At 49.0% G+C, this 71269-nt stretch overlaps 1 protein-coding gene and 2 long non-coding RNA genes across 5 annotated transcripts; all 3 read right to left on the bottom strand.

Moving 5' to 3' along the window:
• Positions 1-9831: 9831 nt before the first annotated feature.
• LOC120685306 (polyamine oxidase 1-like) lies at positions 9832-13234 on the bottom strand. Of its 2 annotated transcripts, XM_039967141.1 has the most exons (9): positions 12971-13234; positions 12619-12868; positions 11779-11925; positions 11435-11690; positions 11115-11258; positions 10873-11022; positions 10527-10784; positions 10210-10291; positions 9832-10114 (listed from the first exon to the last, which is right to left on the bottom strand). In XM_039967141.1, exons 1-9 carry the CDS (start codon positions 13101-13103, stop codon positions 10035-10037), a joined length of 1500 nt encoding a protein of 499 aa, XP_039823075.1. In that variant the 5' UTR covers positions 13104-13234; the 3' UTR covers positions 9832-10034. The 2 variants fall into 2 exon arrangements, with proteins under 2 accessions (XP_039823075.1, XP_039823074.1); XM_039967140.1 differs by lacking the exon at positions 10210-10291 and having other exon boundaries at positions 9860-10114; positions 12971-13172.
• A 36113-nt stretch (positions 13235-49347) lies between these two features.
• LOC120686608 lies at positions 49348-53257 on the bottom strand. Of its 2 annotated transcripts, XR_005680268.1 has the most exons (4): positions 50802-53256; positions 50621-50718; positions 50324-50542; positions 49348-49774 (listed from the first exon to the last, which is right to left on the bottom strand). It is a non-coding gene; the product is annotated as an uncharacterized LOC120686608 (long non-coding RNA). The 2 variants fall into 2 exon arrangements; XR_005680267.1 differs by having other exon boundaries at positions 50324-50718; positions 50802-53257.
• Positions 53258-56904: 3647 nt separating this feature from the next.
• On the bottom strand, positions 56905-58165 carry LOC120684542. Its single transcript, XR_005679341.1, has 2 exons — positions 57628-58165; positions 56905-57553 (listed from the first exon to the last, which is right to left on the bottom strand). It is a non-coding gene; the product is annotated as an uncharacterized LOC120684542 (long non-coding RNA).
• Between the last annotated feature and the right edge of the window lie 13104 nt (positions 58166-71269).

Here is a 71269-nt window from a genome sequence, read left to right as displayed (position 1 = left end):
AGGGCTCTTCTCGTGCAAACTAGGAATAGGAAAAAAAATACTTGGAGAACTCGAGAGGGGATTTTTGTGTAGTGAATGACCTTGCTGCGTTTTCTGTTTTTATTACGAATATAAACACCGATTACATGCGCGATTGTCCGCGTCTCATGCCACGCACTCAGTCGTGTCCACCCCCACGACTACGCAATGTGCTCCCCGCACAACTCGCCTCGACACCGAGCTAATCTCGGCACGAGTTACCCTAGCCACAATGGCCTTGACGCGACACGCACGGCAACACACAGGTCGTGAGCTCATGCGTGACTCTGACCAACTGCTACAAAGACGAACACTGAAACTAAGAAGGCACAAGGTTATTCCTAACAATACTCCCCCTAAGCTTGTGCCTGAACATTAAACATACCCAAGCGAGCTCGTAGCTCCTGGATCCTTGCATGCGGGAGCGCCTTGGTCAAGATGTCTGCGAGTTGCTCTTCAGTGCCGATGTAATTGGGCCTGATATCCCCGTCATCCATAGCCACTCTGATGAAATGATGCTTGGTTTGAATGTGCTTGCTATGGTCATGGAAGATGGGGTTCTTCATAAGAGCCAGGACGGACTTATTGTCCACCTTGAGATCGACAGCTTCAATCGGTGAGTTTCTGAGGTCGCCAAGAAGCCGGGCAAGCCATATGCCCTCACATGATGAGAGGGCCACAACCCTTTGCTTCTAGGATTGCTAGCGGACTAGTGACTTGCCAAGAAAAAATAGCACTCCTATAGTACTCTTGCGTGTATCAACATCACCTGCTAAGTCACGATCACTGTATCCCTGCAACCTCCAGTTCTCTTCCCTCTTGTATCGGCAGCCAAGGTGCATTGCCCCATCTATATACCTGATGATCCTCCTGACAGCTGTTAGATGTTCTTTGTCACACCCGGTTTCCAAAAGGAATATACCGTGTATACCATGTATGTGCCAGGATCAAGTCTCACATACATAGGACAATAATAACGTGATATCATAACACATGTCACAAAAGAGCGTACACACTGTTTATTACATAGAGACTGAGAGTCTTTAACACAACGATTATTATGCGGAAGCGTAAAAGGTAACTAATCCAGCACAGGGACGGTCAACTGGGAGACGTCGCCTAGAACTCAACGAACTCCGAGTCATAGTCTTCTCCTCCAGCAACTGAGCAGCGGTTGGAATTTTCCCCCCAACAAGGATAAAAATAAAGGAACAAGTGTGAGCACTGGGTACTCAACAAGTATAGCACAAACCATGAGGCTCTACTGTTTAGCTGACTCAACTGCATTTGCTTTTAGTTGGCCAAGGTTTAATTAGACTTAATTACTAAAGTGAGTTTGATAAACCATTAGCCCAAAAGGTATTGCATAACAGATTAGTCAATATTAACCATCATCATAAACCAACCAAACCACACGAGTTCACAGGAGGATCCAGGTAGCTCATGACCACAAGTGCGGCTAATGCATTAGTTTTACACTCTCGAGAGGTTGTACATCCTTACCCACCAGTCACGAGCTACACTAGTTGTTCATCACACTGCCTTTGGTGAGATGACTAGTAAGCACACTACGAGGCCTTTACAAAGGTCACATTAGTAAGGTGTAACTGCTAGGTTTCGAAAACTAGTAACGGTGGCTAGCATCTTGGGGAATAGCACCTGTGGCGCACCACTTAGTGACATCAAAACCCAGGATGGTCTCCACTGCTACCTATTCCCCAATTGGCCCCGCAGTAAGTTACACAACCCACTAACACAACCTAATTAATTATCCAAGACTTCCATAAGGTCTGATGGTTGCACTGTTGTCCCAGGTTGCCCTTTGTTCACCGGTCCTTACAGAGAGTAGCTATGGACAATAGCACACTAGCGACATGTCCACGCCCCCTAAACCATGTTGCTAAAAAGCATATTTTAATAAGGCAGGGACTACTCGAGTACCAGAGTATTGAGAGTTTGCATGAGAGATTAATTCTGTAGATCCATTAATCAAAATTAATTAAAATAGGATAGTAAGTGTGTTGGCGCTGCAACTAGCATAATTGTACCCATCATGCATCCCAAAAGGTAGATATAAAAGTAATACAGAGGCTAGGAATACCCTTAAGGTATATGGAATTAAACACATGCACATGACATGAATAAAAGTTATTGGGTGTTGTTCATGATATACTTGCCTTCCTCTTGCTGGTTAGTGGGGTACTGTTGCTCAGATGGTTGCTGCTGCGATGGGTCATCAAGGATCTGCTCCTTAACAGACGGCGTAACATCTACTCACGAACATAGCACCATACAAACATCCACGGGCAATCATACATGCAAACATGGGCAAGATAAGAAACAGTACACCAATACATAAAAACATGGCCTAAAACTGGTTTAGAACTAATCTACACTCTACTACGATCACATAGGCGAAAGAACCACACTAATCGGAGTTAAAACGGAGATTTTATGGCTAAAACAAGGTTCCAAGGACTCCTATGTGAAGAAAACAAAAGTTTTAGGGTGCTTTTCTTGAAACCAGGGGCCTATCTATGAAAACCCCAAAAGTTCCAGGGTTTGTGGTGCAAAACAGGCGGCCTAGGACTGCGGGTTGATGTTTTGAAAGGGCTGAGGGATTTTCTGTGAAAAACTGGGCTGATCTGCAACGATCTTTGAACTATGGTGGACTGCGGGTTAGTTTAGCAAAAAGGCGTGGGCTTCTCTGCAAAATGCGCATGACATGCGGACTCCCGGGCTTGCATGGCGCTGGCGTGGCGGGTACTGGCGCGACGTGGCACACACGTAGTGGTGAGGTGGCAGGCTGACGTGGATAAAGGGGGTGGGGTCGGGTTGACCCCGTTGACCGTTACGCCGGGTCTAATCTAGGCCCTTGGCTCCAGATCTGACGGCGGAGGAAGCAAGGGACTGATGGGGCGGAGCCGGTGACCAAATCCCATGGTGGTGGGTCAGCCCCACGGTGGCGCTTCGCCGGAGAGCAGCGGCCCGACGGCTCCCGGCCACCAAACCTCGCCGCGCTTGGTCCAAGAGGGAGAGGGGATCGAGGCGGTCCTCACTGTGGGGATCTGGACAATCGGAAGGTGGTTGAAGGCGGTCGGTGACATGCAACGGTGGCTGGTGATTCCGACGAGCGTGGGGGAGAGCTCCGGCAGGGACTTTGGGCGTCAAGAACTAGCGCGCTTGGCTCCAGGGCGTACTGCGAACGAGAAGAGAGGGTCAGAGCAGGAAGAGCATCACCGGGGCGGTGGAATCGAGTGGTGGCGACGAGCTTACCGTGCAAGCTCCGGTGAGGAAATTACGGGAGACGACGGCTCGAGACCTTGGGCGCTAGGGCTTGAGAGGTTCCGTGGGACGAGGCGGAGCCCAGGGTGGCCTTATAAAGGGTGGGGAGGCGGCGGTGGTGTGGGCCCGCGAGCGACCTTCTTGTGGCGCAAGGCGGCGCAAAGGATGGAGATAGGGGAGGTGGAGATCGACTCGGACTCTAGAGTCCGCGGCTTAGGGGCAAAGATAGGGAAAAATCCGCAGCTCGGATCCTCCCTGGATAGGGTGCGCACGGGAGGTTGGGATTGGGTCGCGGGGATGGCCGAAAGGGAAAGCCCCCCCCCCCTTCCGAAAACAGAGGGGACTCGGGGAAGAAGATGGCCCCGACAGGTGGCCCCCACCTGTCGGTGGCATAGGCGGCGCGGGCACGTTGGTCAGAGAGAGATGGAGGTTGGAGAGAGGCACGCTGGCAACTTGGGCCGGTGGCCTGCCTGGGCCGTAGGCCGCTCGGCCGGGCCGGGAGGAGAGGGAGGGGGAAGAGGGAATGGAGGGGAGGTGGGCTGCCCGGTTGGGCTGGCTGGCTGCCTCTCCTCTTTTCCTTTTCCTTTTTTTCCCTTTTCTCTTTTCCTTTTTGGCTAGGGTTGTTTTGAAAAGTTTTTGGTCCCTATAATTCATATAGATATGAATTAAGTCCTTAGCACTCACAACAAGAAGAAATGCAGCAGCATGGATGCATCAACATGTGAAACTTTTGTTCATTAAATTAGGTTTTTCCTTTGAATAAAATTATGAAAATGCATAGGAAAATCCTTAAAATTGAAATAAAGCCAATTGAATTTACCATAAAATGTAGAATTTAAATTTAGGGTGTTACAAACCTACCCCCTTAACTAGAATCTCGCCCCCAGATTCAGATGGGTTGGCTAGCAAAGAGATCAGGGTATGCGACCTTCAACTCATCTTCTCTTTTCCATGTGGCCTCATCTTCAGTATAGTGTTTCCACTGCACCTTGCACATCTTGATCCATTTATAACGGGTTACCCTTTCTGACCTTTCCAGGATCTTGGTAGGATACTCAGTGCAAGTGAAATCTGCCTGTACATCCAATTCTTCCAGTGGTGCTTGTTCTTCTGGGATTCTCAAGCACTTCTTTAGTTGGGAAACGTCGAACACATTGTGAACTCCTGCCAATGTTGGAGGCAGCTCTAACCGATAAGCCACTTCTCCTTTCTTCTCCAACACTCGGAATGGACCGATATACCTTGGGGCTACTTTTCTTTTTATATTGAACTTTTTTACTCCTCTCATAGGGGATACTCTCAGGTAGACATAATCATTCATTTTGAAACTCAGGTCTCTGCGACGCACATCAGCATAACTCTTCTGCCTAGATTGAGCAACCTTCAGGTTTTCCCGTACCATCCGTACCTGCTCCTCTGCATCCTGAATTATAGCTAGCCCAAAAGTCTGCTTTTCCCCTACTTGATCCCATAGTAAAGGGGTTCTACATCTCCTACCAAACAAAGCCTCAAAAAGTGACTTCTTGAGACTAGCCTGGTAGCTATTATTGTAGGAAAACTCTACATAGGGCAAACTCTTATCCGAACTGGTACCGTATTGTACAGCACAAGCTCTCAACATATCTTCCAATATCTGGTTAGTTCTCTCTATCTACCCATCTGTCTGTGGGTGATATGCGGTGCTGAATCTGAGCTTAGTATCAAGGGAGTCATGTAGCTTCTTCCAAAAGCGAGATGTAAACTGAGAGCCTCGATATGCGATGATCTTTTTAGGCACTCCATGCAGGCATACAATCCTTGAGATGTACAACTCAGCTAACTTAGCCCGAGAGTAAGTGATGTTCACCGGTATGAAATGAGCTACTTTAGTCAAACGGTCCACTACTACCCAGATAGAATCATGTCCCCTCTGTGTACGTGGCAAACCCACTACGAAATCCATAGTGATTTCCTCCCACTTCCACTCTGGAATCTTGAGTGGTTGTAGCAATCCTGCTGGTCTCTGGTACTCTGCCTTGACTCTTCTACAGGTATCACAGACTGCCACATATTCTGCAACTGCTCTTTTCATGCCATATCACCAGAATCTATCCTTGAGATCATAATACATCTTAGTAGCTCCAGGGTGTATCGAGTAGGCAGTATCATGAGCTTCACTCAATGTAAGGTTCCTAAGATGCTCCACATTTGGCACATAGATTCTGTTCTTGTACCACAAAGTACCTTGCTCATCTTCTCTGAAGTGCGGTGCCTTACCCAAAGGAATCAACCCTCTTGTGCTTGACTCTTGCGGATCTCCTGCTCCAGAGTTGGTTTGGCCTCAAAAGTCCCACTAGTATGGTGCACAAAACCAAGATTCAGGTATTCAAACCATTCACATATGTCCAACGGCATCTGAAATGCAACTGCCATGTTGACATAACTCTTGCGACTCAGGGCATCTGCTACTACATTAGCCTTTCCTGGATGATAGTGTATCTCCAGATCATAGTCATTGATTAACTCTATCCATCTTTGCTGCCTCATGTTCAACTCAGATTGGGTGAGGATGTACTTCAAGCTCTTATGATCAATATAAACCTCACAAGGTTGCCCATACAAGTAGTGCCTCCAAACTTTCAAAGCATGAACTACAGCTGCTAACTCCTGGTCATGTGTTGGGTAGTTCACTTCATGCCTGCGTAACTGCCGTGAAGAATAGGCAATCACTTTACCCTCCTGCATCAACAGACAACCAAGACCCTCCTTGGATGCATCACAATACACCGTGAACTTCTTACTAGGATCGGGCACGACTAACATAGGGGATGTGGTCAGCCTCTTCTTTAACTCATCAAAAGCAGCATGTCTCTGCTCATTTCACTCGAACTTGGCATCCTTCTCAAGTAAAGAGGTCAGGGGCTTTGCAATTTTGGAGAAGTTTTCAATAAACCTCCGGTAGTAACCAGCTAAACCCAAATATCCACGGACTTCTTTCAGTGTTTCTGGTACTTTCCAATCCATCACTTCCTGCACCTTGTCTGGATCAACTGAGATTCCTCCCTTGGAGATGATGTGCCCAAGGAAAGGTACCGTGTCAATCCAACTCACACTTGCTTGGCTTAGCATACAGTTGGTGCTCCCTCAATCTCTGCAACACTAACCTCAAGTGCTCCTCATTCTCTTCTTCTGTCTTATATCCAATGGATATCCGAAATAAATCATTTAGAATTAAAACTCATATTTTATAATATGTTAATAATAATATGTTTACTTAGATTATGAAATTTAATCAAAGTTGACTCACGAAAATATTTATTATTTGTTGCCCCTTATTTATACATGTGAATATGTGTATATAAATCCGCGGGTTTCTAGTAACCGCAGGTTTCGGGTATCTGTAGGTTTGGTTTTGGTGATGGATTTCCACCCGAATCGGTTTCAGTTTCGGGTTCGGGTTTCGGTTTTGGGTGCACGGAGGCCTAGAATATGGATTTTGTTCCTGTGTTGGTTGCTGTCCAAAAGGAGGAGTTAGGGTAATATTTTGATTTAAGAACAATAGAAAGAAAAGGGTTTTTGTTATTAGCAACGTCATAAGCTGTATGGATAACCAAGCTCTTGTTGACTGTGTGGAGGTCTCTAATCCCTAGGCCACCATTGTCTTTTGGCTGGTAGATGTCATCCCATGATATGTATGCAATGGGAGAGGAAGGGTTGTCATCTTGAATGCTTGTCCACCAGAATCTTCTTATGATAGCTATAATTTGTTCAATAAAAGATTTGGAGAAAAGCACCGTTGACATGTAATGTATAGGAATAGATGATAGGACTGATTGAATATAGGTTAGCTTGCCTGCATGATTAAGTTTGTTAGCTCTGACTATAGTGAATTCAGCAGTGTACTTGTTGTAAATGAACTCATAGCCTTTGTTTTTATCTTTGTGACTAAAAATCATAGGGTGACCTAGATGCATGGTGTTAGGAGACAGATTAGGAACAGGGAAAATATTCTTTATGGCAAATTTAGTATCATTACTAACATTTTTGCTAAAAAGAATATAGCAGATTTCTAGAAATCAGGAAGCTGACCTCAAGAGTTGCAGAACCGTTGGAGTGTATTTTTTATGATAGTAGCTTCCTGCTCAGAGGCCTGTCCACATATACTAAGATCATCTGCAAAGAGCAAGGAGTGGATAGGGGGCAGCCAGGACCAAGGGTGATGCTGGCTATGTTGGCATTACTTAGCTCTTGCTGTAGAAGGATAGAGAGCTCGTTGATGGCCACCACAAAAAGATAAGGGGAAGGGACAGCCTTGTCTAACTCCTCTTTTTTGGGATGGCAACTCATCCGAGGCTTCCCCACTGACTAGCACAGAAAAATTAGGAGTTGAAATACAAGCATTGACAAGATTAATAAAGTGAGTAGACGTGCGTTGGGGGGAACACAGAACCACTGAACCAGTACGCCAGAGAGGAAAAGCGGAGATGCGGATATACAGTACTTAGGGGTGAAAGTGGTATGGATAATCCTCCGCTCCGATCCCCTCCGAATCCGAATATCTGACTATATTATACAGCCCAAGCAGCAAGAATACAAGTCAGCTAATCCTTGTGCATATATTGCAGTAATTTTTTAATCGCATAATGATGTACTCCCTCTCACTGACTTTGTTGTTTTTGGACTCCGTGCCATCATGTTTGAACATTCGTCTTATTCAAAATTTTTATGGTAATATTATTTTTTATAACTTAGTTTATCGTCAGATATATTTTAATAATAATTTATTTATTTTATGATTTGCTAAAATAATTTAAATAAAAAATGGTCAAACATGGTACTCAAAAGTCAAAAAAACGACGTAGTCCATGGGACGGAGGGAGTATCTGTTACAGTTGCAGTAGTTTTTATATTTTATTGCATTGTAATTGATTTAATTTTATTGTTTTGTAAGCATAAATGCGTCTAATGAATTGTTTTTCATTATATAAAACAACACGTAGGCACATATTATCTGACTTTGAAAAGTCTGCTTCCACTCCGACACCGGTCCGAATCCGTACCATTTCGGACATCCTAAAAATTCCGAATTCGTATCCGAATTCGTATAATATCTGATCCACTTTGAATCCGATAAAAAAATATGGATTAGGATATAGAAAGACCATTATTCGCTCGGATCCGATTCATTAATTCCTAATAGTACTTGTGGTCCCAACTACATTTTTTTACGTCTATCATCCAGATACAGCTGTAGAACCTGTTCATGGTCCCAAATGCATTTGATAAAAGGAAATGCAGTTGATGGCCCGCAACGTTTGGGCAGCTAGCGTGGCACAATCATACCGCCTCACTGCTCCTCGAAGGGCGTGTCAAGTACTCCTACGTGGATGGTCTGGATGAAGGCACACACGTGGGTGGGTCCCTACCTGCATACAGGACACGGGCGCACATCGCAGAAGGGCGCAACAGAATGCACGGGCGAGCAGCTGCATGTTCAACAAATATTTGTAGTACTCCCAACTTCCCAAAAAACTTGCTCGTTTCTCGAGGAGTCAAAAAATCTCTAAATTTAACTAAGTTTATAAAAATATTATATATATTTAAATCTTAAATTGTGTTTATTATGAAAATATATTTCATGACTAATTCAATGATACTTATTACACATTATAAACATCAATATTTTTTATTTATATTTGGTCAAAATTTAGAATCTTTGACTGCTCAGGATGCGAGGTTTACATGGTTTTTAGGACGGAGGTAGTACATCTATGATTTGAATTTTTCCCACAATGGAAAGTCACTATAGGGTCCTTATGGAGCTAAAACTGGCAGTTCAGCACCTGCAAGCGATCAGCAACAAATTAAAAAAAATCCATAGAGATAAAGGACAAGTGATGGGAGTACGTGGAAGGCTCTGGATCATTCATTTGGTCATACCGAGACCTCTCTATTTCCCTGGCTGCAACGTTTCAGGGGTAGTTTTATCATTTTATAGTTTTGTCTTGATTTTCGTGTCCAAACCTACTCCGGTACTCCCTCAGTCTCAAAATAGATGTCGTTTTTGTTTTCAGTGTCCAACTTTCAATCACTCGTCTTATTCAAAAATTTAAAATAAATATTAAAAAATGCAAACTACATTTAAAGTACTTATGATTACGAACATAATAAAAAAAAATAAATAGTACTTATAAATCTTTTTTGAATAAGATGAACGGTTGGGCACTGAAAACAAAAATGACATGTATTGTGGGACGGAGGGAGTAGTTGTGGAGTACTGTGGGACGAAGCGAGTGCGCGCGCAAGGAATGGCTGGCAGGCGCAGGCGCAGCTGTACTGACCGAACCTACCGTCCGGACGCTAGTGGTGCCCCACTCCTTTCGCAGATGTCACCACGGTTTTTTTCCTTGGGCCTGATTGCTGTGTGTCGGGTGATGACAAATTGCTCTCTTCCCACAATTAACTATACGCGTTACGATGTTTTGTTTGACAGATAGAATATCACGAGCCACTCATCACTATCAGTATATATATAAAAAGAGCAACACGGTACTTAAGCAGAATACTTAATCACAAATCATAGATGGTAACAATGATTGAAGCTTTATAAATCAGCCGCCTTATTACAGCAAGGAAAAGAGACATGCCAAGACATGGCTGTCATCTACTTATTTATAAATAAATAAATGCACATCCATAGGTAGATTCTCATTGGTGCAACAAGAGGAGACGTTTGCTGGAGCTTATGCCTTCTAGTCATACTTGCCCTTGACAAGGTACTTGCACATCTTTTTCTGGGCGCAATTGATGAGAATTTCAGCAGAGTCAATACCTGTCAACAAATATACAATGCAAATTAACGCGGTAAGTGAAAAGCTTATATCATCATTAGAAATCTTGGCAAGCTCAAGGGTACTTATTGAAGACCTGCAAGATAAGCGCCATGGACATAGCCAGTGTATTTGTCGCTGGTGTGCTCACCAGTGAAGTACACCCTCCCAACCGGTGCCTAGAAGAGTGAGTTCAAAGGAAGTTAGGGTTCCTTTGGAACGTAGGAATTTCACAGGATTCGTATAGGAATTTCACAGGAATCAGTTCAATTTCACGGGAAAAACGCAGGAACAGGAAAATTTTCCCGTGTTCCAAAGGAGGGCTTATGCATGATTCATGCTAGGAATAGGATGCCAAAAATCACACTAGCGGCATATATAGGAGCACAAAATCAAAGATTTGTAGTATGATACCCTAAGCTGGTCGACTTCGTAGCGGCTGACACCGACTGGCCAGTTGGCGTAGGTGCCCTTGTAGAACCTGTCAGACCACCATCTCGGGACGAGGATGTCGGTGGCATCCGGGACGTCCTCGCCGGGGAACATCTTCCTCAGCACTTCCATGATCTCTGCCTTGGTCTGGTTGTCCGACTGCTGCTCAATACGCCTTGACTCCTCGTCAGTCACGGTCACAAGAAGGGCGTTGGCACCAGGATACTGCTTCTCAAGTTGCTGAGTATTGTTGCAAAATGTTCAGTATTCATTCATAATTTGATTGACTTGTGCCTGCCCATCAGCTTACAGTTGATGCTTTGTGTACCTGCCACGCTGCGTAGTAACCTCTCCTGGTGCTCGCGTAGAGGAAGAACTCTTTTCCTTTCCCTACAGGCCAGAACCTCTTGGGGAACTTGAGGAAGATCTTGGTGTACACGGCCATGTCGAATTGGTAGATCACCAGAATCTTCCATGTCTGGGACAGACAAGCAAAAATCGTTGACCAAAAAAAAACAAAAAAAAACTGAGACAGAGTATATAGTTGATGGAGGTAGGATAGGAACTGACAGGTAGTTTGGGCTTGAAGTGAATGAGATCGGTTTGCAGGACACCCAGGCTTGTAGAAACCATAACATAGTCTGCCTTGTACACCGACTTGTCCTCCGTCCTCACGGAGACACCAGAAGAAGAATAGCTGATCTCTGTCACCACCTATTATATATATATATATATATATATATATATATATATATATATACACACACACACACACACACACACACACACACACACATACTCCTATATGTTATTTGTTCTAGCATGTTATATGTACTTTATATGGCAGCAGCAGCCAGCAGCGTATCAAGAAGAATGCAAGCATGTGCTACCTTGTTGAGCAGCAGCCGTGGATCGACGATCTTTCCAGAGCTGTCGGTCTTGAGGTACTGGCCGGCGAGGTAGTGCACGACGGTCTCGTAGCCCAGATGGTCGGCGACGAAGTATTCGTCTTCGCCGAAGTCGGTGAACGTCGGGTTAGGGACGGTGGTCTGCAGGCTGGTCACGCGCGGCGGCTCCGCCCCCTCGAAGTCGTACTTGAAGTAGTCCACCACCATGTCCACCGGCGTCGCCGGCCCGTTCGGCTGGCTGTAGTTAGTTTAATTTGCACCTAATGTGATTGGTTAATCCATGGGTATATAATTCATCAAAAAATAAAAAACATAGGACCACGTACTGATCGTAGAGGCGCTGCATTGCAAGGATTGAAATGTCGTCGCTTCCACTGGCGGGCAAACTGGCAGACAGCTTCTCTCCTTTACTTTCCACGGCATCCGCTCGGTCAATTATCTTCTGAACGTAAGCTTCATCGTAGAGGCCACCGCTGCACAGCAAAATGCACACATGAACAAATATACAGTATAATAACACGTGTTTGTTGTCAAGTATAATAACATCTGTAGTTTTGTTTTGTAGTAACTCCCAAATTGAAAAACGGATGGGTAAGACTGGAGGCCGACGACCGCGAGCGCAGTGCCCCCACGCCGAGAGCTGCAGGCCTGGGGGAGACGACGGTCTGCTCCGGGAACCGCACCACCACGGACCCTGGCATCACCGCGAGCTCCGGCACCGTAACCCGAGCTGGAGACGACGGATCCGGCGTCGAGGGCCACGGATCTGGGCACAAACCAACGGCTGCAGGAGGAGGAGCTTGGGGAGGGCCGGCGAGATAGCAGAGGGATGGGAAAGGAAGGATACCATGGCAGCCTTTTTGAGCGCCACCGCCGCCACCGCTCGCCGGAGAGCAGCGGCGGCGGCCAAGGAGCAGACGGGCCGCCTCGACGGCGGAGTGCGTCGCCCCGACCCCCGAGCCGCCTCACAGGAGGCGACGCGAGGCGGTCTCTCGAGCTATGTGTTGCGAACTGCCGAATCAGTGGATGTTTTTTTTTCGTAAGAACTAACTGATTAGTTGATGTTTTTTTGTGACTTACTTATTAGGTTGGAGTTAAAAATGTTGATTTACAACAAATAAAATCAAAGTGAAGTATAGTTTGAACGGAACGGAGTAGGTATATACTCCTCCTTGTAGATGTTTGTGGCGACACTAAAGTCGGTGAGGAAGTTGCGGAGCTTGAGCGTTTCGTTGACGATGGGCCAGATGGGGTTCATCTTGCCGCCGTTGACGCCCTCCACCCAGTTGGCGCCGATCTCGACGTTGATGCCGGAGAAGTTCTTCTTGTGCATCCGGCCGCCGATGCGGTCCGTTGCTTCCAGAATCAGCAGGTCGGTTATCCCGGCCTCCGACAGCGTCTTAGCAGCCGAGATCCCTGCACAAAAATCAAGTATCCACAGCATATATTCCTCATCATATCGATCTCATCAACATGGTCAGGGCAGATGTGGTTGATATATGGCATATATATGATTACCGGACATGCCGGCGCCGACGATGATGACCCTGGGGCCGGCGGCTGCGGCGAGGGAGCCATGCTGTGCTACGGTCAGTGCTGCTAGGAGCACTGCTGCTGCTAGCACGAGAGCGCTGGACGTGGAGGAACTCATCTTCAGCAATCAGTGTGATATGTACTACCAGTGTGTTTATGCGTATTTATTTATATATAACACGAGAGATGCCCGTCAGCCCGTGCCTGCCTGCAGCTGCATTCGCCACCCCCCCCATGTTGCGGTCAATCCGTCCGACCTCCCGCACATGGTGGGACCCGCTCTTTTCTCTACTCTCTTAGCCTGGAACCTTATCACTTCCGAGATCCACTCGGTCTCCTCTCTTTTTTCTCTCTGAGCGTGGCAGGCGGCGGAGGGCGCAGAGCGGCAGCGACCCCCCTCGGCGGAGCGGCGACGACCTTTCTTGCACGAGCTCGCGGCCGGGGGCGGGGCGGAGCGGCGCGGCGTGGTTGGGCAGACGCAGCACGCGGCGGGCTTCCCGGAGGGAGCTCCGCGCGCGGCGCGGCAGCATGCTCCCCGGGCCTCGCCGGTGGCGGCAGGGATCTGCCCAGGCGCTCGCCCCCGGCTGCGGCAGCGCCGAGCTCCCTGGTAGTGGCGTTTTCTTTTTCTTTTGATTTTGATTTTTTTGATGCAAAAGTTTTTGTTCCGACTTTTTTTCGACTTTTGATGCAATTTTTTTAAAATTTTTTTCTTTTTTTCTCAAAACTTTCTCAAATTTTTTCTCGTCAAAGTCTTCTGGTCTCTCCAAATTTTTCCTTGAAAAATTTCTCCGAAAAAATTTTATTCAAAAAATACTGGACAACTTAATATTGGTGAAAAACTTTTCAGTCTATGGGAGAAAAACTTTTTCTTTCAAACTTTTTCTCATCAAAAGTTCCGGTCTCTTCAATTTTTTTCTTAAAAAGTTTCTTCAAAAATTTTTTGTCAAAAAAAATACTATTTCGACACGTGAAAAGAGAAATTTATCTCTTTTCAAAAAAAATTCAAAAAAAAATTATTCGGAATATTTTTGGACAAAAAAATTGATTCAAACTTTTACTTTATCTCTTTTTTTGATATAAATTTGTTTATAATTTGCATTATGTAAATTTTTTATACTTATCTAGTTGTATTTATCAACTGGATCAATCGTCAGGAATATAATTGGACGAGCTTACCAAGCGTGGCGTGGGATTCAATCGGAACTAGATGAATCCATGCACATTGTATATGCCTGTAGAATAGTTCGGTGGGAACTAGCAGATTAATTTATGCACATGCATGTACAATAGCTGGCATGTGGAAACCTGAAGATAACGGGACGGACCGACAGAGTGCTATCATCATTTACACATAAATTTTCGAAAGAACGGAAGCCACGTGCCCCTGTCCGAAAATCGACCGCACGGCATCTATGTTTACGGGCGACCGTAAAATAGCTGCGCCCATTCGCCCCGCCCCCGGACATGCCAAACGCGCCGCGACGACGCTACAATAACAAACAAACACCGGCATCGCGTTTGGTCCCAACTAACCTTCACGCCTAAACTGGCCAAGAGCGATTAGTATTCTCCAGGTCTCCGAGCCCGCCCAGGCCAATAAAAAGGAAGAGCTGCACTGCTGAAAAAAACGTCAGAATTTACTAGTTCAGGTCACGTGCGGACACTGATCCGATCCAATCCTCCTCCACATGTAGTGTACTCCTATATATATTCACATATTGATTCAAATCATTTAAGTATAAAATACTACATAGTTGCCCAAAATATGAGCCTAAGGTGTCTTTGTTCTGTTGAATGTTTAATTGGATTAAGCAATATTTGGAGATGGCTAAAAATGAGACGACGTCGGCTAGAAGCCAATAGATGATGCGACATATGGGTTTGTCGAATTCGTTATTACATATAACATGTGATACGCATGCTGGTCCCCTGCGAATATGCCGTGCGATCTCGTTATTATTACTTCTTTTACACATGTACCGACTGATGCGGCTACTTCTTTTACACGTACAACATTTGAACGGACGGATGGATGGAACGGAGTAGGTAGGTGCGAGCGCCTTTCCCTTTCTCGAGATTTTTCGGATCCGGTGTTTTTATTTATTTTCCGGGGCGGGAGGCTGCAGGACGGATGTGTGTGTGTGTGGTGATCTGTCAATTGCATGTTATGTTTTGTTTTGTTTTTGTCCTATCTAAAAGGTGCTGATTTTTACATGTTTTCTGAGATAAGATTTAAACCACACGTTTACATGTTTTTTTTTTGACACGGGGTGAGTAGTATAGATAGATATGGACTAACAACCACCATAAATAAATTATGTGATGTGACGCACCAAAAATAATCAAATATAAAAAAGCACATGTGATCTGCATGCTGGTCCCCCTGCGAAAATGCCGTTTTCTTCCATGTTGTCGTACGCCTACAATACATATGCTTCTCTCAAAAGAAACAAAAGTCGATCAGCATGCCAGTAGGCAGCAGCCAGCCACGCAATTCCCAGCAGTAGGCGATCCACGTAAAAGCTAGGTTGTGAATTGTGATGCGATCGAGGACCGAGTGATAGCTCAGTTGGTTCGCTTCCATGTGCGGGAGCGACCGCTCGCAGGTTCGATTCCCGGCTGGGTACAACATGTGCTTAGTTGAGGAGCTCGCAAAAAAAAAAATTGTGATGCGATCCAGTCGGATGTTTGCACATGCTAATTAAGAGAATTAAATATAAACTATTATAAAAGCTAAATATAAACTAACTATAAAACTAATTGAAAAAAGCCGTGGCTAATTCTTGAGAAGATCTGTTAAGCCCTAATTAATTTATCATTAGCACATGTTTACTGTAGCAACACGTATATTGTTAATTGGACTTATTAGATTCATCTTTCAAATTAGCCTCCATCTATGTAATTAGTTTTTTCATTATTAGTCTATGTTTAATATTCCTAATTAGTAGCGATGACAAAGACTAAACCTTTTGGAACCAAACGCGTCTAGACAATCATTCATGCATGTGTGACAGTGTGAGCACAAAATTGACCCAGCACGCGGCTACGCGCAGCGGCTAAGTACCCGGCCCCATATACTTATTAGTATATGGGAAAAGCTAATTGCTGGCTACTAGCCCTCGTGATGTAATCATTGAATTGAATGGATATGATGCTCTTGCTCAGCTTTATGTTTGCAGCAGAATCACGAGCGAGCACAAGTCACTGTCAATCCACCGTGAAGATGAGATCTCCATCCGATCCTCTTGTCAAAAATAATTGGGTTTTTTTTTGGGGGGGGGGGGGTTGGGGTTTAGTTCCCCCGTTCAGAACTCATCATTCTGCAGACTAAAACTAAGCACCACCCATAATTTTTGACAAAAAAGTTGGTCATTCTCCGTTTTGGATTTTGGCCTTAAGAGGCCAAAAAAAAAATGCCCAAAAGCGCTTAGGAGCCCGTGCCACCCTCGCCCATATCATAAAAAATTTGATATTTTGCATTTCATCATTCTAAAGTAGTTGGCATTTTGCATTTTGTATTTCATAGGGAACAAACACACCCTAAATACTAGAAAACAAAGAAGAGATGAGATCGCGATGCAATCGTCTCTTCGGACCAGGTGTTTTTGTCTTATTTCTCTTAGACCGGGTGTTTTTATCTTATCTGTCTTAGCTCCATAGATCTATCTTCAAAGACGGTTGCAGTAAGACAACCGCCTCTAAAGTTTAATTTTCGCATATAATTGTTGAAGCAATTAATTGATATATACTTGTCGGTGTTCAGAACCGCGGGGTCCTAACCAACTAGTGAATTTATGCTACGTGCCCCGATTCCGGATGGTTGATTCAAGAAGACACAAGATTTATCCTAGTTCGGGCAAGAGAAGGCCCTACGTCCAGCGGGGGGAGAAGACTTGTATTATCTTGCACCTAGGTGCTTGTGGTAGGGTTACAATCGGTCGAGAGAGGGAGTGAGTCCCAGGTCTCCTGGATGATTGAGGCAAGTGCCAATATCAGGGGTGGAGTGAAGGGTGAATGGTGAAGTGTGTTGTCATGGATCTCCCCCTTGATCAGGCCCTGGGCTCCCCCCTTTTATAGCCGCAAGGAGGAAACCCAGGTGTACAGTCTTTGCTTACACGTGTATGGGAGCTGGCGGAGGTACGTCCGAGTCCGGTGGACCTTCCCTGTATCGGCGTGGGCAGCGGCGTGGTCCCGGTATTTTTTGTCCCGATCGATGGGAGAGGATGACGCTCGCGGTCGTGGACATCGTGGGGACTCCTGTTGGATGGTATGCCGAGCCATGTAGCTCGTCCTTAGGGCGTTGACTTGGAGCAGAGAGTCGAGGCCCGGTCGATGACGTAGAGGTATGATCCGAGGCTGACCCGCCCCGAAGCCGGGACGTGACGTTGCAAGCAGTCACGGCTTTGGTAGGTGAAACAGTGGTCGGAGTAGTGGAATAGTGCCCGGTATCCGTGTTCAAGATGCCGTCGTGGGCGGTAAAAGCGAATTAGGCCTCCATCGCGCCGTCCTTTGTTGACTTCGGCGTCCATGGCGGAGTGGTTGGCGTACATACTACCTTAAATACGCACGTTCTGGTGCCGGGGCAGTTGGCCGAGGCAAAGGTTCGCCCAAGGCATCGCCCGAGGCTGGCTTCGGGCGAGTCGAAAATGTGTCTCTCGCCCGAGGCCGGCCTCGAGCGAGTCGCGAATGCCCCTTCTGTTCGTGGCAGGGCTCGGGCGAATCGAAGAATCGTCGCTCGCCTGAGGCTGGGCTCCGGCGAACCGCGATTACTTCGTTCTGGCCCGTTGGGCCTCAGGTGGGCCGCGGCATGGCTCCATGTTGGCCTTGAGACGGTCTAGGGGCTTGTTTTGCTGGTGTTTTCCCTTTTAGCCAGGTGTTTTGTGTGCTTGAGGGCCGCCCATTTGGGATATCCCTAATTACGGTACCCGATAGTAGCCCCCGAGCCTCCGAGGGAGTGCGGGCACTCGCTCGGAGGTTCCTCTGAACCTTTTGGGCGTTTGTCGGGACTTTCGGAGTTGGTAAATTTCTTCCGACGGGTGCGCTCGCGCGCACCCGTCGGGTGTATCCCCCGAGGCCTCGGAGGAGTGGATACTCCTGTGAGGTCTTTATGTTCTTCTTTTCGGATCTTGTCAGTATGCCGATCCTTCTTGGGGATAGCTTCGTTCGTAGCGTGTACAAATGACTCTGCCACAGCCTGTGAGCAAGAGCAGCCCCCGAGCCTCTGCGCGGAGCAAGAGGACGATCAGGGATCTTCTTGGCTTTTGATAATACGCCTCTTACGCCTCCCTTTTGCAAGGAGGAAGAGGGGGGAAGTGTCATGCTACCCTCGGTGGGCAACGAGCATGACATTTCCTGGGTGAGCTGTTAACGGGTAGTCTGAGTGAAGGCCCGTGCCCCGTTCGATAGGGGTCGGCTTATGGTCCGGGGACGCACTCCAAAATACCTGCAGGTGATTTACTGGTCTCGGATCCATTCGATAGGTTCTGAGGGCTCGGTGCCTCCCTACGGTGGGATACCATTATGAATCATTCCTGCCAGTCTCGGACATGTCCTTGGGTGCCTCAGGGTTGGAGCCCGTGCCTCGGCCGTGTACGGGCGCGCCAACGTCCATCCCTGACTCTATGTCCTGGGGCGGCTGTCGAACCCCGCCGAGGGGCCAGCCTTCGAACCCCTGAATAGTATTGAAGCATCCGCCATCCTCTGGGGATCCAAATGTGTACAAATAATAGTCCCAGGAGGCTAGTACTCACATTTATACATCAGATGTTACAGATCCAACGTGGCGAACAACTTTAAGAGTTGGTCCACGACATAAGCGATGAAGAAAAACCATATGAGGACTTCTGGCACGAAGTTCGATATACGTAGCGGAAGTAACACAACGGCCCAAACTGCCACAGGCAAGTCGGGTGCAGGCGTAACCCTTACTCGATCTGATCTTCTTCTCTGAAAAACAACATAAATTATTCGGTGAGTACTTTTGTACTCGCAAGCCCACCTTCACCCACGAACAGGGTTAGGGAATATATGCATTGAGTCGGTGGGTCTTAGTTGATTTGCGGCAAAAGCACTTTTTCATGCAGGGGTTGTTTTGCAGACATTTTTCTTTTGTAAAAGGCATCTCTCTCACGAAAGAAGTTTTGAAATACTTTTGAAAACTTTCTTTTCCTTTCCTTTTCAAAAACCTGCCACTGGACTTCCCGTCCACCGTGGCACTCGGCGTCACCCGCCGCACCAAACCTTTTCTTTTGAAAAACAAAACATTTTCCCTTTTTGAAAACAAACTCTCTATCTGCTGAACCACGCCATAACTCGCCCATCACTGGGGGCGCAAAATATTCGAATAGATTTTAAAACTCTGATCAGAGGTGTACACTTTACCCACTGGCATGGACTCCGGAACACTCACGGCGCCGTGAGGCCGAAAATCCAAACTCAACTTTTCCCTGCACGGCATCACCCTAGTGATTATCCCAAGAACCGCAAGGCCACCAGCTTGCCCCAAGGCACGTTCCCCTTCCTTGCTCCCCTGGTGCTCACCCCGCACACCTGATAACCTTCAGGCTAGCGTATGTAGGCTAGAGTCGAGTGATCGCCACATACAATCCAATGGTTGTATGCATTGAGTTAGGCGAGATGTTTCAACAATTCGGTCCTTAACTGAGTCAGGACGGATACTCCTCTCAGCTTTGTCTAACCCGGCACAAGCCATAACCCCGGCGGTCTCTAACCCGAAACCCCGGCCTTCAGGTAACCCAAATCAGGGCACCCACACCATCCCGCTCTAGGTAGCACCGGTGATAACCAAACTGCTTTCCCATTTTCGAAAACATTTTTCCTTTTTCAAAAACTCACACCTTTTCACAAATCATTTTGCAAACCATAAACTTGGGAGGGTGGATCATTTTTCCTAAGCATACTAAATCTAGTTGGGGTTGGGAGGCCATACTTTAGGGTTTTAACTTAGTAGCAAAACAAAACAGGAAAATATAAATGGCTCAGGGTTGTATTTATAAAACTGGCAATTTTATGCATCAAAGGGATCCAGTGGACTTGCCTTTCATTTCCAGCGTAGGGTGATTGCTGCTCGATTAATAGGATTAGTACGGTTGCCGGACCAAAGGTTCCGGGGATCAGACTGCTCGGGCCTTTCGACGTTTCCTAGGCGTACAAACAGAAATATACAATCATGGTACGATGTGAGTCTAACGGTTATCTGTTGGGAGTGATGTTGTGGTCGGGTGAGGATAGGGCTTATCAGGGTTTCTTACCGGTAGCATGATCGCAAGGGGTTGGGGTTGTGCAGCGAGTCTCCGAGCGAGTAGGCGGGCTCGGTAACGGCAGTTACGTAGCCGCCATGGTAGGGGTGGTGGGGTGGCGGTGCGGAGATGGCGACGCCGAAGAGGTGGCGGTCGCATGATGGTGATGGAAGTGGGGAAAGTGGAATGGAACTGGTCTATGTGACAAAGGTTTCTTGGTTTGGAGAAGGTTGCGGCTAGCTCCTAGCTTTTTGGGTCAGGTGGAGGAACAGCTTAACTTGGAGTCGGGGTGGAGGGCTATGAAGGGGAGTAAGGGTATTATGGTAACATTGCAGGGGAAAGGGCGGAGGAGGAGTTCATGAATTTTGGCGGGAGAATTCTCCGAAACGGCGTTCGAACGGGGAGTAGTGATTGAGAGAAAGGTAGAGGGTGTTTTTGTAAATTTTTAGGGTGGGGTATGCTGGTGGAAAGGGCATGGGGTGGTTGGGTTCTTCTCTACGAGTCCAACGGTTCGAAACCGTCGAAAATGGAGCCCGGACATGGTTTTCGGGGAGGAAATAGGTCACAGGGGGTAGTTGGGGTCCTTTGTAAAAGTCTAGGGAGGAAAAGTATACTTCTAGACCTTTTGCATGCGTGCTGGAATCTTGGCCCGGCCAGCCCATCAACGCGGCCTAGCGGCCCACGGGCGCGCGCAGCACGGAGTGACGACGTCCGGACGGCGTCGTGCCGGGCCAACACGTCAGAGAGGGAAAAAGGGGAACAGCGGCGGCGGGCGCTACGGCGTGGTCCAGAGGGATGAACCGGCCGGGAATGGGTGTGATGGCGGCGGCGGTTCACCGGAGGTTCGCCGCCGGCGAGCCGGTTCCGGCGACGCGATTAGGTTGGGGAGGGAGAGGGCGGTGAGGCGAAGCGGATGGATGGGTTAGGCTCGTGGGATTTTGGCTGGGGGGAGGTCCTCACTGAGCGCGGCGGCGCGGTGAAGTTGGCCTTCTCCCGCGAGCTTGCTGGGTCGATGGAAGGGCAATTGGGGGGGAGGTAGAGAGAGCTTGCGAGGTGGAACGGAGCTCGGGCAGCTCCCTTTTGTAGACGCGGCGGTGAGGATGGTGTGCCGGTGGGGCGGGCGGCGGCCACTTGCGTCGGTGACGGGACGGAGCGGGTCAGAGAGGGTAGTGAAGGCGGTGGGGCCTCTGGTGTACGCAGCGCGCGTAGGCGACGCGACCCAAGTGGCAGGCGGGGTCCGGGGGGAGTAACTCCGGCGGTGGCCGCTTGCGTCGGTGAGGGTGATGGCTCGGTGCAGGGGGGTGAAGGCGGGGAGGGGTTAAGGCAGCGGGGCCGGAGCTCTTGGCTGCTTGCGCGCGGGGCCAACACAGTGGAGTGAAAGCGGCGGGCCCGCGGCGGTGGGCGGCAAGGTACGGCAGGCCTTGCCCAGCGGACCGAGGAAGGAGATGGGCCTGACAGGCGGGGCCCGCCTGTCAGCCGCGTGAGAGAGGGGAGGCGCGCGGGTGCGCGGCTGGGTGAGGAGGCGAGGTGCTGGGCCGTGGCCGGCCCATCTGGGCTGCGGTCGGGAAGGGAGGGAGGTGGGCTGGGCCAGGGGGGAGGCGGGAAGGGAAGGGAGAGTTGGGCTGGGGAGAGGGAGGCGGCCCGTTGAGGCTTTTCTCCTTTTCTTTTCTATTTTCAAGGTATTTTCTCTAGAATTTCCTTTAGGGCTTTTGATAAAAGGAAAAAGGGGTATTTTCTTGGAGACTTCCATGGTAGAGAATCCAGAGTACTGCTAGAGAGTGCTCTAGGGAGTTTTGGGTGAGTGCATAGGGTGATGGGAGAGAAATTGAGAGTAGAGGGGAAAAAGAGGGGTTAGCCCTTTCTAGGGTTTTGGGTTGCAAAGGCAATCGAACGGAAGGAGAGAACTAAAGGAAGAGAGAGAGAGAGAGAGAGAGAGAGAGAAAGGGAGTCTAGAGACACGGGGTTCGGATGAAAATGACCACGGGTTTTGTCGAGCTCGGACTTATACATAAGGCAAGTTTAAATTCATTTTCAAATTCATTTTTGTATTTGGGGTGAGACTGAGAAATTTTCTGGGAGCGATTTTCGGGGCGTTACAGACCTACCCCACTTAACAGGAATCTCGTCCTCGAGATTCAGCTAAGAAGGTTATAGGGATGGCTTTACTTCAGCTAAAAGCTTTTAGTTCCATCCACACGAAATGGAAGATGGAATTTTAACAGGTGGTCCTTGAGGCTCTGAAGATGCTTGACTTGGTTGATTTGGCTTCGCTGGCTTGTCAAGCGTCTTTCTTGCCGAGACCTCATGTCCTTCATCCGTTGCTTCTTTTGGTGAAGCAGTCATGTGAGGCTTCCTCGGGCTTTGCCAGCCATCTGATCGGGTTTCCTCTTTCTGGGTTGCTTTGAGCTTCACGGTCTTGCTGTCCTTGTCGAACTGACGGTTGTTTCCTGATCATGCGAGGCTTGGAGGTGGTCTCCAGACTTAGGTGACCACTTGTCATCCAGGAACTTACAGGCCCTGATTTCCTTGTCCGACTTATGGGCGCCCTTTTAAATGTCTTTACACTTCCGTTTTTCCATAGAAGCCACGCCTTCAGAACACTACCCCACTTAACAGGAGTGGAAGTAGGGGTGCAGGAAGGGGATCTTAATCCTTTTGAAAATCCCGTAGCGTAAACACTACTGGATCTTCTGCTGCTATTGTGCTAGAGAGGTTGGTCGAGGTGATGTCCCCAGGGCAACTTCTGGTTCAGCTTTCTTCTCATCTTTCTTCTTCTTGAACCAAACTCGGTCTCTTTTCTTCTCTTGCTAGCACTTATTTTCCTGGGCTTCCTCATCTTTCTAGTTCCTCACAGGATCTATTGCTTGTACCTTCCGAGATGGCGGGGAGATCACTAACCGGAGGAAAACCAAGACACTCAGGATGAGGAGTTCTGCGGCAGCTACATACCACTGGGAGATTCCCACACAAGTGGCACGCTTCAGAGCCCCCCGGGTGGGCTTTCTTCCTCACTGGTTTGAAGGGACAACACACACTGGGTTGTTAATCCTGGTGGGGCCTTTCTCTATGGGTTATATCCCAGAGAATCAACACTATGCTGTTAACTATTACCAACACGCCAGAGAGCATTCCAATACTTAGCAGGAACTCAAGCAAAAATTCCTCATCCATCTAAAGTTGGGATGCAGGAATGGTTACTGCTCTTAATTTCTTCTTCCTATTATAAACCAAGGGCACAATACTAGGACAAGCTTTACTCTTTCTTGCGTTCGTCCCAACGGTGGATCACCTCCATGTATACAGCAAAGAGACAAAAGAGTACTCCGTAGACCATGAAACACAACGCAAAGTCTTCGGCCCACGAATCACCAAGCATTGCGGGGCTTCGATTAGGTAATGGAAACTTCTTCTTGATTTGCGCAGCTGTTGCTGGTAGAGCTCTGCGGTTGACGCTGTCGTTGATGTGGCTCTGATTGGGCTTCAGTACTGAGGCTTCTTGCAACTCAGGTGTGGGGAGGCAGGGTGGAGCTCTGGAGAGCGGGCGGGGCTTTACTAAGCAAGGGGGTTGCTTAGCAAGGTGTTTTACTTGCACTTAGCGTGACGCAGGGAGAGATGCTGGAGCGGGGGTGTGAGGCAGGAACTGGAGCGGGTAGAGCCTCTTATAGGCGAGTAGGAGTGGAGCGAATGGCGTCGGCGTGCGGCGTGTTGGCGAAAGGAGCAGCAGCGGTCGGTGGAGCAGGTGCCACGGGGCGGCTATCGGGAGAGAGCGAAGAGGGGGGGCGATGTTGCATGGGGCGGTTGGTACGCTGCAAGGGCGAGGGGACCGGCGAGGCATGCGTACGCGAGGCACATGGGGAAGGCAGGTGATGGCGGTGGGGGTCGGGGCGCCGGATGCCAAGGTAGGGTGCGCGGGGAGCACGCACAGGTGAAAAAGTCTTGGGTTTTGGGGACACCCGATTGCTTTTTCCAAAGTGTTTAGCCACTTGTCTCTGTATCCTTTTCTGGTGTTGGTTATTGGCGACAGTCTTTGTTTGACTCTGCGGGGCACTGGATATGTTTCCTTCTCTGTTGAGGCTTCTCGGGGAAATGATTTTTTCTCCTTGGTATTGGGCCAGTGAGACTTCTTTTCTAGTGACTTCCTTTCTGAAATTTCTCTGAGAAGCAAACTAGGTGGGTTCTGACCGGATTTAGTTGGGGAGAGAAGCATAAGGGGAGAGTTGGTTCTAATGTGATCTTGGTTTATCTTTAGGAAATCATTTTTTTTTCAAAATAGGGTCTATTTGAACTCGAAAGCTAAGCATAACGACTTCGTATAACTTCCTCTTCATCAAGCTTGGTTTGGTCTCTAGTTGTCTTGGGTTCTTTTGGTGTAGAGGTCGATTTGGCTTTGTCCTTCCATCCAAGGAATGAAAGGGAGGGCTAACACCTTGATGCTAAAGAGAAGGGCTACTTTAAACACAACCTACGTGTACTAACGATAAAGAACCACGCGCATGCATACAAAAGCGGAGGTACACATCAAGCAAAATTCATTTTGAAATGCCCTAGAGGGCCACATAACTTAGAGAGTTTGCAAAGCACGGGACTACACAGGAAACATTTCACACATGCGGGGTTTAAATGAGATGAAGCCAAAAACTTCACTCCCCTCAACACATCTGGAGGAAAGGGTAAACTAGCATTGGACCAGGTGGCTTCATTCCCGAAAAAGGCTGGAGACTTCCTCAGAGGACTCTTCACTGGAGTTGATTATGATGATCTCTGGTGGCGAGTGGTTGGAGACTCCAGGGTCGTCTTCTTCAGTCAATCCCCAGGGCGAGGCGAGGTCGGAAAGCTCTTTTGAAGGCGAAGTTGTCGGTGGATCCTCTGTTTTGTGGGGATGGGTCTCTGCAGGTGCTCCTTCCTTCTCTGGCTCGGATATGGTTGTCTCCTTTAGGAAGGGGGGTTCTGTTGGCTCGGGTGGGGGATTTGGGAGAGGCTCCGATGGATCTGGCTGGCTCTCAGTCTCTGAGAAGACAACTGGTATGTCTTTTAGCGATGGGACTTTTACGAAGAGATCTAAGCACCTCTTCTTCTTAGGTGGCACGAAGCGACCATCGTGGGTAGGGCTTTCTTCTGCCACAATAGTTCTGGGTTCCTTTGAGCCCCCCACGGGTCTTTCAAATAGCTTGGCTGGCGTCCCCCTTCCAAAGCACGCCTCCTGGCTATCCACACAGGACGGTCTCTCTGCCAGGACGGGAAGTATCAAAGTGGGGATCTCGGCTACTTCCTCCTCATAAATCTGGCACAGGGCCCTTAGTGCTTTCCAGGCAGCAACTTGGTAGGTATCCTTAAATCTGTGCCTAGAAGCAGTAATGCGCCACTCTTCATGGTGCTGACTGGCCCCCATATACACAGTCACGACACACTTGTTAGTGCCGTGCTCCTCGAACTCACGGCCATCATACGCTGGTTGGCGCTGGATTCCAAGGCGTGCTGCGCAAGCAAACAACAACTTGGGGAAACCATCTTCACCCAAGCAGTAGCTGGTCCTGCAGCGGGCTTCCATCTGAAGGAACGACAGAGAAGGGACGAGGGGGTAAAAACCTTGAAAGAAGGGGTAAGAGCAAGAATCCTTTTTAGTAAAATAGTTTTTGGGCTCAAAAACCTTGGTCCAAACCTAAGGGTTACGTCCTACGGCCAACTACGGCTCTGATACCACCTGAAGCGTCCTCCATCCTCTGGGGACACAAATGTGTACAAATACTAGTCCCAGGAGGCTAGTACTCACATTTATACATTAGATGTTACTGATCCAACGTGGCGAACAACTTTAAGAGTTGGTCCACGACATAAGTGATGAAGAAAAACCATATGAGGACTTCTGGCACGAAGTCCGATATACATAGCAGAAGCATCACAACGGCCCAAACTGCCACAGGCAAGTCGGGTGCAGGCGTAACCCTTACTCGATCTGATCTTCTTCTCTGAAAAACAACATAAATTATCCGGTGAGTACTTTTGTACTCGCAAGGCCACCTTCACCCACGAACAGGGTTAGGGAATATATGCATTGAGTCGGTGGGGCTTAGTTGATTTGCGGCAAAAGCACTTTTTCATGCAGGGGTTGTTTTGAAGACATTTTTCTTTTGTAAAAGGCATCTCTCTCACGAAAGAAGTTTTGAAATACTTTTGAAAACTTTTTTTCCTTTCCTTTTCAAAAACCTGCCACTAGACTTCCTGTCCACCATGGCACTCGGCGTCACCCACCGCACCAAACCTTTTCTTTTGAAAAACAAAACATTTTCCCTTTTTGAAAACAAACTCTCTATCTGCTGAACCACGCCATAACTCGCCCATCACTGGGGGCACAGACTATTCGAATAGATTTTAAAACTCTGATCAAAGGTGTACAGTTTACCCACTGGCATGGACTCCGGAACACTCACGGCGCCGTGAGGCCGAAAATCCAAACTCAACTTTTCCCTGCACGGCATCACCCTAGTGATTATCCCAAGAACCGCAAGGCCACCAGCTTGCCCCAAGGCACGTTCCCCTTCCTTGCTCCCCTGGTGCTCACCTCGCACACCTGATAACCTTCAGGCTAGCGTATGCAGGCTAGAGTCGAGTGATCGCCACATACAATCCCAATGGTTGTACGCATTGAGTTAGGCGAGATGTTTCAACAATTCGGTCTTTAATTGAGTCAGGACGGATACTCCTCTCAGCTTTGCCTAACCCGGCACAAGCCATAACCCCGGTGGTCTCTAACCCGAAACCCCGGCCTTCAGGTAACCCAAATTAGGGCACCCACACCATCCCGTTCAAGGTAGCACTGGTGATAATCGAACTGCTTTCCCATTTTCGAAAACATTTTTCCTTTTACAAAAACTCACACCTTTTCACAAATCATTTTGCAAACCATAAACTTGGGAGGGTGGATCATTTTTCCTAAGCATACTAAATCTAGTTGGGGTTGGGGAGGCCATACTTTAAGGTTTTAACTTAGTAGCAAAACAATGCAGGAAAATATAAATGGCTCTGGGTTGTGTTTATAAAACTGGGAATTTTATGCATCAAAGAGATCCAGTGGACTTGCCTTTCATTTCCAGCGTAGGGTGATTGCTGCTCGGTTAACAGGATTAGTATGGTTGCCGGACCAAAGGTTCCGGGGATCAGACTGCTCGGGCCTTTCGACGTTTCCTAGGCGTACAAACAGAGATATACAATCATGGTACGATGTGAGTCTAACGGTTATATGTTGGGAGTGATGTTGTGGTTGGGTGAGGATAGGGCTTATCAGGGTTTCTTACCGGTAGCATGATCGCAAGGGGTTGGGGTTGTGCAGCGAGTCTCCGAGCGAGTAGGCGGGCTCGGTAACGGCAGTTATGTAGCCGCCATGGTAGGGGTGGTGGGGTGGCGGTGCGGAGACGGCGACGCCGAAGAGGTGGCGGTCGCATGATGGTGATGGAAGTGGGGAAAGTGGAATGGAACTGGTCTATGCGACGGAGGTTTCTTGGTTTGGAGAAGGTTTCGTCTAGCTCTTACCTTTTTGGGTCAGGTGGAGGAACAGCTTAACTTGGAGTCGGGGTGGAGGGCTATGAAGGGGAGTAAGGGTATTATGGTAACATTGCAGGGGAAAGGGCGGAGGAGGAGTTCATGAATTTTGGTGGGAGAATTCTCTGAAACGGCGCTCGAACGGGGAATAGTGATTGAGAGAAAGGTAGAGGGTGTTTTTGTAAATTTTTAGGGTGGGGTATGCTGGTGGAAAGGGCATGGGGTGGTTGGGTTCTTCTCTACGAGTCCAATGGTTCGAAAACCGTCGAAAACGGAGCCCGGACAGGATTTTCGGGGAGGAAATAGGTCACAGGGGGTAGTTGGGGTCCTTTGTAAAAGTCTAGGGAGGAAAAGTATACTTTTAGACCTTTTGCATGCGTGCTGGAATCTTGAACCGGCCAGCCCATCAACGCGGCCAAGCGGCCCACTGGCGCGCGCAGCGTGGAGTGACGGCGGCCGGACGGCATCGTGCCGGGCCGACACGTCAGAGAGGGAAAAAGGGAAACGGCAGCGGCGGGCGTGTTGACGCTTCTTAATGCGCCAATTTACGTACCGCAAGCGCACTGATCGTGTAGCTTTTCCCTTAGAGTATTCCCCCAAGGTTTATCAATCCATGGAACGAGTGTATTACTATGCTTAACTAAGCACTAATGATGTTGGTAAAAGATCTATATTGAGTGTTTGAGTGTGAAATAGATCTAATCTAACCAATCTAATCTAATCCAATGATAGACGTGTGCACAAGATATGAAGAGCATTTGTCCATAGGGTCTAGGATCACTAGAGATGTAATCGCCAAGCAACGAAGAACGAATCTAATCTACCAAAGGTGTGTTCCAAGATCAAAACCTTTCCCTCCCGCATACTGTCACTACACGAGGATAATCGGTAACGAATCAACAAGAACATTATAGTTGATGTAATCTAAGTAAACCATGCAAGAGCAAAGCAAACCCAAAGCCAAGTCGCGAACTATTAGGCATCAAAACATCATCAACAAGAATCGTGATAGATCAATCTCATAAAGGATTCGGCAATTACAATTCAAGATCTCCTTACAACCCCATGAACAAACTAGAACTTTACCCCATGAAGCTAAGCGAAGCGTAGTCGATCATGGTGGTGAAATCTCCGGCAAGAGATGGATCCCTTGCTGTCCTCCAACTTGCAGCGGCGCCGAGGGATGATGAGGCCTCCGGTGTCGCCTTTCTCTTGTGTCTAAACCGAATGTATCTCTGGATGCTCTTTCTCTGGATCCTCCAGATACCCCCCTCTTTGACGGCGGCTTCGGGGTATTTATAGGCAGATATGGTCGGTGGTTTTGGTAAAACATAGATTAGGGTTGACGCAGACTTCGTGCTGAGGAAAACTGACCGATTGGGCTCCGAAATGGGCTAGGCTGGCCGGCCTGGGCCCTTTCTAGCCCCTTTCGGTCCCATCTTTCGCGTGTGGCCTCTTCCTCTTATTCCTCATCTTAGCCCAGTTGTAATCATGCGTCAAATCATCTCCGAAAATGTCCAATTTCCTGTCAAAATGCAACATGCTCCAAAATCCAGGACAAAATCGAAAACAGTCAAGTTCGGGTGCCAAGTGATGGGTTAGTACATGAATCATCTCGAAGAATTTACCAAAACAACTCCGAATCATATAGTAAAATGGGTACTTAAGGAGCGCCAACATTCCCCCCATGCTTAGCTTTTGCTCGTCCTCGAACAAATCAAATCATCAAATCCTTCCAAGGGTTGCTCAAGAGTTCTCGAACTGCAAAACTTACTTATGCAAACAAGTCTAACAATATTTCTTCAAACAAAGGTCAGAGGAGAAGCTAGGATAATCATATCATGGGTGTTTAAAAACTCATCCAATATTACTCCACGAATCTTACCTTTAGCCGACAACTCGAATATCGACAACACTTGCTTTTCTTGCCATCCTTGGAGGTTTTTCTCTTTTTTTTTAGTTTTTAGAAGCAAAATACCCTGCAACAAAGGTTAGACCAAAAATTCTTGCACAAGTCCTTTCATGTCTCTCGATATAAGTGGCTATCCTATTATTATTTGGAAACTCTCATCTCCCAAAAGTCTCTCAAGTATAAAGTGGGGCTATAGGTGAGGCTTAGCAAAGTATATACATATATTGTCAAATTAAGAAAACCTTCTAATGATTGCTTACCTTCCGAGCCAATGATCATGAGAGTTTCTCCATAATGTAAAGGGTTCAAGGGTAAGAAGATTTAGAATGTTGGACATGTGCAAAGGCATACAAAAAGATTGACTTCAAGGCACAAGCATCGTCCTCGTTGTCGGATTGCACATGGTTGGAATTGAGGATGTTGTTCTCAAACAACAAGGTGATATCTCTTTGCATTTCTCTAACCATAGAATCCCTTCATTTATTCTTTTCTTCTCATACATTTTTTTTCTTCTTTCTTTCTTTCTCCCGAATTTTCTTTCTCTTTTCCAAACATTTTCATAGGACACTTTCTATAAAACATAGATAGGCAAATCTCCAAAGTGTCTCCCTAAATTTTTAGAGCCCAAACCGAGACTAGAGAGGCCTAGGCCGGCCGGCTCAAGAGGTGTAGGCCGGCCGGCCTGGGGCTTTCCCAGGTCGGATTCGGTCCGTCTTTCCAGTACTCCTTCCTTTCTTTATCCCAAAGTTATGTTTTATACAAATCATGCGCAGAAATAGAACGTATCCTCACAATTGGGTTGTGGTCAAGGAAGATGATAATAAACAAGAAAATCTCGGGTTCGGGTTTTGGAATCCGGTAGATCTCATGAGTTGTTCCAATGAGGAATTCTCATTACCGAATATTGACGTGGCTAGCAATTCAGAGATTAAAAATACGGACATGATCATTGCTCAAAATTAAAACTCCCAAGAGAAAGAAATCCTAACTCAACTCAATGTACATCCAATACTTATGGTGGAACGAATAAAGCTTTTGGATGATAGGATTTTTACTCTCAACTTGCCAAGAACTTGATCAACCTTATGTTTGTAGGGGTTTTATTATTTTTATGAAATTAAAGTCCTCCAAATCATGCCTTACTCGCAAGCGTAATCAAAACCAAGCGTAAGATCAAAGCTCAAGTGTGGGTATTAATATGGACGAATAATCTACTAAGCTCCACAAATACGAAATAATTTTCATGACAACGCTCGTGAACAATTGCTTTTAAAGAAAATAAAGTAAAACTGAATGCATAAATAAAATTGCACGATCCAACAAAAACAAAGACTCTTTTTATTTTGTTTTCATGACTCAACACTAATTTAAGACTCACTCTCACACATGCGAAAAATAAAGCACACACACACACGACGAACTTATGAGTAAACAAAGACCAAAATTCAATCTACGAGTCGTCACACCTCCCCCCCCATGCTTAGATTATGCGGCATCCTTGTCGCAATGATATAAAAGACGGGTGTGACGCTCATCGGTGTTCTCAACGGCACCTAGGGCAATTGTATCTTGGGCGCCCTCCTCCTTGCTTTTGTAGATCTCCGACCATCCCGAATAACTTCCTTATGTTGCGGACAAGGAAATTGTAGTCTCTCTCAACCAAGCTCTCGATGTCGTCCATCCTTCGATCCATTGCCACGATTCGATCGTGACACCTATCGATGGTGGTGCGGAGATCCGCGATTTCATTGCGGCACTTGAAACAACACCCTGAGTGATGCCCGCTGCGGTTGGGGCTATCGTACTCGGGCTCGTCGTCGTCCTTCTTCTTCTTGCCGCTGTCACCTTCGGAGGGGTCGTCTTCCTCCTTTCTCTCCTCTTCGGGCCACCCCGGCCAATCATCATCGTAGTCACGACCAGTGGCGCCCCATGAACCAGGGCTCATGATGCTCTCCCAATCGCTGTCCCCGCATAATCCTTCGGCTCCGGGGTGTGCTCGATGTAGTTCTTTCTTTTAACTCCGAGGAGGCGCAAGGAACGCCTAGGCGCGGGTGGCTTTTTGTCTTGTCGCTTCTCGCCTTCGTCTTCGTCGTTGCTGATGACGATGACCACCCTTTGGGCTTGAGCTAGCTTCTCGTTGCACCATTGAAGGCCCTTCCCTCCGACGCTCATCCTTGCTTGAGTATTGAATTTCTTCGGAGGGGCCTTCGCTTCACATCGCTTTGCTTCGACAAGGAGGGGCTGCGCACCGGTTGCCGAGATGGGGCTAGGCATCCTTGGCGTGGGGGTGTCGGGCGTCAAGCCCCTCTCCTCGATCTCCATTGTTGCAATCATAGCTCTTGCGCTCGCTGGACCGGCCATTGTCGAAGTCTCTCACGAGGTGGTGGTGTAGATTGAAAAGTATGAGAGAATAGATCTACCCCGCGCCTCTATTTATATCCCGAAAAGACTTGGACAAGAAGTCCAAAATATCTTCGGTTTTGGCATGCGAAATCTATAAGGCACAGGTTTGAAATTTCCTTATCTCGCACCTACCAAAAATCGAGACAGATTCGCACACGAGAAGGCTTAGGCCGGCCGGCCTAGGGGTGTTGGGCCGGCCGGCCCAGGGGGTTTTTCAGCCCCCTGGACTCCAACTTTTTTCGAGGTGCACACCAATAAATTAGAAGCCTATGTTTTACTCAAAGTTCGTCCAGAATAGAAATAAAACTATAAAAATAAAATCTAAAAGAGAATATTTACAAACTTACCTTGCTTAACGTCGTTAGGCTTGACGTTCCGGTTCCTCATCCATGGTGTATATGTCGATGTAATGAAGGGGCACGACGTCGGGCTCCAAGAATACCTTTAGTCGCTGTCCGTTCACCACATATTGGTCGCCTTTCGCATCCATGATTGTCACCGCTCCCGTGGGTGAAACCGAGTGTACGACGTATGGTCCATCCCATTTGCTTTGTAATTTTCCTTTGCCAAAGAGTTTGAATATTGAATTGTAGAGTAGGACCTTGTCTCCTTCTTTGAATTCCTTGTTTTGTAATCGTTTGTCGTACCACCTCTTCATCCTTTCTTTGTAAATTGATACACTATTGTACGCTTTCAATCTTAACTCCTCCAATTCGCTTATTTGGATTCTCCTTTTAATTCCAGCGGCTTCCGCATCAAAGTTCATTTCCTTCATTGCCCAATACGCCTTATGTTCTAGCTCAACCGGCAAGTGGCATGTTTTTCCATAAGCAAATTGATAAGGAGTCATACCAATCGGGGTTTTGTGTGCCGTACGATATGCCCATAGTGCATCATCTAGTCTCTTCGACCAATCTTTTCCTCCTTTTACCACTGTCTTCTTTAAAATGTCCTTCAATTGCTTGTTCGAAGTTTCCGCTTGTCCATTTGTTTGGGGGTGATAAGCCGTGGACACTCTATGTTCAATTCCCAATTTCTTCAAGCATTTACCAAAGTCTTTGCCCATGAAGTGTGTTCCTCCGTCGCTTATCAATATTCTCGGGATGCCATATCGAGGGAAATTACCGATTTAATCATGTTTATGGACTCCTCCGTTGATGTCTTCCGACATGGCATAGCTTCAACCCACTTTGAAACATAGTCCACCATCACCAAAATATGCTCAAATCCATGTGAGTTCACAAATGGTCCCATGAAATCGATTCCCCAGACATCAAATAGATCTATTTGCAAGTTGTAGTTCAACGGCATGGCATTCCTTTGCGAGATATTCCCCGTCCTTTGGCATTCCGGACAAGTCGAAACAAATCTTTTCGCGTCTTCATGCATCTCGGGCCAATAGAATCCACTAGTCCATACCTTAGGTTGAGTTCTAAAGTGCCCACAATGTCCTCCATATCCCGACGAGTGACACTTCCTTAGAACTTCTTCACGTTCCTCCCTCGGTATGCATCTTCTTAGGACTCCATCTTCTCCATATCTATATAAGTATGGTGGATCCCAATAGTATTTTCTTCTTTCCGTGATCACTCTTTTCCTTGCATTCTTGTCCAAGTGATCCAAGGGCATCCCTTTTAGTGCCCTTATTATTTCATTCATCCAACTATCTTTGTCGAGAATTCTATATAGGTGATCATCTCTCATTTGATCCTCGATCGGTTCTTTTCCATCATCTCCATGGTTCATCCTTGATAGGTGGTCGGCCACAACATTTTCTGCTTCTTTCTTGTCCCTTATCTCCACATCGAATTCTTGTAGCAATAGGATCCATCAAATCAAGCGTGGTTTAGCATCTTTCTTGGATAAGAGATACTTGATTGCCGCATGGTCGGTATAAACTATCACCTTTGAATTTACAATGTATGATCTGAATTTTTCGAAGGCGAATACCACGGCAAGCAATTCTTTCTCCGTTGTTGCATAATTAAAGTGGGCTTCATTGAGAGTCTTGCTTGCGTAGTAGATAGCATTTACCTTCCCCTCTTTCCTTTGTCCAAGAACGGCTCCTACGGCGTAGTCGCTTGCATCACACATGATTTCAAAAGGTAGATTCCAATCCGGAGGTTGCATGATAGGAGCACTTATGAGGGATTGCTTGAGTGTTCGAAATGCGTGAAGACAATCACTATCAAAATTGTACTCCACATCTTTTTGGAGAAGTTGTGTCAATGACTTGGTGATTTTTGAAAAATCCTTTATGAACCTCCTATAGAATCCGGCATGACCGGGGAAGCTCCTTAAAGATTTGATGTCCGTAGGTGGTGGCAATTTCTCCACGGTTTCTATTTTTGCTCTGTCCACCTCTATCCCTCTCTCGGAGATAACATGACCGAGAACAATTCCTTCTTTCACCATGAAATGACACTTCTCCCAATTAAGCACAAGATCAACCTCTCCACATCTTTTAAGAACTTTCTCCAAATTTCCCAGGCAATTATCAAAGCTAGTACCATGCACCGAGAAATCATCCATGAATACCTCCATAATCTCTTCTATGAAATCTGAAAATATAGCCGTCATGCACCTTTGAAAAGAAGCGGGCGCATTGCACAATCCAAAAGGCATCCTCCGATATGCAAAAGTTCCATACGGGCAAGTAAACGTAGTCTTATGTTGATCATCCGGATGAATAGCTATTTGGAAGAATCCCGAGTATCCATTAAGGTAACAAAAGTGTGAATGCTTTGCCAACCTTTCTAGCATCTCGTCAATGAATGGTAGTGGAAAATGATCCTTCCTTGTTGCCTTATTCAATTTTCTATAATCGATGCACATCCTCCATCCCGTGATGGTTCTTTGTGGTATCAATTGCTCCTTCTCATTTTTCACAACCGTGAGTCCTCCTTTCTTCGGAACGCAATGCACGGGGCTTACCCATTCACTATGTGGCACGGGGTATATTATTCCGGCATTCAACAATTTGATAACCTCAGTCTTCACCACATCACGCATAGCATGGCTCAACCTACTTTGATGCTCTACGGCCGGCTTGTATTGCTCCTCGAGTTGTATACGATGTGTGCAAAAGGCGGGGCTAATACCTTTCAAGTCGTTAATCGAGTAGCCGATCACCTTTTTGTGCTTCTTCAATAAATTCAGCAACTTCTCCGTCTCTTCCGGGCTCAATTCGTCGCAAATAATCACCGAAAAAGTCTTGCCATCTCCCAAAAAATCATATTTCAATCCCTTGGAGAGTGGCTTCATCTCAACATCGGGCGCACCATCCTCTTCTTGATCTAACTCTCCAATGTCTTCAAATTTTTCTTCCTCCAAATTCCCGTGTTGCGGCTTCAACTCTTCTATTGTTTCCACTAGTTCTCCGTCTTGATCGTCTTGAGCATCTCCATTCTCCAAAGCACGTTGGAGAGGATCCCTGAAAGAATCAATGGAACGAATGCTCTCTACCTCTTCGTTATCAAGAGGTAGAGGTGAAGCAAAAGACGGTTTTGAATGAAATTCAAATGTGCGCTTCTCTCCATCTAGATCAAAAGTGATAATCCCTTTTCCAACATCTAGAACAACATTTACTAATTTGAGAAAGGGTTTTCCAAGGATTATGCCTTCATGCTCATCATCATTACCATTAATCACAAAAAAGTCGGTAGGAATTTTTTTACCCGCTATGGCAACATTTAGATTTCTAAGCACTCCTAGTGGTTTAATTAATCTACCATCTCACATGATCAATTTAATGATTGTGGCATCAAGGTTTGATGTTTCGTTAAAAAGCTCAACATAAACCTTAGAACTCATCACACTAACATGGGCGCCAACGTCACATAAAACATTGCAACATTTTGTTCCGTCTATCATGCAATCAACATGAGGTGTGGGTGATGGATTACCTTCGCCTTGATCGCTTCCAATTGCATATACTTGGGCTATGTGCACGTAGGGTGATGATTCTGATTTCACTCCCATGATCTTTTTGACCTCCAGCACTTCGTCTAAGTCAATCTCTTCCTCTTTTTCTTCAAAAAGTTTCCGAATAATATCACCGACCGATTCCTTGCCAAATGTATATCCCATGTGATTATCCGGCGGGAAGTCTTCCGCTATCACCTTCGCCATTCCTCGCTGATTTGGATGCGGTCTTGTTTTGTCGAACAATCTTCCAAAGTCAATTGGTATCCAATGCATTTGCTCGAATTCCCTTAGCGATTTGGCGGTGCCCATGGTTCTTCCTTTCTTTTCCGGGTCGTCTTTTGTTGCACTCCAGATCGATGCTTCTTCATCGTGGTTTGTCTCTATGACTTTCCCGTGCTTCGGTTGTTCTTTCCTCACTTCAGATGTCTCTTTTCTGAAAATTCCAGCAAGCACCCGCACTTGAGATTCTTCCTCGGAGCTTGCCGAACATCGTTTTTCCCAATCTCTTCGCATGGCCGCACCCTTGCTGATTTTTTGTAGGAGTTGGGCGGCTTCCGTGAGTGTTTTCTCCATGAGATCTCCTTCTGCACACATTTGAACAAACTGCATGCACTCGGGGGTTAGGGAAAAATAAAAGGTATGCAAGAGTACTTCACCGGAAAATCCAAGCTTCGGTCCTTGTTCAATCAATCCATTGAATCTATCCCATGCTTGATCTATTCCTTCTTCTTCTCCTTGCGCGAAGTTGATCACTTGCTTCCGAATATGTTGAACCTTGCTTAATGGAAAGAACCGCTCGCAAAATTTCTTCATCAAGTAATCCCAATTTCCTTTTACCTCGAAGGATGCAAGTGCAAACCTCACTTTTGTTTCATGCTTATTTTATTCCTGTTTCTATTTTGATGTAGGGTTGGAGAAAGATTTGGCTGATGCCGCTGAGGCCTCAGGGGCACTACAAACTACCCTCGAGAATGAGATCCGAGACCACGAGGCTTTGCAGTGCGTGGTCCGGTCTCTCTGTGAATCCTTCGAGGCCGAGGGTGGCCAGTCTGGTAGCTCCTTGCGGAGCCGTGTGGTGGCCCTTGGCGGCTATATTTGCAGTCAGCTCCGGGATCTCTTCCACACTGGGGTGAAGCGTGCCTTGGCCGTCGTCTCCTCCCACTACGCCCTGAACCTCGAGGCCGTGAGCGAGGGGTACGCCCTGCCTGACGAGGTGAACGATGACCAGGCTGAGGAAGAGGTCCAGAAGCTGCTTGAGGTAGCCGAGGGGCCTGGCAGGGCGCTTGCTCAACTCTTCGAGGATGAAGTGATCCCGGTCCCTCCCTCCGATGAAGAGGTGACGCCTCCTGAGGACTCCCGAGCCCTTCAGGATGCCCCAAGCTCCGAAGATATTCGTGACCTGTAAAATTTGGGCCCGAGAGCCCATGTGAAACTTTAAGTCTTTCGTGCGAACAGTGGTGCCCTGGGACCTTTGAATATTTATGTGCTTTGTGTTTATTTGCTTTTTTATGTTTCCTCTTGTTTCATGTTTTTGACTTATGTTTTCACGGAGTCTTTTGGAACGCGAGTCATCTTTTTGGGCGAACGGTGATGAGTGGTGAAGCCGTATCCCGGAAGTGTAGGTGTTCCTGCGGCTCGGTCCCTTGCCATTTTGGGATGTCTCTTGTTCGTTTCGGATTCTGTTTTTAGTTAAGCTGAAAACACGAAAGTCGTTTTTGGATCAAAAACTTTTCTGAGAAAAAAGCGATATGGAGGGGGGGTCCCCCCTTCCATCAGGGCCGAGCCTCTCTCGAAGGAAAGCTTTTATTGATATGTGAGGATCATAAGTGCATAACAACTTGGAATTCTAAGGGTAGAAGTGACATAGCTGCTCGATGTTCCAAGCGTTGTTGTAGACTTCTCCTCGGCTGTTGGACAGCTTGTAAGTTCCTGGCTTGAGTACCTCGGCGATGATGAATGGGCCTTCCCACGGAGGGGTGAGCTTATGGCGCCCCTTGTTGTCTTGTCTCAGCCGAAGCACCAAGTCGCCTACTTGGAAGCCTCGGGGTAGAATCCGTCGTGCGTGGTAGCGTCGTAGCGACTACTGGCACCTGGCGGAGTGCAGCAGAGCTACGTCCTGAGCCTCTTCCAACTAGTCCAGTGAGTCTTCTCGGTTGATCTGGTTACTTTGCTCGTTGAATGCCTTCAGCCTCGGGGAACCGTATTCCAAGTCTGTGGGTAGGACGGCCTCGGCCCCATAGACCAGGAAGAACGGTGTGAAGCCCGTGGCTCGGCTCGGGGTTGTCCTTAGGCTCCAGATGACCGACGGTAGTTCGGCGACCCATCTCTTGCCAAACTTGTTTAGCTCGTTGAAGATTCTCAGCTTTAGGCCTTGTAGAATCATGTCGTTGGCACGTTCTACTTGCCTGTTTGTCCTTGGGTGCGCGACAGCTCATCGCAAAAGTTGAGAAACTTTTTCTCGGTGAAGTTTGTGCCGTTGTTGGTGATAATGGAGTTAGGTACCACAAAACGATGGATGATGTCTGTGAAGAATAGCACTGCCTCCTCGGACCTAAGGTTGGCGATGGGCCGGACCTCGATCCACTTGGAGAACTTGTCGATGGCGACCAACAAGTGCGTGTGGCCCCCAGGCGCTTTCTTTAGTGGCCCGACCATGTCCAGCCCCCACACGGCGAAGGGCCATGTGATGGGGATGGTTTGGAGGGCCTGGGCTGGCAGATGTGTCTGTCGGGCGTAGAACTGGCAACCCTTGCAGGACCGCACGATTTTAATGGCATCGGCGACCGCAGTCGGCCAATAAAATCCTTGTCTAAAGGCGTTTCCTACGAGGGTCCGAGGCGCTGCGTGATGTCTGCAAGCCTCTGAGTGTACCTCGTGCAACAGCTCCTTACCCTGATCGATGGGGATGCACCGCTGGAGGATTCCCGAGGGGATGCGTCGTTACAGCTCCTTACCTTCCAATAGCACGAATGTTTGAGCGCCCCATGCCAAACGCCAAGCCTCAGCTTTGTCAAGGGGGAGTTCTCCGCGGAGGAGATACTCGAGGTACGGGGCCGCCAGTCCGAGGCTGGTCCGGCTCCGTTTTCATTCCCTTCGATTTGCATGGCCTCGGGCTCGGCGACCGAGGGTAGTTCAGTACTTTGTGCTGGCCCGGGTGGTTCCTTGAGGCTGACTGACGGCTTGTAGATGTCTTTAGCAAAAATGTTTGGGGGAACCGTGGTTCGCCCTGAAGCTATTTTTGCCAATTCGTCTGCGGCTTCGCTATACCGTCGTGCGATGTGGTTAAGTTCCAAACCATAGAACTTATCCTTCAAGCGTCGGACTTCCTCACAATAGGCCTCCATCTTCGAGTCGTGGCAACTCGAGTTCTTCATCACTTGGTCGACGACGAGTTGGGAGTCACCTCGAACATCAAGGTGATGGATCCTGAGCTCGATAGTGATGCGCAGACCACTGATGAGGGCTTCGTATTCGGCCACATTGTTAGAGGCGGGGAAATGGATCTGAATTACATGGCATATGTGCACCCCGAGTGGTGAGACGAAGAGCAGGCCCGCTCCTGCCCCTGTTTTCAACAGAGACCCGTCGAAGTACATCGTCCACAACTCCGCTTGGATTGGGGCTGTTGGTAGCTGGGTGTCGGTCCACTCGGCCACAACATCTGCCAAGATTTGCGACTTGACGGCCTTCCGAGGAGTGAAAGAAAGAGTTTCGCCCATGAGTTCCACTGCCCACTTGGCTATTCCACCCGAGGCTTCCTTGCTTTGGATGATTTCCTCCAGAGGGAAAGATGACACCACAGTTACCGGATGAGCCTCGAAGTAATGACGCAGCTTTCGCCGAGCCAGGACCACTGCATAGAGCAGCTTCTGGATCTGTGGGTAGCGGGTCTTAGTCTCGGACAAGACTTTGCTGAGGAAGTAGACCGGCCTTTGAACGGGCAAGATGTGCCCTTCTTCCTTTCTTTCAACCACAATCACCACGCTGACCACCTGTGTGGTTGCAACGACGTAGAGTAGGAGAGCTTCGCCTTTCGTCGGGGCACCAAGATGGGAGCATTCGAGAGGAGTGCTTTGAGATTGCCGAGGGCTTCCTCGGCCTCAGGGGTCCAAGTGAAGCGCTCGGACTTTTTCAAGAGTCAGTATAGGGGTAAGCCTTTCTCGCCGAGGCGGGAGATGAAGCGGCTCAGAGCCGCAAGGAACCCCATGACCTTCTGGACTCCCTTTAGGTCTTTGATCGGCCCCATGTTGGTGATGGATGAGATTTTCACTAGGTTGGCCTCGATGCCGCGTTCGGACACGAAGAACCCTAGGAGCATGCCTCGGGGGACCCCGAAGACGCATTTCTCGGGGTTTAGGTTGACGCCCTTTTCCCTTATGCTCCTGCTTTCACTGCCGTGTCGAGAGATTGACCGTCGGGCCCCCGAAGATCATGAAGCAGTTTTGGACTTCGGGGAACTCGTCGTCCTTGCTGTCGTCCTTGTTGCTCGGGCCCTTCTTCTTGTCATCATCCATTGACGGGTTGGTCTTGGTGAAGTAGCGCCGCATCAGATCACACTGCTCAAGGGTGTGCTTAACCGGGCCCTTGTGGTATGGGCATGACTCCTTGAGCATCTTGTCGAAGACGGGGGGCCCCCGGGGGGCCTCGGGCATCCTTGCGATCCATGGCTGCGACGAGATCGGTTTCGAGGACTTCGCGCTTCCCTTGCTGCACTTTCTTCTTCTTGTTCTTTTTGGAGTTGCGTGGGGTGGATGACTCGGGGGCGTCCTCCTTCCGCTTCTCCTTTCCCTTGACCTCGTGGAAGATGGCCTCGATGGCTTCTTCCCAAGAGGCGAACTTGGTGGCGATGTCCATCAGCTCACTAGCCTTGGTGGGGGTCTTGCGCCCCAACTTGCTGACCAGGTCTCGGCAGGTGGTACCAGCCAGGAACGCGCCGATGACATCCGAGTCGGTGATGTTGGGAAACTCGGTGCGTTGCTTGGAGAATTGCTGGATGTACTCACGGAGAGTCTCATCCGGCTTCTGTCGGCAGCTTCTGAGGTCCTAGGAGTTGCGGGGGCGCACGTATGTGCCCTGGAAGTTTCCCTCGAAGACCCAAACCAGGTCGTCCCAGTCATGGATCTGCGCGGGCGGGAGGTGCTCGAGCCAGGCTCGGGCTGCGTCGGACAGGAACAAGGGGAGGTTGCGAATGATGAGCTTGTCATCATCCGCTGCCCCCCAACTGACATGCCAGTCGGTAGTCGGCACGCCATAGCTCTGGCTTTGTCTCGCCGGAGTACTTGGTGAGGTTGGCTGGTTGTCAGAACCACGCTGGGAACAGTGCCCTATGAATGGCCCGGGTGAAGACGTGCGGGCCCGGAGGCTCGGGGGAGGGGCTGCGGTCCTCCCCGCTGTCGTAGCGTCCGCCACATCTAAGGCGATAGCCCCGTGCGACGCGATCGTCACCTCGGCGCCTTCGCTTGGAGGGGTCGGCTCGGACTCCGCGGTTAGGGTCGATGCCGAGGCGGTCTCGGACATCATTGTTCTGGCGGTTGTCGAACAGACGGTCACAGACCAAAAGTGCCCTGGCCCTGACGGGCTCGGGATGAACCGAGGCCTCTCGCTCCTGACGGGAGGGTCCGGCTCGGTGCTCCGAAGCCGGCTCTCGCAAGCGAGAACCGGAACTCTCGGCCTGCTGGACTGCGGCGTGTTCCAATAGCCCTTTGAGCTCAACCTAGATTCGACGTGCTTCGGGCGTGGATGACTCGGGCATTGTCCGAAGTAAGATTGCCGCTGCGGCGAGGTTCTGGCTTGCTCTGGCGAAGACCGGGGGTTGTTCACCCCCGATGTCCTCGATGATGCAGTGCTGGACCTCACGCGCCCTTCCGCGTGCGTCTCCACCGAGGCTCCGGCCTGCCCTTTCTTGCTCGAGAACCTGCTTGAGCTATCGGAGTCGCGCTCGGTCCTCCTCTCATTTGGCCTGGACCTCGCGGAGCTGTTCGAGCAGTGCGTCTTAGTGTCCTACGGGGACAGAAACCGTGGAGCGTTCCCACGGGTGCTCGACGCGCGGGATCGAGGCTGGGGTGCCGTCGTTCCGAGGCATGCTGAGCTGGTTTTCACCCTCGTGCTCCTCGAGCTCAACGTTGAAGCACTCGCGCGCCGGGTCGTACACCTCGTCATCGGAGCTGGAGTCGGTGAGGTAGTAGTTGCTCGCGGCCATGAAGTCCCACACGGAGTCGGGGTCACAAAATCCGAAGAAGTCCAGGCCAGGGTCCAAGCCATCTTCTTCTTCAGAATTCACGTATTCCAAGGCCGGAGTAGTCGCGAGCAAGTCCAGGGTGGATCATAGGTGATGCCCTGGAAGCTCGGCGTAAGCACCCATGCGGGTGCTCACCGAAGAGGAGTAGCCTGCGGCGACATTGCTCATCCCATAAGGGAAGGAGCGTGACGTCGATCCTGCTTCACGTATCGTGGGAGGAGGGGCTGGTGGGTTTGCCCCAGGACCCATGCGTGCGGCTATCGTCATTCCTAGCGTGAGGCTGATGCCAGACAGGTCCCTCGTAAGGGAGTCTGTGCCCGCTGCCGGTCTCGCAGTGCCGGCCGGGCGAGAAGAGTTGCCCATGGTGCGGTTGGTGTTGGTCTGCCTCCGCCTCCCCCGGCAGGAGCGACGGGAGCGGAGGTCCGGGTGCCCCTCCTTGGGCCAGGAAAGTAGGAGCGGACGCGCTCCCCCAGCTAGGAGAGACGGTAGTCGTGGTTGGTCCGGTGTCTAGGTGGGAGGAGAACCATCTCGTAGTCGTAGCCGAGAGACATGAACTCCAGAGTCCCGAACTAGATCACCGTGCCAAGACGCAAGGGACGCTCGGGATCCGCCATCCGAAACCTAGTGGGAATGCTATGTCAACACGCAGCGCCCCTACCTGGCGCACCAACTGTCGGTGTTCGGAACCGCGGGGTCCTAACCAACTAGTGAATTTATGCTATGTGCCCCGATTCCGGATGGTTGATGCAAGAAGACACAAGATTTATCCTGGTTCGGGCAAGAGAAGGCCCTACGTCCAGCGTGGGAGAAGACTTGTATTAGCTTGCACCTAGGTGCTTGTGGTAGGGTTACAATCGGTCGAGAGAGGGAGTGAGTCCTAGGTCTCCTGGATGATTGAGGCAAGTGCCAATATCAGGGGTGGAGTGAAGGGTGAATGGTGAAGTGTGTTGTCATGGATCTCCCCCCTTGATCAGGCCCTGGGCTCTCCCCTTTTATAGCCGCAAGGAGGAGACCCAGGTGTACAGTCTTTGCTTTCACGTGAGTGGGAGCTGGCGGAGGTACGTCCGAGTCCTGTGGACCTTCCCTGTATTGGCGTGGGTGGCGGCGTGGTCTCGGTACTTTTTGTACCCAATCGATGGGAGAGGATGACGCTCGCGGTCGTGGACGTCGTGGGGACTCCTATTGGATGGTATGCCGAGCCATGTAGCTCGTCCTTAGGGAGTTGACTTGGCGTAGAGAGCCGAGGCCCGGTCGATGACGTAGAGGTATGATCCAAGGCTGACTCGCCCCGAAGCCCAGACGGGACGTTGCAAGCAGTCATGGCTTTGGTAGGTGAAACAGTCGTCGGAGTGGTGGAATAGTGCCCGGTATCCGCGTTCAGGATGGCGTCGTGGGCGGTAAAAGTGAATTAGGCCTCCATCGCGTCGTCCTTTGTTGACTTCGGCGTCCATGACGGAGTGGTTGGCGTACAGACTGCATTAAATGCGCATGTTCTGGTGCCGGGGTAGTTGGCCGAGGCAAAGGTTCGCCCAAGGCGTCGCCCGAGGCTGCCTTCGGGCGAGTCGGAAACGTGTCTCTCGCCCGAGGCCGACCTCGGGCGAGTCGCGAATGCCCCTTCTGTTCGTGGCAGGGCTCGGGCGAATCGGAGAATCATCGCTCGCCAGAGGCTTGGCTCCACGTTGGCCTTGAGACGGTCTAGGGGCTTGTTTTGCTGGCGTTTTCCCTTTTAGCCAGGTGTTTTGTGTGCTTGAGAGCCGTCCATTTGGGATATCCCTAATTACGGTACCCGACAATACTCTTTATACAAATATTATAGTATTCCTGACCTAAAGGTTAAAAATGATAAATAAATATAGAAATTAACTAGAGTCCATTTGAGCCCAAGTAAGTTGGGCAAGATTGCGTATAAATTGCTAGTAAAAAATTAAACATCATGCATGTCTCTCTCTTTCTAGGCGCATCTTGCAGTGAAAGAAACCGCTCCTAAAGTTTAAAAGTGTTTAGGGATGCCAAACAATCTCACCTCTCAAACCCAACTCCTTCAACGTTTCAAAAGGCAAAACCTTCCCCCTCTATTTTTTGAGATTTCTTGGCCTCCAAGTGAGCTGAACCATGGTGCTCAGCACTGTCCCGAGGAGGAAGATAGAAATGGGAATTAGGGGATCATTTTTAGGGGTGGTTGACTGCTGTGACGGAGCCAGGGGTATACCCCTGTATACCAAGGCATACCCAATATTTGAGAGGAAAAAATAATATGTATACATGTAATTATACGTACCATGGTATATTTGCGTAGTATTGTGCCACTGACGAGCCGAATCGAATAGCCTTTTTGGCAGCCCACGACGGAACCAACCCCAAAATTGCGTCGCTTGCTTCGCCCTCTACTCGGCTTCCTCGCTCCGCGCCGCAATCTTACGACTCCAAGCATAGGCAGCACCAGCCACCAGGCACTAGCACGGACGCCATCTCGCCCTTTCCCCACCCCTTCTCCGCGCTCTGCTGGCTCGTCGGCGGTGGCTCGCCCCCCTCGCCCCTGCGCAGCTGCACCTATGGCCCTGCCCCCAGCGAAGGCGCCGGCCGCCGGCGAGAGCGGCGGTTGTGGCCCGTGGGCGGCGTCCCTTGTGCATTTGGCATACCTAGCCACAAATTCATGGATCCATCACTGGTTGACGGAAGAGGACGACCTCTGTTAATAAATTTGTAGAGGCGGTTCTCTTAAGGAATTGCCTCTCAAAATGGGTATCTTTTAGGGATGGATTTGTAAAGATGACCGCTTCTAAAAATGCATCTTCAAAAGCGGTTCTCTTAACCCAACTGCTTCTTAAATGTAGCTATCTTCAGATGCGGTTTTGTTAATTGAACCGCCCCTAAAAACAGATCTTCAGAGGCGGCCAAGACGCTACAATGTTTTCCGGCACAGTTAGAGGGGGCCTGCTAACTGTGAACCGCCTCTATTAGAAAAGAGGGCGTCGCAAAAAAGTTTAAAGTTTTTCTGTACTAATGTCGGAGAGTGAAATGTAGCTTGTACCTTGCTTTCATATCGAAAGAAGTTTGCTCAATAGAGCACAAATACGTACTGTATACTATATATTATTCTTCAAACGGTCAAATATATGTGATGATCGATCTAGGATGTTGCCTTTTTTCCGAAGTGTGAAATTTTAACTCGCGGTTTTGTCAGGATATATAACCTTTACACGTACGAGGCACCGTGGTTGCACCTGGTAGTTCGGTAGCAGTCCGATTTGTGCAGAATTATCTCTAAAATACGTAGTAGACAATTGCATGCGGGCAGCAGTCGTGTCTCTGGGACATCCACTAACCACTTGTGGTGCCAGAGCTTAGCTTCGGAATCATTCCTCCATAGCGGTAATAATAGATATAAACCCCGGCCAGCTGAACGATGAACTGTGCAAAATTCCGTCCGACCGCAAGCACGTGGTCGAGCTTACAACTCGTCTGCAAACTGGAGATACCAAACTAGGAGAGGCTCGCGAGAGTGGACATGAACACGATTCAACAGGCTGGCCGGTGTGGAGTGTTCGCTCACCACCACTGCAACGCTGTCGGGCATCCGCAATGTGCATGCACAATATTCACCTTAAGCGTGGTACCCACTGCAGATGGCAGTAACAATGGTCAGCCGGAGCAATGGCTGTGTTTAGATTGTGAAAAATTTTGGGGTGGGCTACTGTAGCACTTTTCGTTTGTATTTGGTAATTATTGTCCAACCATGAACTAACTAGGCTTAAAAGATTCGTCTCGCGCTTTCCAGCCAAATTATGTAATTAATTATTTTGTTTACCTACATTTAATGCTCCATGCATGCATCGAAATTCGATGTGATAAGTATTGTAGCAATTTTTGGGTTTGCCTTTTGGTTGCATGCAAAATAAACAAGGCCAATGTATATGGCGTGTGGGGAGATAAGGTGGGCCTGCTCGCTAATTTTTTATTCACCTCAGACACCTCACTGTGTTCGGCAGGCTGGAGATGGAGTGGTGTGAGAGAAAAACACTATTATCTGACTGGTGGCTGGAGGCTAGTGCTAGAGCGATGTGAGAGAAAAATACTGTAGAGCTGGAGGCTGGTGCACCAGCCAAGCTGGAAACGATGCTGGAGAGAGAAATGGCGAGACAGATTGAATAATTTTTTATTTGCTTAAGTTCGACCGCAAGCTTGCGGTGCGCTTTAGACTGTTTCCAACGGTGTCCCCTAAAAGGTCTCCGTACCCTATGTTATGTTTAGGGGATGGGTTTTGAAATTTAGGTAAGGGGATGGAGAATATTTCTTTTAGGGGATGAATTTATTAAATTTTTTAGGGATGAATTTTTATGCTTAAGGTCAATTTGACCCACAATGCTTAAGGTCAATTTTTGCAACTGTATTTATTATCTAATATCACCTTTTAACCACATTGTGGGTGCCTAACTTGGCAGGGGCGAAAAAGTCGGCACGACGCCACCAGTGGTGTTCACTAAAAACACGATTCAACAGGCTGGCCGCTGTGGAGTGTTCGCTCACCACCACTGCAACGATGTCGTCTTAGCTTGGCAGGGGCGAAAACGGCGGCACGACGCCACCAGTGGCTGTCTCCTCGGCTGAAAGAAAATCTCCGATATCCATTTCTTTCGTCCGCCAAAAAATCTAAAATAAGTTCTATCGCATCTCTGCACCGATAAAACCAGCATTGTGACTGAGCAGGCATAAAACTATTTTGTACTAGAACATTGTGATATATTAGACAGTCAAAAACAAAAAAAAGGTGTGCAAGGCGCGCATGTGTCATGCGCCGGCATGCCGAGCACCATCAATCTGCTGGCCCCGGCGGCATCGGTGGCTGACTTTATCCTTCGTCATTGAGTTGCTATATGTGCGCATTCTGCACATGTTGCCACGTCTGCCACAACACGAGTCTCGGACTCGTGAGTTGGGTGTGCGTCCATTCGGCACGCCACTCGCTCGGCCTCGTTTACCTATGAGCCAACTCACGCATGCTATGCTGCACAGTATGGTGCTTTCATTCACATCACGGCGCTGCCTGTACAGCCTGTGTACGTCCAAGAGATTGACATTCTTTTTTGGGAATTGGCTCTGAGCTTGACATGTGTTGGAACTGGAATGGAACGGAAGAAAACGGCCCAGCCCAGCCCACTGGTTCCCGTGGCGGGCTTTTTTATTATAACACGTTTATTGCAAGCTGTATAGTGGAAATTAAACGTGATAGCATTATTACTACCATATAACTAGAAATAGTAATGCGACTTAGTAGAGACGGAGGGTCGGGACTGGCTATCCAAGCTTTCAGACTTTGAGTAGTGCAGGTAGGAGACACGCTTCGTGAATTAAGGGTGGCATCAAATGTGCAGCATGATGGGCAATCAGAAACTGACGCTGATTATTGAGCAAGGGCAAGGCTAGCGAATACGAGTGCTCCTACTGTATCTGCAGCCCCTGGCTTCTCCTCTGGAGTGGACGTTCGATCGAGCTGCAGCCTGCAGGCGCACATGCGTGCAGCAGTGAGTAGACTCGCACATGGCGCGCACACAGTCGATGCTGTAATCTGTAGACCCGGAGATCCTATTCCTATGCATAGTACAGCCTAGCCGTACGGTACGACCAGGCAAGGGCCGCAGGACCAGGGGTTTCCGTACGTGCCAGTGCCATGTGTGTGCCCATGTCGTCCTCGTACGCCCGTCGGCCCGTGGGACTGGGACGGACATGCTCCAGCATTCTGACCCCGCGCCCTGCCCCCAGCCCGGCCGGCTCGATCGATCAGCTGTACGCGGTCACATGCGCGCGGCGCGGGCGCACGATCCTTGGATCCATGCCGGATATACAGTTGCGGCTATGAACGCCTGACTGAGTCAGTTGTCTGACCGAGCATGGTGCATGGTGACCACGATCACCACTTGTACACGCGCCCTGAGCGCTAGCTGTAGTGTAGGCAGTAGCAGTTGCTAAGTGAGCAACACCCTCTGTTGTAACACTATAGAATATAGATGCACATTGAGATCAACACGTACGATTCATTATTGGCTCTAATTCTATTATCTACATGGTATCAGCTGCACGGTTTCCTCCTGAACCACCTCCCTGCGATCGCTACGACACCGCCTTCCCCACGCCGTGCCCACTGCGCCACGCTCGCCGTGATCACCATGATCCTCTTCTTCCTTCCGTTGCCCTTCCTCCGCTTCCTTTGCGCTCACCGCAATCCGATCCGTCGCTATGGATGCCAACCCGCTTTTCGGCACCGATGTCTCCGACGTCGCATCCTCCTCCGATAGCGGCATATCCTTGACCGGCATCGTCGCCCTCTCCCCCTACCTACTTTCTTCAGACAGTCAACATCAAGTCACATGTGCATGTTGTTCTTGAGCTCTCTGATCCCAATTACGACGAATGGAGATGCTTCTTCGACGCCTTTCTTGGCAAATTCAGTCTTTCCTCCCACGTTTCCTCCCCCCAACCGCTGACCAGCGCCGTGATCCTGATTGGCATGTCGTCGATCAATGCATCCTCAGTTGGCTTTACAATTCCATTGGCAGGGACGTCCGTGCCATCGTCCGTTCCCCCGCAGGCCACGGCGTACAAGGTCTGGGCAGCCATTCATGCACAGTTCTACGACAACGAGCTTCATCGGGTTGTATACTTGGAGGCCTCGAAATCTGGTCCAAGGCGATATGGAATTATGGACATCACCTAGTATACTGGCCGTCTGAAGAAGCTCGCCGGCGCCCTCCACGATGTTGGCCAGCCAGTCACCCTGGGCATTCGGTTCTAACCAAACCGATCGGTTAGCACTACTACAACATCCCCCATCACCGCCGGTTCGAAATGAGCATCACCGCTGGTTTGGGAGGCGTTGGATTTAAGTCGTTGGTGATAGGAGGGGTCATCACCGCCGGTTTCAAAACCGGCGATGATAAGAGGGCTCATCACCGCCGGTTCATAAACCGTTGGTGATGAGTGCACCCACCGTTGGTGATGAGTGCTCACCACCGCCGGTTTGTGGATGGAACCGGCGGTGAAGGCCATTTTCCCATCAAAAAAAATATATTCATATAATAATATTGCACCGTTTGTACAACATATATAATATATCATTATAGCAGCAGAATTCAATCACATGAGCTCATACATCGAGATTAAACGAAAGGGTTCATACATCAAGATTAAAACAAAGAGTTCATACATCAAGCCTAGTTTTTGAGCCTCTCTCTGTAGCAAACTTAACAAGCTGCCCATTACTCTCTGGCTGGGCACTTGATATGATCCTATATATTAACAATGTGACTTATTACATGGAAATTGGACAGAACATACATGACTTCAAAATTCAGAAGAGCATGCAAAATGTCAACAAGACATGAGACAATCAGATTTGTAAAAAGATGGAAATACATACACAACAACCTTAGCCGAAGAATAAAATGCAAATCTGAGAGAACTGCAACTATTTTACCACGAAGGGATCATGTTGGAGGATTTCCAGAGCCACATCATCCCTGTTAATTGTAACTGAAACACCATTAGCATGATACCGTTTATACCATAAGTAGAAGAATTCACATCATGTGCTATCTGTCAGGTTGTGAAACCAAATCAAAACAATGCCAAATTGTTAAATTAGCCGAGAAATGTGCAGATAAACTTATGGAAGAAAGGCAGATGGGGCAAGAAAATAGAAAACAAGTTTTTAGGTTATAATAGTACTCAAAATTACTGACCATAGAAAAAAAAACTTGTTTTAAAAATCAACAGGTCATGTCTGGCAAACAAGGGCTCATTAAAAAGAATGACTCTAACATACACAAAGACATCTTAAAAAAAGACAGGAGTACAACCCAATGAATTTCAAAAAAGATAACCAGAACAAATAGTCTTTATTATTACATTACTCCAAGGTTCTTCAAATTGGCCACCGCATAATAGAATGTAATAGTTTATTGGTCAAGCATAATAGAATGTAACAGTTTAATTAAAAATAGATTTGGCCTAACTTTACTGATAAATCAAACTAGATGAAGGAATGATGGCATGAGAAAGGAAAGTACCTGAAGCTAAGGAGATGGGATTCCGTAGTAAGTGTATTCCTGTGGAATATCTTGATTTCTTGCTAGCCTCTCCAGTATTAATTCTTACACATTCTGGAAGGCAATTCCAATATGCTTCCGCATTGTTGGATACTAATGAAACAAAAAGGGTCATGAGTCATGACAGATGTCAGCACACCTAGGTAGCGCTCATCTAGAAGTTGTGCCATTCGATCAGCCCTGATATGCAGAATCCAATTATCATATTATATTCGGTAGAGTATTATGTAGTACTTCTATATTCTATAATATTACTACCAGACATCAATATTCACAACATCAGGATTCTTTCTATAAAGCCGCAGAAGGCATAGAGCAGCCTTCTTTCTGACAACAGGACGGCCGCTACTTGAAATCTGTGACAACATAAGATGTTTCATTAATAGAATCATTCACAAAACAATGAAAGGGAAACATAAGCAATAAAACATTCACTCACAAGAAGTTTCTGGACATCTGGGGCTAGTGACTCAGAAAATTCTTTCCCACCAATGTTACCTACCTGAAAAATATTTTAGTAAAAGATATAACACATATTGGACACTAAATGGTGCTAATTGTGCATGATAGTAAAGTAAAAGCCGCCTTAAAAGCTGCGGCAGTCTGCATGAGCTGATGAGATTGATACCCCTAAATCATTAAAAATGGTAGGTCTCCTTGGCAGACTGTTGCAATCATTCACAGTTGAGACTTGAGACAATAGACAGCAATGCCCACGCGACCAAAAGATGTAGCTGAACAAAGTATAATTCTATCAGACGTCGAACAGTCTGAAACTAGGACGGCTCAAAACTACACCGCGGAACTACCCTCCCGAACTGACTAGTGACTACCAATCAGCAATTCAGCACCACGCAGCTCCTCAATTATCATTCAGCGGGGCATTTCGAGCAAAATACCCAACGCCCAACCCCTCAATTACACAAATGCATTTGCAGCTAGCAACCTGCAGCATCAAACAAAAAACTCTAAGAGAAGGGAGGGGAACAAGCTAGCGTGACCTTCTCATTTTTGAACCGCATGCAGCGCCACCACTCCGTGCAGCACCGCGCCTAGCCGGTTGCTGCTCCCCGCCGCCGCCACGCTAGCTGCGCCGCGCCGCCGCGTCCACACCCCCACACAGCACGGGAGGAGAGTCATGGAGGGGAGGGGATCCGTGCGCCGCGCGGCACTGGAGGAGACGCGGGGAGAGGAGGGGCCCCGTGGAGGAAGAAGGAAGAGACGGGGAGGGGAGGGGAGGGAAGACAAAAGACGGGAGAGGGAGGGAGATGGAAGATGTGGAAGGGGGAGACAGACAGGAGACGGAGAGAAACCAGATATGAAAAAAAATTGGCATCATTGCCGGGTCGTAATATGATCCGGCGGTAATGTCTAACTATCACCGCTGGTTCGTATTAAGACCCGGTGGTGATGTTTGAAAACCTATCACCGCTGATTCGTAATACGACCCGTTGGTGATGAGTGACTATCACCGTCGGGTTAATTTAGAACCGGCGCTGATATACTATCACCGTCGGGTTGTTTCAAACCGGCGGTGATGAGCCGTTTGCAATGATCATATCTGTAGTAGTGTAGGTTCCTCGGTCCCCTGCAAAATTCGGTTCTCCAAAAACAAGAACTGTTCGGTTCCTAAAATTTGTGAGAACCGAGCATTTCGATTTCAGTTCTTCTTGGTTTGGTTTGGTTATAAACCGAATGAACCGACCTCAAATCCAACACTAACGAATTACAAGAATAAAAAGTCAAATTGAGAACCAAAATACATAGATCGATGGCAACATCCAACGAAAAAGAACAAAAAAATCGCCGCAACACAATCCGCCTCTGATGGAGCCTGTGCAACACCGTCGGAACCTGGGATGCAGACCACGCGCGAGCGATGGGAGGCCACCAGGGAGCCGACGCCACCGGGCACTCCTACTGTGGCCACCGTGGTGCTGCAGCCTGCAAGGAAGGGCAAGGGAATGCGCCACCGCTTGGGAAATAGAAGGGAGAGCTGGACACCGGATCCTGAGGAGACAGAGGAGAGCAGGCGGAACAGGGAAGGACGGAGGGAGAGAGAAGCGGCAGTCCAGCAAGCCAGCAGGGTGGCGGCGGCTGACTAGGCTATGGTGGAATGAGAAGGAGTGGATTGAGTGGTGCTTGCCTGCTGGATATGTTAGCTTATATAGCTAGGGTTGTTGCTTGTTGGGCTGGGCCTCTTTCATTTACTGGGCTTCAAGCATACTTCGGTTCTTCGGTTAACCGAGCCCAAGAACTGAATAAACATGAAATATTTCAGTTCTTGAAAACCAGGGACCGAATTAGGAACCAATTTTCTCGGTTTCGATTAATTCGATTCGGTTCTCGGTTTTTCAGTTCGGTTCTCGGTTTTTTGTGCCTAGGGTGACTAGCCAGTGCGTGAGACGAGCCAGGTGCTGAACATGCTGCGCGGTCTCAACTCCCGCTATCGCCATGCCATCCCCGCCATCACGTCAAAGTTGCCGCCGCACACCTTCGTGTCGGCACGCTCATACTTGCTCCTGGAGGAACAATACAACAAGGAGCATGCCAAGACGAAGGCTCAGCACACCCTCTTCACCGCCGTCGGCTCTTGTCCCTCTGTACCTGCACCTGCTCCGCCCGAGGCAGTGGCGAAGCTAGAGCGAATGAGTCGGGGGTGCCCAACTTTATCAACAGTATAATGATCTTTATGATGTTCAAGCAAATAGTGTAGCTAACTCATAATTTTTAATCACAAAATTCAACTTTTGGTAATGGCAATGATATTTTGGTCAAAATATAAGTAAACTGGTAGGGGAATGGGCAATAACACTCACTGTTGATAAAAAAATATGACATTAATCATTGTGGTGCCCAATGATGAACAAAAGATGTCCCATACATCAAAATATCTGATCGAACCTAAAGAAAAGAGAATAAATAGGTCAATTATATAGCAAAAAATATAGAATTATTAATTGAAAGTAGATGCATTACATTTGTGTTACCTCTTAGAGATCATATCTAAAATGTTGAAATAGTATATCTAAAATGTTGAAACTAAAAAACAGAAAAATATGTAATCATGTCAGATCTCAATTTGTTAGAAAAATTCTAAGAAAGATGATGGTTGAATCAGAATTGAAAATAAATGAGGCGTTAGAGAGATAAAGAAGTTTAAATTTGGAAAACAAATCTCGTGTGAGCTAATCAATTTCCTGCGACTTCCCATCTGTCCACCCGCTCCCTCCCAGGTCCGGCCCAACAGTTGCTGGTCCACCACACCTACGCCAGACCACGTCATCCTAGTTTGCCCACGCTCGCATCTAGTCCGTTAGCTTAGCTACGTGCACGCATCTTAAAGTGGAAAATGTTTAAGAAACTTTCTTCCGGAAGATAGATAGGATTCCGGCGCGGCATCTGCCTGCCTTCGCGGACGAGCGGACGTCGCGGCATTTGCAAGCGAGTGGGCTAGTTGGGCTGGTGGGGGTGCCTCATCTTGGGCCGAGAGGGGTGCCTATAGGGCCAAAATTTGTTGATCCCTGAGAAATTTCTAGTCCCATCCAGTGAGATGGCACACTGCCCAGCCTTAGTAGCTTGTGGTTGAACACCTACATGACGTTAGGCTGCTGCCCTTTTCTCTGTCCATCCAGACCAGATCATGCCAAAGAGCTAAGACTGCCCATAAGAACAGGGACGCAATGTATAGATTGAGGCAGCTCACTCACAGGCAACAGGACCGGCTCAAGGTATGATTAGCAGGCATATTGGCAAGACCAATATGTTTTCTGCACATGCACTCCATCACTTGCAGGTCTGATCGAGCAAGCGGGTAGCTCCAATGTTTAGACTTGGGCTATTTAGTTGCTGAACCTTCTGTGCTTTTGGTGCTAGGAGTAGAAAGTTAACCTCCTGCACCGTCTTCTGGACGAGTGGACTAATTGGCCAAGCCAATCTGTTCTCCTGAACTAGCACAAGCACATCTGCACATGTCTGTCCGTCCAAACAATGCAGAATCATCTCCAAGGCATAAGTGTTTTTTTTTCCTTTTCCTGTATTTGTTGAATGCAGATAGCAAGTTATGAATCTTTGGCCATCAGTTGACTGCGATCTCTAAACTGTTCTTTGTTGCTGGCTGACCAACACGTACATTTAGCATCCTGCGCTGGGTACATAATGACCTTGCTTTGCTGCCTGTTTGTGTGCTTCGGCCATGCCAAAGTAAGAGCATTTTTCTTTTCCATGCAATAGCAGTTGTGCACAAGTTAGCTTCTCCCTTCACGTTCTGAGTTCAAAGCTTAGCACGAGCACGACAATCAGCCTGCCACAATTCGATCTACACAGCCATGTCATGTGGGCTGTCCATGTATAATACTGCAGCCAGGCACATCCTTTGATCAATTCAAGATTTGACCTCCCTGTCTGGGCCGGAGCACAAGCAACCACCCGGCCCTCGGCCTTTCACGATTTGGGCTAGCAACGCAGCCCAAAATCACTCCTCAACTTTGGGCCCTTACGCCAGCAAGCCGACCAGCAGCGCGGTTGGGCTCCTGCCAAATCAGGATCAATCACCCCGGCCCACTAATTGTCTGGACCATGCCACCAAGCTATCCCTGGCCCTAAATTGCCTCGCGATGGGCTAAGCCCTAGTTGGGCCACTGCCCTTTTTCCGAGCCAAGCCCGCTCCTCCTCTCTCTTCTTTTCGCGGGCCCTACCCTAACCTAAGCCGTGGGCCAATTCAAACCCTGCCTCGTTTTCCCTCGGGCCCACGGACACTCTATGCATCTTAGGATCCAGGCCGGCACGTGGGCCGCCCTGACGCTTCTCTTTCAAGACCTAGCCTCAATTCCTTGACACTAGTTAGGCGAGGCGACATCGCACGGGGATCGAGACGACGGGCCAGGTGGGCCCACGACCCTGACGCCGAGACGAGAAGCGAGAAGACGACGTCGACATATGAAGACACGATATCGTCGTTCACACCGACTCAACCCGGACTCGTCGTTCATGCCGACCTAAACCGTACCCATCGATCTTTCCGACTTAACCCGAAATCATCTTTTCGACCAACTCGATCCTCCGGACTCACACATCGATCACATCCTTGCGCTCGAGCTCCGTCGTAACCGTAGTTTAAACCTCGTGCTTGTCTTCGTCGTCAAGTTCTACCCGAAACCCTGTCGAACCGTATTCACGACCATCTTCGTCGTCGAGTTTCAACCCGAAACTCTGTCGAATCGTTTCCGCGACCATTTCTCGTCGCTAAGCCTGTCGTAATCTGTGTTGTTTGTATTATGTCATTGATTGAATGTGTTTGGATCTTTTCGTTCTTATTTGGATCTTTCTGCTGGTTATTCAATCGTTATAATCGTATCAAGGACCGGAGAACGAGCAGGTGGAAGCAGGAGATCCCGGCTACTTTCCCGAAGCAGATCCTGAGAACCCCGGCAGAGAAGTTCACACGAACACCCCGCTTCTGCTCCTATAGCTACTTAAATGCGTAGTGCTAGGCCATGTACCCGCTATCTAATTGCATGTAACCTGTTAATGAAACCCACCTTGTTTCCATTTAACATTGCCTTGTTTACTTGAAATAGTCCTATATGCGACACTCGGGACTACCCGGCTATAAACTATTACTACTACAAATATGCACGTGTGTGCTGCGTGAGATTGAGTGTGCTTGCGGGTGGTGATTCTCGAGTGTGAAGTGTGAGGTGGACTACTTTGAGGATGGAGACGAGGGGTGAGGTTTCAGCTGGAGCGAGCACTACAACCGCCGGGAATGGATCTAGGACCATTCTGTTGTGACCTGTGGCGGGTCAACTGAGTGTGTGGAAAATGGGGTCCGACTGGAGTGCAATCTCCATTCTCGTGCAAACGTGCAAGCACAGGCTCCATGCCGCTCGATTATCATCCGACGGACACTGGTTTTTATTCACTTAACCCCTCCCACCTAGCACCTGCGGCCCAATGAGCATTATGCGAAAAACCCCCTACCAAAAATGATACACCACAAATCAATCCAAGTAAAGAATACTCCAATCTCCATCTTGTTCGTCGCCCACCGCCGCCCTGGGCTTGCGGCCCTCCTCCGCTCCCAAGGGTGCCGACCACCGCAGCCCTCCTCCCCTGGGGCCGACCTTCATCTGTTACGTGGCCGTTCGATGGTTGAGCCGTCGTTATCTTCTCCCACTCCGTGTAACGTGGCATCGCCGTCTTTTGACGCAGTCATCTGCGGCATCGGCGTCGTCTCTTTCTCGCCGGCGAGAGACGAGCGACGCTAATTCCTGCATGCTTCGGCCATCACCATCTGGGGTACGTATGTGCATGTCGTCCTTGCGTCCGGCGTCTTGCGTGAAAGAAATCTGTTTGCAGCAGCTTCTTGCATCACGTTCTACCTCAAAGTGCTCATGGATTTCGAGGATGACGATGGTGGAGAACCTGTTTCCGTGAGAGGCGGTGTGGGCAAGAAAAGGATGTTTCAGATAAATGAATTGCTGCCGTCTTATTTTCGTCATGATCAAGTGCACACATTGGTGGCTTCTGAAACCAGGAAATCAAGTGCACACATTGGTGAATTTTCTGCATCGTCTCAACGTGGAAGAGGGCAATATGAGACAGCATATGTAGCAATCATAGTGAGGGGATCAAAGCTCAAAAGATTACAGAGTTCCAAACCAAGAGGAGCTAATGTTTGAACATGAAAAAAAAAACAAATCTGAGATGCTATTTTCCTATGTAGCAGGAAACAAATTGCAGTTCAGGCTTCAGCTTTCATGTGTATCAGCCCCTGATTCTTTCTTTGGACAATTACGTCTATCATGCCCGACATCTTTGCATATCGTGCACTTGCGTGAACCCGAATCCTTTTGCCTTTTGTTTTTGTCTGCATGTCCCAATATTCTCTTGCACTTTCCCTTTGCGCGAGTATCATTAGGTGGGTGAACCTGCACGTCATTAGGAATGCTACAGCCAATAAAATTTTCCTGTTCCTGTTGTCTAGTCTGAGTGCTAGGATCAAACAACAGGGAAAGTGATTCCAGGTTTTGTATCAAAACATCTATGCCTTCTTCTGATGTTTTCGCCCTTCGAAAAATATCTTCAAATTTATTCTGTGCGCTTGACATCTTCCTTCTCATAGATGCAGCCATAGAACTAGTGGCCTTCTCCACTAATAAATTACCGTCGCTATCAAATGCATGGTTTCTGAAAGAAGAGTAAAAAAATATCAGCTACGAATAAATACATGTGCAACCATATATGTATGTACAGAAGTTTACCTTTTACAATTTTTCATCCATCTTTTCGTGATGTAGTGCTGTGGAATTTCATTTAGTCTTGCACCTCTAAACATGCGTATGATATGACGACAAGGTATTCCAATGGACTCAAAAAGCATGCACGAGCACTTATATATCTGCTCGGTGCTGAAGCAAATTACCTCTCTAATTCTTCTATAGTTGTCGGTCATGGTAACAATTTTTCTATCCTCCAATTCAGTTGTGCTCTGGATATCACAATACTCCCTTGCAGCTAACACCTCTTCTTGAAATTTTTCAAAAACCTCATGTGTGAAAACATAGCTACCATGTTTCTCAATTTCCCATGTAGTCAATAGAGTAGGGTTTGTATGCAGGGTTGTGTTATCATGTATCAATTCTTCTTGACGCTGGCATTGCAAAGCTGTGTCAAACCGGAGCCAAAACTCAATTAATGCAAGCTTACGACCTATAAAACGGTTGAAAAACGAATTCGCACTCTCCGATCTTGATGTGGTTCGAAGAATGCCTCCAAGCCAAATATCTTTAAAATATGCTGGGATCCAGGACTCCCGAATGCGGTACCTTCCCTCCAACCAATCGTTGTTCCCCAAATTATAATCTGACAGTAGAGCAAGCCATCTGCTCTCAAACTCTTCTGTTGTTTCTGAACCCCATACGCATAAGTTAACCCTTTTCCAAAATTCTTCATCCTGTAATAAATGAGGACCAATTTTCTCAGGAAATTTTTTCATTATGTGCCACATGCACAACCTATGCATGGTACTTGGAAGAACACTGGCTATAGCAGCCCTCATACTAGCATCCTCATCTGTTATAATGAGTTTAGGATGCTTCTCTCCTATTGCCCGTAGGAAGGTCTGAAATAACCAAACATAACTTTCTATCTTTTCATCAGCTATAAAAGCAGCCCCGAAGAAAACAGATTGCATATGATGATTGACTCCAGTGAAAGGTGCAAACTTCATGTCGTATTGATTTGTGCTATAAGTAGAATCAAAAGATACCACATCACCAAAATGGGAATAGTTCTTCCTGCTTGTTGTATCAGCCCAGAACACACGAACCAACCGACCGTCATTGACTTCATATTCAAAGAAAAAACCTGGATCCACTTCCTTGAGCCTACCAAACTGGTCGATAAACATCTGAGCATCAGCATCTTTGATTTTATTTCTAAAATCACTATAGTAATTCTGTAGATCCTTTTTTGTGCAACCCACATACTCAAATCCCCCTGCACCCACATGAAGTAATCTGTATGCTTGTGATGTTCCAATGCTTGCTTTGTGGCAATTGAACAATGTTGTTTTTGCCTTCTCGCTTACAAAGCGCTTCGATCTAAGCAAATGCTGTTTACTGGGTGTCACAAGCTCATGGTTATGGTCCTCATGCAATGCTCCTATCTTGTATTTGCCTTCACTATTGCGCTTAAAATACATGTAAGCTTCACATCCACATCTAGTTTCTCTGGTATTTTGCGCCTTCTTATTCTTCTTGGTTGGATCCACAGGTGCGGTAGTTTGTTGTTTTCTATATCCTTGCCTTGCGCATAAGAACCGCTTCCACTGAACCACTCCATTGTCATCAAGTTTTTGTTGACCGATACGAACAGAAAATCCGATGTCATGTGCATAGTTCATGTAAAACTCCTGTACTGATTCCACATCATCGAATAGCATCCCTACCTTTAAAAACACATAATATGAATATCAGTTGTGAATAAAGAATTATATAATGTGAACAAAAAAAATCATATAAACATATTGTAAACGTATAATTTTTAAATAAAAAATATACTCACCTTGGGGACACTCGCTTTCTTCGTTGGCGTTCTAAATCCACCATCCTTATCACTATGTTCGACATCATCCAAATTATCACAAGGTAATTCGATTCTAAAAAATTTAAAACCTTGCGTTACATGTCTGACTGTGGAAAATGTAATGCAATAAATAAGTAGGTATTAATATTACTACCTTTCATCCATGCCAGTCGTAATGGTGTCTGTGACATTTGAAGAACTGAAACTGGTGCCTTGGATTCCATTAATCCCACCTTCAGCAGGAGACTCAACCCTTTCAACTTCATCCATTAATTTAATAATACTTATCCTGCTCCAGCAATCAAGGTTTAGCATTGGTGACAACTCATGCACCTAATTAAAAACCATGCAACACTGATCAACCCAGGTAGAACGTGATGCAAGAAGCTGCTGCAAACAGATTTCTTTCACGCAAGACGCCAGACACAAGGACGACATGCACATACGTACCCCAGATGGTGATGGCCGAAGCATGCAGGAATTAACGTCGCTCGTCTCTCGCCGGCGAGAAAGAGACGACGCCGATGCCGCAGATGACTGCGTCAAAAGAAGGCGATGCCCCGTTACACGGAGTGGGAGAAGATAACGACGGCTCAACCATCGAACGGCCACGTAATAGATGAAGGTCGGCCCCAGGGGAGGAGGGCTGCGGTGGTCGGCACCCTTGGGAGCGGAGGAGGGCCGCAAGCCCAGGGCGGCGGCGGGCGACGAACGAGATGGAGATTGGAGTATTCTTTACTTGGATTGATTTGTGGAGTATCATTTTTAGTAGGGGTTTTTTCGCATAATGCTCATTGGGCTGCGGGTGCTAGGTGGGAGGGGTTAAGTGAATAAAAACCAGTGTCCGTCTGATGATAATCGAGTGGCATGGAGCCTGTGCTTGCACGTTTGCACGAGAATGGAGATTGCACTCCAGTCGGACCCTGGAAAATGAGTGAGGTGTCATGTGTGAGAACGCAATCCCCCTTCTCCTGTTGAGAGCAGATCGGGGAGCGCGTGGTGGAAGGCTTGCTCTAGCCACATAAGGACCGAGTGGGAATGATAGCATTTCGGACATTATCGTGCATGCCATAAGCCCAGTATGGGCACGGGCCCACTAGGGGGTTCCTTCGACCAACGACGCTGGACTGTGGGAGATGATGAAGACTGTGTTAGGATGCAGGGGATGGAGGTGCCTCCTGCCAATAGACCGTCCCCGGGTGATAGGGGGCAAGGTTTGGAGACTTCCACTTGCGCCCCAGTGAGTATCCCCGGTAACTTGGGTTCACCGCTCTGGGGGCACGTTCGCGTGCCGTATTCTAGCTCGGGGATGCAGAAAGGTGCCGTTGGCGGGGAACTCACCAAACTAACCACGTTGGATTGGCTTGTATTTGCACTCATGAGCACTCTGACCAAAGATGAGCCTGAATTGCCAAGGTCGATAGGCCGACAGGCCTAGCTTAGTCCGGCCGGCCTGGGTTTTCTCCCATTTTTGCCAACTTTCGTACATGTTGTTCGTGCGTTCAAATACTCACCAAAACTCGTTGAACTTATTAATATAAGTGAATTTGGCATGAATATGACCTTTGTTTCATGAAATCAGGCAGAGCGTTGGCGGCGAAAATCACCGATATCGATCGCCAACAACGTTCCGCCCGTCGGACCTCCCGGGCAACGTTCCAGTCGCGCTTGTCATCCTTCTTCTTTCTCCTATCGGCAGCGGCGCGATTCACTGCTCGCCAAGCCACGTCCCTGGGCGAGGGGACTCGGGAAAGGTGGAAGTCGTACCCGTCCTATGGAGGTCAGGCAAGAGTCCCGCAACTAAACCAATTGACAAGGGGAACAAGAAAGGTAAGATCTCGAAGGGAGGGAGCACTTACGAACTATATGAAACCCGTTTCCGGATGCATCACCGGGTGGCCGGGGATGGGAAACACGGGGAACAACTTCTCGAAGGCTTCCCTGTGCCACTGACTGATATCGGCGTCGTCGATTTCCCCGGTCGCCAACACCATCCCGGCAATCTCGTCTGTTGATGCATCGGGCTTCATCTCATCCAACGCAAGGGTCTGCGAAATTATCGGCGTGACCCGCCTCTTGTGGTAAGCGCCGACCACGCCGGTGCCGGTCAGGCCCCGCTGTTTCAGGAGCTTGATAGCGGCCAAAAGGCCGGCAAGCTTCTCCCTCTCCTCCTTCTCTGGGCCGCGATACCACTCGGGCAGCTTGTCCAGCAGGTACCGTCCGGAATAGCTGGGGAGGGGAGCATCCGCATAGTTCTTAACATAGAACCACGAAGAAGGCCACCCCCTATTTCCCCCTTTGGTGAGAGGGATGGGCATATACTCATCTGCCCGAGTGCTCCTACCACCCTCGCCGCGAAGGTGGATGCTGGCGCACCCTATCGAGGCAGGATGAAACTCATCCCCCACCTTCGCCTTGATGAGGATAATAGAGAAGACATAAAGGAAGAGCTTGAAGATGGGATGAACGCCGAGAAATCCTTCACAGAGGGCGATGAAAGCCACGACGTATTGAATCTCGTTCGGATTCAAGTGCTGCAACTCTAGCCCGTAGTGCAGCAGTAACCCTCGAAAGAATTGGTGAGAGGGTGTTGTGAAGCCCCGCTCGTGAAAACGGACGAATGAGACAACGTACCCCGACGGCGGCGATGGCTCACGCTTGCCTTGGGGGACCTTCCACTCCTCCGCGGCCGGCAGAGGGCATAATAGCCCTCTGGACACTAGGCCATTCAAAGTGGCCTCAGTTAAGTCAGAGGGGCCCAAGAGCGGCATGGCGAAGAAGGCGCTGGAGCTCGAGGACGACGAAAGGGCTCGGGGGCTCGCCGGTGGCAGGGACGAATTCAAGGAGGTGCGGTTCTTTCCTTACCACTCTTCTCTCTCTATTTCTCTTTCTCTCGCTCTAGTCTGCAGAGGAAGCGCAGGGAGAGACCGCCGCCGCCATGTCACACAATAAAAGCAGGGAGAAATCGAACCGCCCCCTCGGTATCCATAGGAGGAATAATGGTGACGCCTCCCACGACGCGCCGAACCCGCCGGAGTAGGGACCCACGAACCCCGCGGATGCGGCCCATAGGGAATCGTGCCAAATGGCTAAATTGACCGTTTCACCCCAGGTAAGTGTTGATCTGGGCCAAAAACAGGCCTGGATGGCCCAATAATGCCTCAGGGTTCGAAAGCCGGCCCAGCCAAGGGCACGAGGCTACCTGAGGCACCAACTGAGTGAGGGGCAATGACGGGTGGGTCCTAGCGGCTAGTACCCGGATACCCAAGGGTGTTCTGGGCTTCCTGATTTGCGTCTGAGTCTTGATTAGATCCTAACCCGTGTTTTCCCTCGAAGAAAGGAAGCGAGCCACTGGGTCGGGTGAACTACCCTGGTAACTATGACGGTCGGGACATCAAGAGTTCTGGGGTCAGTCGCAAGCCGACTCAATCCGACCCCCCCCCCCGCACGGGGGTCGGGGCTCCACGTAAACGTAGCCATTAGTAGCTCCACGAGCGCCATAATTCGACCCTCGACGGAAAGAATGGTTCAGCTCGGCCCTCCCACTTCAAGTGAAAGAAGTGTGTGGTAGGGTTAATCGCAGTCAAGACGAAACGACCCTCGGCCGGCAGCCCAAAACGAATAGGAGCCCAGGGGTCGGCATCGCAAAGAAGACCCAAAATGGTGTCGCAAGACAGGGAGGGTCATCTCGTCTGATCCCTACCGACCGACCCTTGGGGGTCAGATGCAAGAGTTAGTACAAAGTAAGCGCAGTCAATACAAACCCACACGATAAAAGAGAAGTAAATTTAATGATAATTTATATATATTTATAACTGCGCCATCGTATTACACAATACTAATGAAAAGACCACGCAAGGTCACACAAAAGCGAGGCGCTCCAGGGGGCAAAATGCTCGCGCTTATCTAGGGGTCGGTGGCACGCACAGGTGGGGTCCTCCAGGAGCTGTTGGGCTTAGGGTTCATGGCCACACCACACACCTTCAGCCAGCAATTCCTCTTCACGTGGTACTGGTCGTCCCTGCATCGCCCAGAGGCTCCCCTCCGCCGGCGGGTCGAGCATGCTCGACTAGCCGCTACCGCTCCCGCCGTCGCCCTCCTGCCGAAGGAGCTCGGCGTTGTCAATCTCGGTGACAATGTGGGTGGCGGCGAGCCCGAGGTCGCAAGTGAGCGAGTCGGGCTCCGCCGTGGTCGTCAGCGGTGGCATCCCCGGGCTCAGCTGACGGACGTCCTGGCCGAACCTAAGCTGCGCCGCGGTGAGCGCTAAGGCCGCGCCACGGTGGGCGCCCAGGCTCACCGCCCTCCACACATGGGACGGGAGGTCCTGGAGGTGGAAGACCACCTCACTCCCCAGCACCCGTGCCATGTTCACGGCGCGAAGCGCCGCGTGCTCAAGGGCATGGAGGTGGCTCTCGAGGTCGTTGAAGCGGAATCCCATGTCCGCAATCCCGCGGCGAGCCGCAGTGAGGTCCCTCCCCAGGTCTTCCGCCTTGGCATGGGCCCCAGCGGCCTCACCCTGCGCCTTCGCCGCCGCCTCGGAAAGGGTGCCGAGGGTGGACTCGAGGTCGATGTTGTAGGCCCACAGCCAACTGACCTCCATCGTCGAGGCAGAGAAGCGCTCACGGGCCTCGGCTAGGCCACGCACCAGTTCACGGATGTCCTGGCGAGGGCCCTCATCGGAGTCCGCCGAGGATGGCGACGACGGCGACCTAGCCCTGGAGCGGGTGGACATGCCCCGCTCCCATCCCCGGGATGGCCAGGGCAAGCGATGCGCCGGTGGAGGCCCTGGTCCTGGAGGGAGAGGCATGGCCGCGTCCGCCCGAGCTCCCCATGCAAAGATTCTTGTTCCCGGCCATGAGGGAAGAAACCATGAGTGGAGGAAGTGATCGGTTGCGAACAGGGATGCGATGAAGGGCAAGGAAGGGGAGGGCTAGATTTAAAGCCGCGGGAGCATGATGCTTCGAGTCCAATGCGAGACCTGGAGCACCGCGCCCCCTCTTAATACCCCCGCGCACGTCCCAAGGCGCACCGCAGGGGCGGCAAAATGATGCACTGGCTCGGGCCCGAGGCCCCTAATTTTACAACCTCAACGGGCCCATGCAGCCGCCCACAGAGTTCGCCTCGATTCCCGGCCTATCATCATAACAGATCAAGACTCGCCGGGAAGCTGCAAATACCACCACGGTAGTAGTGGCAAAGATTAAGGGATGCAAGACATGGCAGAAGTGAAAGTTCTATTAATAAATAAGAATAATCACACAAATTACACGTGGCCCATGGCCGTTACAGGTAGAAAAACGTCGTCACCTGCGGAGGGTGACAATTTTGCCTGTCTTGGGGGAGGTTGCAGCAAGATGGAGGAACGCTAGGAGGAACAATTTCCTCGCAAGCCTTCTTCTAACATCTCCCCCTCCACAGGCGCTGCAGCAGGTGAGGTACGCGGTCAGCTTAGCCACCTCCACCATCGGCTCATCATGATGCCGACGGCAGGCCTTGCAGTGGGGGTTAACAGGGACATCTGGTGCACCCATCGCCTTGGATGCCCCGAAGACGTACCCCGGCTGCCTAACGGATGGCTGGCTTGCCTCACCGATCACCCGCCGCTCGCAAGCATTCTCCTAACACCAAGACGCAGGAGGTGCGCAAACCCTCTTCGGAGGACGAACCATGGAAAGAAGGCTAGCCATTCTATAAGAGAGCAATGTAAAAGGCAAGACGAGTTCGATGAAGGAGAAGGCCTCCAAAAGGCCACTATTTATAGTGGAAAGAGGAGCCTAGGCTCCACTACGAGAGGAATGGCGCCTCACAAGGCGGACAGTGGCCATCCCCGAGCCGCATGCCTCGAAGTGACCGCTTAGGGCTGGCCTCAAGTGGCGAGCCTTTGTAACACCCGGTTTATAAAAGGACATAAACCGAGCAATCATATACGTGCCAGGATCAAGTCACACGTATATACAACAGAATGAACAATATATCACAGCACATATCACGTATAAAGATATAATAAAGCGAATACGAATGTTATTTATTACATTAATGACAAGATGTCTGATACAGAGTATGCGGAAGCGTAAAACATATACGATAACTCTTGTCGGAAGCTGAGCAGGGCGCCACAAGGACGTCGACTGGGAGACGAACGCCTAGAAGTCCTCGTACTCCTGGTAGCTCCGGGTGAACTCCCTCGCGTCGGTAGGAACTGAGCAGCAGTAGAGTGTCCCCAAGAGGAAAAAGAGTAGAGTAGGCAAGAGTGAGTACACAACTTGTACTCAACAAGTATAACACAAACTATGAGGCTCTAAGGTTGGCTGACTCAACTGCATTAGCTTTTAAGTCTTGGCAAAGTTTTATTACAGCTATTTACTACAAGTTGTTGAATTACCATAACCCAATTACATAGTAATTAATCATGATACTACTGAGAACCATACCAAACCAAGCCACCCAGGGAAACCTTCCTAACCAAAGGAAGATAACCCCACTAATCAAAAGGAGGATCTGGGCCACTCATGACCGTAAGCACGGCTAGTATACCAGTTTTACACTCTGCAGAGGTTGCACATCTTTACCCACAAGTCGTGAGCTACACTAGTTGTTCATCACACTTCCTTAGGTGAGATGGCTAGCAAGCACACTACGAGGCCGTTACAAAGAATCTCATTGGTAAGGCGTAACCGCGAAGAGTTGGATCGGCAACGATGGGGCCCACCTCACAGGGGTACAAGCATAGGTGCGCAAACCAAGCACAGACCAAGCCGGAGGAGCAGGGACCATTGAAGCTTACCACCCTTTGCCCCCGCAGGTAAGTTACTCCAAACCAAAAATACCTAATTAGTAAGCCAAGACCGTCCCATTCCAGTCTTGTGGTAGCGCTGTTGTCCCAGGTTGTCGCTCTATGAACCGGTCCTTATGGAGAGTGGCCAACCAAGCACTAAGCACCGTGCTGGCCCCCTAAACCATGTTTCTAACAAAAACCAATTTTAACGAGACGTGAGCCCCTCAAACGGGCCACTCTCAGAATTAAGTTGCATATACCATTAATCAAATTAATTAAAAAGGACCAAGTGTGTTATAGCGCAGCAACCTAGCACAACTAACCAAAATGCAACCCAAGGGATATATATATAAAGGATATAAAGTGGCTAGGAAAGTCCTTATAGGCATACAGTATTAAAATGCAGTATGAAATTGTAATTAAAGGCGATAGGTGGTGTTCATGTTATACTTGCCTTAGTCAAACTATTCCTGCTGCTCAAACTATTCCGAAGATGGCTCCTGGTACTGGTACTGGGGCTCCTCAGATGGATCAATGTCTACTCACGAACACATGACCAAAAACAATACACAACATAAACATACATGCAAACAATAGCAAAAACTAAAAAATAGTACAATAATACATGAAAACAACAAACAAAACTAAGCTAGAACTATTCTACGTGTTCCAACGATCGTGTGGACATAAAGAACGCCTAAAACGGAGCTAGGACGTGAAAACTAGAGCTAAAACAAGGTCCAGGGGCTTAACTGTAAGAAAAATAGAGTTTCTGGGGGTTTTCTGCAAAAATCGAGGACCTAAATGTAATTAAACCTTAGTTCTAGGGTCTAACCCGCAAAAACATCAAGTCAGGACGGCGGGTTCTATTTTAAAGAAGCTCAGGGGGGTCCGTGTAAGATTTTGGGCTGAACTGCAAATACTTTTGAATGGCACAGGACTGCGGGTTGATTCCCAGGAACTTCAGGACTCTTTAGCAAAACTGGCAGGCCGAACCGGTATCTAGCGAGGAGGGCCGTCGGATCTAGATCTTGTGGCTCGGAGTAGATGGGATCTGGATCTAATCTGATCCGTTGGCCACGGATCGGACGGTTCAGGGAAAAAGGACGCGCGGGCGGCGGCGCGAGTCGCCGGAGACGACTTCCCGCGGCGGCGCTTCATCAGAGAACACCGCTAACGGTGTTCCGAGGCTCAAAACAGAGCGGGCTAGGGTCGGGGAAGCTCCTCACGCCATGCGTGATCCACTGGGGCTCAAAGCGGGGCTCGACAGGGGTCTGGGCGGCGTGCGCGACGGTGCAGGCGGCGTGCCTCGCCGGAGTGCGGTGTTCTAGGCACTAGAGCAGCCTACAGGCCGAGCTATCTAGCGCAAACAACAAGGGAGGCTCTGGGGGGGGGTCTCCGTGAGTCAGGATCGAAGGAAGGACCGGCGCAGTAGGGTCGGCGGCGAACTCCGGGCGATGGTCGCGGCGGCGCAGGGACGAATCCTTGCGGCGTGGTCGAAGCAGGCCGTCTCCGGGCCGGCTGATCCGTAGAGGGAGTCCGGGCAGGGCCTGTGGAGGTGTGCAGGGGGTTAGGGCGGGTCAAGGGCCACCGGCGGCGAGAAATCGAGCGGGCGGTGCAACTCACCGGCGATGGGTTCGGGTCGAAATCCCGGGTGAAGCGCGGTGCAGCGGGCTGAGGAAATGACCGGGGATGCTCCTGGCACTAAGGCGGAGCTCCGGTGGTGGTTCTCGGTGGCTGTGGAGCAGCAGAGCGGCGAGGGCACGGCGGCACGGGGCTCTGCTCTGCCCGGAGCTCGGAGGGCGGCGGCTAGGGTTTGTTGGGCGGCACTAGCGCGTAGGATGGGGAGCAGGAGGTCCGGGGGGGGGAATTAAAGGCCGGGCGGTGATCCTGGGCGGGCTTGCCATGGTTGGAAAGCCGCGCGAGATTTACGGGGTTGACTCCGTGGGCGCAAGAAGTGGATCAGGGAGATGGCTTGGCGTGATTCCGGGCTCGGTGGGGAAGCTTCTGGAAGGGAGGGGTACTCGGGGAGGTTCAGTGGGTCCATGCACGAGCGTGGGGTGGAGTGGTCCACGGAGCAGGGTCGGCCGAAGCGGGCGGAGCAGAGAGGAGCAGAGGCCGGTCGGCGCGGGGAAAATGGGAGGAAGGCGATGACAAGCGGGCCCGGGCTGGCAGCGAGAGCGACGGGGCGTGGGCGAGCGGGCGACGCACGAGCGGCGTGCGGGTGGAAGCAGACATGCGGGGCCGGCGGGTCAGAGGGAGGGAAGGGTGATGCGGCTGAGCGGAACGCGGGCGTGGGCTGCAGCGCAGGTCTGCTGGGCCGGGGAAACGAAGGGAAAAGGCCCAGGGAGAGATGGAGCGCGGGCCTAGGGAGTTTTGGGCCGGCTGGGCTGAGGGTTTGGGTTTGGGTTTGATTTCCCTTTTCTATTTCCTATTTCAAGCACCACTCATTCTATTTGAATTCAAATTCAAATTTGAATTCAAACCTAGCACTCAAACAAAAAGAACAATGCACCAGCATGAATGCAACAACAAATTTTAAACTTAGCCAAATTTTAATTACTTGTGGATCAAAATTAGATTAAATGCGAGCCTAAACACAATAAACCTTAGAAATTTAAATAAAGCCAATTAAATTTATTATTAAATGCTGAAATTTAAATTAGGGTGTTACAGACCCTACCCCCTTATAGGAATCTCGTCCTCGAGATTCAGCTGGGCTGGCTAGCAAAGAGATCTGGATATGTCTTCCTCAGCTCATCTTCTCGCTCCCATGTAGCCTCAGCTTCACTGTGACGACTCCACTGAACCCTGCACATCTTGATGCGCTTATTCCGTGTAACCCTCTCTGATGTCTCTAGAATCTTCACCGGATGCTCAATATAGGTCAGATCTTCCTGCACATCTAACCCATCCAGTGGTGCCTGCTCATTGGGTACTCACAGACACTTCTTCAGCTGAGAAATATGGAAGACATCATGAACTCCTGAGAGGCTGGCGGGCAACTCCAGGCGATAAGCAACTTCGCCTTTCCTCTCTAGCACCTTGAATGGACCAATATACCGAGGTGCTAGCTTCCCCTTGACATTAAACCTGCGGATTCCTCTCATCGGGGACACCTTCAGATATACATAATCATCAACACTGAAGGTCAGGTCCCTCCGTTTGCCATCTGCATAGCTCTTTTGCCTACTCTGTGCAATCCTTAGATTCTCCCGCACAGCCTGTACCATCTGCTCTGCATCTTCTATAATGTCAGGGCCAAAGAGCTGCTTCTCACCAATCTGATCCCAATAGAGAGGAGTCCAGCACTTTCTGCCATACAATGCCTCAAAGGGGGACTTCTTCAGACTGGCCTGGTAGCTGTTGTTATAGGAGAACTCAGCGTACGACAGGCACTTATCCCAACTAGTACCATACTGAAAAGCACAAGCTCTCAGCATATCCTCCAACACTTGGTTGGTTCTCTCTGTCTGCCCATCTGTATGAGGATGATAGGCGGTACTGAAGCGCAGCTTTGTATCCAACGAATCATGGAGCTGCTCCCAGAACCGTGAAGTGAACTGAGATCCTCTATCAAATATGATCTTCTTGGGCACGCCATGTAAACAGACAATCCGAGAGATGTACAACTCTGCAAGTCTAGCACTGTAGTAAGTAGTGTTCACTGGAATGAAGTGAGCAACCTTCGTCAGACGATCCACTACTACCCATATAGAGTTGTACCCTTTCTGAGTACGAGGCAATCCAACAATGAAGTCTATAGTGATCACCTCCCATTTCCACTCTAGAATCTTCAAAGGCTATAACAGACCTGCTGGCCTCTGATGCTCAGCCTTGACACGCTGACAGGTGTCACAAATATCCACGTACTCTACCACTGAACGCTTCATCCCATACCACCAGAAATGTTCCTGGAGATCATAGTACATCTTGGTACTGCCCGGATGAATATAATAAGCTGTATCATGAGCCTCACTCAAAATCAACTTCCGGAGATCCTTCACATCTGGCACACAGATTCGGTTCTTCTACCACAAAGTACCCTGATCATCCTCTCTGAAATGAGGGGCCTTGCCTCTCTTGAGCAACTCACAGATCTCCTGCAGCTTCTCATCTTCCTCCTGATGCTGCCGGATCTCTGCCTCTAGGGTGGGCACTGCCTCGAATGTCGCACTCGAAGTATGATGCAAGAAACCCAGACTCAACTGCTCAAACTCCTCGCATAACTCTGGAGGCATCTGGAAAGCAACGGCCATGTTGACATAACTTCTTCTGCTCAGAGCATCTACCACAACATTGGCCTTACCCAGATGATAGTGAATCTCCAAGTCATAGTCCTTGACCAGCTCTAACCATCTCTTCTGCCGCATGTTCAGCTCATTCTGCGTGAAAATATATTTGAGGCTCTTGTGATCAGTGTAGATATCACCCTGCTGCCCATACAAGTAATGCCTCCAAATCTTCAGAGCATGCACAACTGCGGCTAACTCAAGATCATGAGTGGAATAGTTCAGCTCATGCCGACGTAACTGCCGTGAAGCATAAGCAATCACTCTGCCCTCCTGCATCAGAACACAACCAAGACCATCCTTCGAAGCATCACAATACACCGTGAACCTCTTCCTCTGGTCTGGCAGAGTAAGGACTGGCGCCGTAGTAAGCCTCTTCTTCAACTCATCAAAGGCCATCTGACGCTCATCTGTCCATATGAATGCGCATTCTTCTCTAGCAAAGAAGTCAAGGGCTTCGCGATCTTGGAGAAATTCTCAATGAACCTCCGATAATATCCTGCTAAGCCCAAGAATGACCGGAATTCCTTCACCGTCTGCGGTGTCTCCCACTCGAGCACATCCTTCACCTTGCTCAGATCAACTGCAATACCTCCATTGGAGATGATATGACCGAGGAATGGAACCTCGTCAATCTAGAACTCGCACTTGCTGAACTTAGCATACAGCTGATGCTCCCTCAATCTCTGCAACACGAGCCTCAGATGCTCTTCATGCTCTGCCTCTGTCTTGGAGAAGATCAGAATATCA

Source organism: Panicum virgatum, chromosome 8N (assembly GCF_016808335.1).
Source record: "Panicum virgatum strain AP13 chromosome 8N, P.virgatum_v5, whole genome shotgun sequence".
Lineage (NCBI taxonomy): Eukaryota > Viridiplantae > Streptophyta > Magnoliopsida > Poales > Poaceae > Panicum > Panicum virgatum.
This window is presented reverse-complemented; position numbering and strand designations above follow the sequence as displayed.

Coding starts and splice junctions, on each gene's coding strand:
- LOC120685306 (XM_039967140.1), bottom strand. CDS start 13,103: ATGAGTTCCTCCACGTCCAGCGCTCTCGTGCTAGCAGCAGCAGTGCTC. Junction 11,259..11,434: donor CACGGCTGCTGCTCAACAAG/GTAGCACATGCT, acceptor TATATATAATAG/GTGGTGACAGAGATCAGCTA. Junction 10,115..10,526: donor ACGAAGTCGACCAGCTTAGG/GTATCATACTAC, acceptor ATTTGTTGACAG/GTATTGACTCTGCTGAAATT.